The 72,089-nt window shown below is 43.1% G+C and overlaps 1 protein-coding gene across 7 annotated transcripts; it reads right to left on the reverse strand.

The window, feature by feature from the left end:
* Positions 1-5,780: 5,780 nt before the first annotated feature.
* LOC121580872 (endophilin-A1) lies at positions 5,781-29,820 on the reverse strand. Of its 7 annotated transcripts, none has more exons than XM_045212833.1 (12): positions 29,779-29,820; positions 22,725-22,793; positions 19,426-19,498; positions 18,895-19,038; positions 18,123-18,256; positions 13,904-14,062; positions 12,702-12,808; positions 12,100-12,212; positions 11,522-11,533; positions 11,274-11,285; positions 10,793-10,804; positions 5,781-8,834 (listed from the first exon to the last, which is right to left on the reverse strand). In XM_045212833.1, exons 1-12 carry the CDS (start codon positions 29,803-29,805, stop codon positions 8,641-8,643), a joined length of 1,056 nt encoding a protein of 351 aa, XP_045068768.1. In that variant the 5' UTR covers positions 29,806-29,820; the 3' UTR covers positions 5,781-8,640. The 7 variants fall into 7 exon arrangements, with proteins under 7 accessions (XP_045068768.1, XP_045068767.1, XP_045068770.1 ...); XM_045212832.1 differs by having other exon boundaries at positions 11,522-11,536; XM_045212835.1 differs by lacking the exon at positions 10,793-10,804.
* Positions 29,821-72,089: the final 42,269 nt, after the last annotated feature.

The following is a 72,089-nucleotide window of genomic DNA, read 5'->3' on the forward strand; positions in this document are numbered from 1 at the left end:
CTCATTTGAAATAAAAAAATTCTGAAGACCCGATGGAATGAGTTCAGTAATTGTGATCGCATTTAAATACACCAAGCCGTCATATCTCATCTCTCGTCACGGTTTTCAACAGCAGGCCCTGTTGAGTGTCATCGACATCCACTGACGAGCTGCATGGGTAGAGGCAACTGCAGAAGGGCCTCTTGCAAAGCGAAAGCTGAGCTTTCTCCTAAGCGATTGGTCCAATAGAGGAGCCTGGGCCACCACACCTGGAGGACTAATGGAATGCTTTTACTGGATTGCCTGTCTGTCTGTGCCCCTCCCAGCTTGGATGGTGGTGGTGGGGTGGTGGGGTAGCGTCAGTACAACTACCTGGGAGAGTGAGAGGGTGTGTGTGTGTAAAAAAGCTTGTGAGAGTCTGTGTGTTTATGTGAGAAATGTGTGTGTGTGGGAAAGCTCTTTCTAGAGAACTCCGGGGAGATGTTGTGAGCCAGGAAAACTTGGCCTATCACAGGAGGCTTCTGAGGAGGACGGCTGGAATTGGGAAACCATGTGTTTGAGTTCGATACCATTCAATTGATTCCGTTCCAGGCATTACGATGAGCCCGTGCTCCCCAATTAAGGTGCCACCAACCTCCGGTGATGCCTGTCCCTAGGACCTTTTTTCTGGTCAGTTCAGTTGCTCTTGGATCCTACTCACGACTCATACATGAGTAGGATCCATTAGACTAGATGAATGGAACAACTCTGATAGAATACAGTTGAGCAATAGAACTGAGATCTTTTAATATTAAACGGTAGGTGAGTGTACAAACATAGTCCATATACATACCTAACAAATCCTCCACCTGTGTCCAAGCAAACCTCTAGACAAACATACAACAGGCTACATGTTGACATTCCTGCTTGGATAAGCCCCCACTCCAATATGACAACGGTGTTGGTTAGGCCGTTGCCCACTGTGTATCAGTGTTTGCAGATCAGGTCAAACAGTGGTGTGCCACAGTACCAGGCTGTGTCTTATTTAGCTGTGATCAGCTCTGTGACAGACTGACAGAACACCTGGCAGAGGGCCACACTGAGAGGTGTGAGTGTGTTTGTTGTGATGTGCTTCAGTGACACTGAAAGACTAGGAGCAAGTAGACTCAGTGCTGTAGTGGGTAAGCCCTTTAGTGTCAAGGCAGTTTGTGTGTGTGTGTGTGCACAAGTGCATGTGTGTCTGGGTAGCTACATGTACATGTATGTGTATGTGTGTGTGTTTGTGGGTGGATAGGGGGTGTATTTGCTTGAGTGATATGGAGAGCTGGAAACTTCAAGATGGAAAGTAGAAGAGGGAGAGCCTGGCGGACTGATGACAGACTGTGGGTGGGGACCATAGCGATGCCACACACTACAACGACAACTGTCAATCATCTGGTTGCTATAACCCCCCAAACACATATGCCAATACACTGTAGATCAAACAAGCTCAAATGTTGCTCCCCTGTCACTGACCTTGTCTGTGATTGGCTGTGGCCTTAAACTGAGCAACTGGCTTCAACAGAAAACAACAGGAGTAGCCTACACATGTTACTGTGAAAACATATTATGGAGTTCTATGTGTGTTTAATGTGGTGTTAGTGACAAGTCTCTGATCTTTCCCAACTTTTTCATTCTGTCAGGTATCCCATATCACTTTGCCCTGAGGCCTGATCCCTCCAGAAGACAACCTGAGGTCTGACACCTCCAGAAGACAACCTGAGGCCTGATCCCTCCAGAAGACAACCTGAGGTCTGACACCTCCAGAAGACAACCTGAGGTCTGACACCTCCAGAAGACAACCTGAGGCCTGATCCCTCCAGAAGACAACCTGAGGCCTGACACCTCCAGAAGACAACCAACCTGGGTTCTGAAACCTCCAGAAGACAAACCAACCTGGGGTCTGAAACCTCCAGAAGACAACCAACCGGAGGTCTGACACCTCCAGAAGACTACCTGAGGCCTGATTACTCCAGAAGACAACCTGATGCATGACACCTCCAGAAGACAACCTGAGGCCTGACACCTTCAGAATACAACCAGAGGCCTGATTACTCCAGAAGACAACCTGAGGCCTGATCCCTCCAGAAGACAACCAACCTGAGGCCGGATCCCTCCAGAAGACAACCTGGGTTCTGACACCTCCAGAAGACAACCCTTCCCAGCTGTTTGTTATTGTATTTCTATTTAACCTTTATTTATACAGGTACGTCAATGCTAAAATCTACTGTACTTTTATTCCTCTAGGGATGGATTGTGTGACATTTTGTGGTGCAACTCTCCAAGATGGCCACCATTATAAAGACTACATGTCCCATAATACCCGTAACCCCCTTCCTTCCCCAGGCATAGCTGAAGGTGATTAAGAGCTGACCGGTGGTTTGTTAGCAACAAAAACCTATTAAATGAATGTTGTATATAATGTTTTATTCCTACAGGTTGTTCTCATTGAGATAATATCTCCTTCATTTAAGCACTAGTCAACCTCAGGGAGAAGAGGCCAGACTGAAAGGAGCCGTTGTCTGAAGAACTTTGATCTGGAGTAATATTTGTGTTTGTTTGAAATGTAATTTATGCTTTTGTAGTTTTGGAGTTTATTTTGCACTTGACAGTGTGATTTAGCGTTTAGTTTCCACCTGTGAATGTATAATCTTCATTAAAGCACTTTTTGGTAAAGCGCAACCTTGTCTGCCTCCCTTCTGCATGCAATCTTCTGCTCCAATAGGCTTTGAGAAGGAGATGAGGATGTGGGGAATAAAGGAAATACAATTGAGATTCACTCTGTCTGCAGGTGTCAATGTCAATTACCACCAAAGGTGTAAGCCAAATACCCAATATCCTCCAGCCAGCCCTTCTAACAAAAGTTGAGGGAGGTAATTGCTTTCTAGGGAAAGTTAACATAAATATACCTTTTTAAAAAGGGCATCGGCAAGATTGGAACCTGTGACCCTCTGGTCCCAATTCTAGTGGCTAGGCTGCTGCACCAGCATGGAGGTCACAGTCTGTTCAGTCAAAGTTAGAAAAGGGGCGATTTCGACCCGATTTAAGCAACTCATAAATGGAATGGATTTCCCTTTTTATGCACTTTTCTCTATGCATATTCTGACCTTGAACTATGCAGGTTTCTGCTATCGCCAGTTAACGCTTGATCTGATTGAATCCAGGCCTTAATTCCCTCATAATTCTACCACCTTTAGATGAGAGGAAACTATAATGTTGGGCGAACCTGCCAGTTCCAAGTGGAAAAAGCATATTTATTTTCCCCTATAGAAATAACAGCATTCTCCATGCACTGTAATTTATAAATTGATAAGCTAGTAAATGAGAAATTTGTTTGGAAAAGGGGATTGTAAATACATATAGCAATTGTTTTAGAGGATTTTTCCTTATGATCCCTGGAGACTAATGTAAAGCAAACTGAAAATCATATCAACATGACATGTATTGCGGCCCCTTTTACACAGTGAAGTATAGCTGTGCTGTTATTCAGAATTTCCATTGTGTGCACTCATAATTTACGTGGATGAAAATTGAGACCCAAGCTATAGGCTTATGTAGGGCTGAACCTGCTGAGTTGATGTATGTGCTTTAGAATGTTTTAATTATATGCCCGGGACTTTCTGTTTTACTTTACAATCTGTATCATGTTAAATATTAGCCACTACCGGGAGCCACCATCAGTAATACTAACATACATTTATAACTGTCACTTTAGTGTTAGTTTTCAATTTGTAGCTTACATTTTGCATCGTTCCATTCCGTTTACCTTTCTATCCTTTCTCAAGTCCCTGTAGTTGTTCCTGAGGGGTTAAGCGTTAGGTGGATCATACTAGGCTAATGTTGTGCGATAATTTGGGACACGTAACCTATTTGAATCATAATGGAATGGAGCAGGTTAAACCTGGAACCTGGCGCCCGGTTCATGACGACTGGACCGTTGTCATACAGTTCCATGATTAGTGAGGATTAAAGTAGATTTATAGATTTATTGTTCAACCCTTATTGTACACTTTTTCCACCTTCCAATATTTAATGGTTTGAACATGAATATGACAACTTTCAGGATGAATCAAACCACTGTATTTTTGATTTATCAATATATTTAGTGGGTAAAGGCTCTCCAAACTTTTTTTTTATACATTAAAAACCCTAAAATGTGCCTAAATAATCTACAAGATCAGAGTATTTTTAAATCTACCAGTTGGTGCTGAAACAACATATATTTAGATGGCTTTCTTTTATTGATCCCTATATTCTGAACCCATTGTATTCTAGTGAGTCTGTCAACAAAATTCTAATTAAAGGTACACCGTATTTAAAGGGATTGCTTACTGAAAAACGTATTGAATGAAAGATCCAAGAGAAAATCTATTGGCCAGCGAGTGGGAGGGTTTTCAGCGGTTTAATTAAATGTATTCAGCGCCTGCAAGGGAACCACGCCTCCAATGCCCATTAAGCATCTGCATAAGATAAATCTGAATACCAACTATTGAGAAGTGCGAAGGAAAGGCGTACATTTCCTAAATCGGAATTGGCCCCAAAGTGAATAGATTAGAAGTTGGGTAAGATTGGAAAACAAGTTGCAATCGGGATTCAAACTGGCAACCGTGTAGGGTCACAATCCATGTGTAACACCCACCTCCAACCTACTACCTCTAAGCAGAGATGGGCAGTTTTTCAATTACTTCTGAGTATTTAGTTAATTGTATTACACTGGGCTGAACTACACTCCAATGTATTTTATAACAAAATACTTTTCTATACCATTTTGTGGCCCCCTTTCACCCTGCATTGGTATCAGAAGTCTGCTGGCACTATGGTGTGATAAGAGCGTCTGCTAAATGAACTAAATATAAAAACAAGGTTTTGTCTAGAAGGGATACAGTTTTTGTCAAAATTGACTTTTCGTAGCAGGTTTAGGAAAACTTACGCAACAGGTTAGGAGAATTAACTAGCAGGTTAGGATAATTAGGTTAAGCTGGATCCCATTTAGACCCCAAAACAAGGCCAATAATAATACCCAATGTACTTTGTTGTTCATTTTCACATACACCTTTACATTTTGGTCATTTAGCAGACACTCTATCCAGAGTGACTTACAGTCAGTGCATTAAGGTAGATAAACAATACATCACAGTCATAGCAAGTAAAACGTTTCTGTAACAGTTACTGTTCGGGCCGCCTACTTGCACATTTATTTCTGTATTTTAAAATCCAAAATATATGTATTTTAATTAAATACATTTCAAAATACAAGTAATTTATAGTTTATTTTGATACATTGATCTTTATGGTATTTTGTAATTGTATTTCTTGCCCATCACATCATATAATGTAACAGCTTTACTCCACCAAGTAACCACCCACTTTTTACACTTACACACATGAACACTATAAGTGAAATCTATACATCATTTTGATGGTTATCTGCACCATCTAGTGGTAATCAGCTGTTAAAAGTATGTGTGAGGCTTTGTTAACCTTGGCCACAGCTCTATCCTCTTCTTTGATGCTTTCCTCAGGTCTGGGCCGTCACCACACCACCTGGTGGCACTAGAGGAGGTTGCAATCGTTATTGCTCTTGCTCAAGGTCTTTCTTACATAGATCTTCTCTCCTTGCCGCCTTCTCAAAACGCATTGGAGGAGAATATCCTTCAGAGATTCTCACGTTCTCATTGGGTTCTGAGACCGTGGGGAGAAAGGGCACGAGAAGAGACATTCCTTCCAGACCAACTTCCTCTCTGCCATCCTGCTCCTCCCAATCAGAGAGACAACAAAAAAAAAACACTAACCTTGGTGTTTATTTTAATAAGTTACATTGAGAGATTTTTATTGTAATTTTTAACATCAAGGTATATCAATATTGTCTTGTAATCCGGTGCAAGGGATGAAACCAAAAACAATTCTGTGCAGCACAAAGAATCCCTCCCATCACAATAGTTCTATATAATTACTGTGTATATATATATGCATATACTTTATCACAGTTACAAAAATAAAATACGATACCGTAGATGCGCTACTATACACACACACAAGGTGAAAACAAAACACTGAAAAGCTGTACAGTCCTCATTGAGGGCAAAGATACACACGATAATGGTTTAAAAAAAGATCAAGAAAATAAAATGAAGGAAATATATAGCCTTTAAAAAAACTTGAACGCACAGCCAGTTCCAAACTGAATCTGCTTATTCTGCCGACAAACGAGACCGTTTCAAGTTGTGCTTCCCTTACAAAAATGAACGCTATAGATGGGTTTTCGGTTGGTTCAGCTTCAACAATAGTATCATTGCGCTATACTGTATCGGTCCTTTATCAGAGACATCCAGGAGGATTTCAATGAATGAAAAATAATACTGACAGAAAAAATAGAAATGTACACTTCATAGATACAAACCACAGTAGGCCAAACCACCTGTGTCGAATACAACCCCTTCCTCCTGCACAAAACACATACCAACCTCCTCCCAACCAAACCACACCCACCCACCCAACAGTGATAAAATGGGTGAAACCCTTATTGCCCTGTCTGTTACACACATACAGTTTCACATTGGATTTGCAGAAGGGAAAACCACTGAGAATGAAGTCCTCAAAATGCTGGAGAAAACCTAGACAGACCCAGAGGCCAGAACTTGGAGTGTACAGTATTATTCAATTGCTTTAGTAGACCCTGGCCTTGACCCCACTCTCTGAGGGTCTCAGGGAGAGTGGGATATGCAAAAATACACATTTCCAATTCACACATGCGTATTAATACACACTTGTACCCACCAAATGATGATGATGATTATTATTATTACTATTATTATATGCAACAGTCTATGTTGCTTTGGTAACTTGTATTGTGTATTATTACATGTGCTGCCATTCATTCCTGGGATATGACTAGGGAAGGACAATCAACAAGCGATAGGGACTAAGGATCCCCTGACAAAGTGTAAGATATAAAGGGGTTGGGTACTTTGCATCTGGTTATTGATGTTAGTATCCTTAAATTAAATATGCCACCATGTTCACTTTTTATAAAATGTTCTCTTTTCTGATTGAGACAGCATTGCTAGTGTATTCCATTGTCCTCATAATACAGTATTTGTCTGTAAGCACTGTCAGCTAAAGCTAGTCCTATCGGATTCCATGACTTATAGACAGCTACACTCTATTGATGACTGACTAACGGACATTCTGATACAGTGAAAACAACTTTGCCAACGGTTGAAGAGAATAAGGCTAACTCCAATAAGCGGAAAACTCCTATAAGTTATAGCGCAATACATCAACCATTTTTTCACAAATATTTCCACGTCATTGGTAAAATACACATTGAGAAGATTTTTTTAACGTTATTTCATATTATGGAAACGGTTCCAATTTTTGCTTATACGCCACTTAAAAAACAATTGAACTACACAATTGAGTATTTTGTTTCCGTAAATATTCCTCGCCAATTGATAACCATTGGCTCAAATACAGCAGATGTAATCATGAGACATACCTAAATCACACAGAGGACTTGTGTGATATAGAATGCCAACGAAACAATGTACTGTAGATCGCAAACGAACTACACCCTCGGATAGAAAATCGGGTAGATCTGCCATTGACACCACTCAGCTCTACTGTAGGCCTACACTCCTGCAAGAGGCAGAGGTGGCCAGTTTGGTGTAACTTTGGTGTCTTTATTAAATCACACTTTGAATTCTTACATACCTCACTCTCAGTTTAGGTCTGTATGAAAAGACACATCAAAGATATCCTCTCCTTAGCGCACTGATTGAGAGGGGTGAAAGTTTGCTTGACCAACCATCCCTTTGACCAAGCCCTCAACCATTACGAGACAAAAGCGAGGGGATCCGTCGGAAACATAAATCTGTTGTTTAGCATGAAATGGATATGGTCTCTCTAGGAAACTATCCATGCATGCAAACAGAAGGCTACCCTTTTCAAACAGGAATAATCGAACATATATTTAGCTTGAACGTACTTAGAAGAAGTTAATCTGATAAGATAAAACACTAAAACATGCCTGACCTACAGTGTCTAACAAAGTGTGAAACGTGACCTAAACGTGATCTAACGGACCAGATAACCGCCCAGTAATAGTAGCCTACAATATGTGACGATGAGAAAATTATGTTAGTCTAGAAGATTCCACAAAGTACAGAGAAGGATAGTAATGGCCATTTTGAAAGACACAGCCAATGTAAACCTAGACGAAGCCAGGAAAGACAAGGATTGAGGGACTGTAGAAGCTCCTGAAGGAAAAAAACTTCTAAGGATAAAACCGAGAAAAACTCTTTTTGGAAACAAAAGAAAAAACAACCATAGCATTTTATAGCATTGGTTTGATGGTAAATGTCCACGATGGCATTCAAAATGGCATCATTGCTTATTTTTCCATATATATTTTTCAAAAGTCTGTTTCGTTAGCACTCGTTGCCGTGACACCATGCTGTTGTTGATCTCGCCACAGCCGATTTCGTCCTCATATCTTCGTCGTAGTTAGATCTCCTTTTTAGCGGAGTAAAAGGGTGTGTTTACGGGAATGTTTGGGGGTGGCGGGAGCTGGGGATGCAAGGATTAAGATTGGTCGCCTGGGAAAACTGCTGCTGCTGATTGGCCGTTGCCATGGCAACAACCTTAGGGCAGGGGCACCAGGATATCCACGTAGTTGACGGGGAAGAATCCAGAGCTGCCGTGGATCATGCCCTCGTACCAGTTGTCGTCGATCTTGTTGGTGAGGGTGATGATGTCCCCCTCCTTGAAACCCAGCTCGCCCTCGTTCTCGGGGTCGAAGTCATACAGCGCCCTGCAGGATGGCTGGTCCAGGGGAGCTGAGAGAGAGAGAGAGAGAGAGAGGGAGGGATGGAGAGATGGTGAGAGAGAGAGAAAGAAAGAGGGAGGGATGGAGAGAGAGGGTGAGAGAGATGAACAGAGCGAGAGAGAGAAAGAGATTGAGCGGTGGACCGATGGAAAGGGATAGATGGAGAGAAGAGAAAGCAGAGTTAAAATGTGTGGCTGGAGAGGTGTATGGTATAGATAGAAAGATGGTGGTGAATCCTAACTTCCACAAGGTCAAATGTTCACTTAGACTCCAATTGACATCAATGGATGAGCGAAAATGAAGTTAATTCAACTAAGTGAAAATTCGACTTAAGTAGAAGTTAGGATTATTCCCATAGTAAAAAAAAGATGTAAGAGTATCTCCGGAGTAAAGAGCTTACCTGGAGACCTTGCTGAAAGGGGGGATGGAGGGAGACAGGGAAGAACAAGAGAGGGAGGGGGAGACAAGGCAAAGAAAAGAGAAAGGCATTAAAATGAATGTGTATTTCGGTGATCGATTGATAGACATATTGAACAGACAGTAGTGTTGTCACGATACCAGAATTCGATACCAGGTTTAGTACTGTATCATGATACTCGATACCATCACGATACTCGATACCAAAACGATTCCTAAAATGATACCATGGCAAAAAAAAGAAGGCATATTAGCCAAAGCCACAGAATGACACTTGATCCAGACTGATCAACTCAGCTACTGCTCTGTTCAATCGTTGGGCATCTTTGAGTTCGCAGGTGCCAGAAGACTAGGTGAAAATCTGTCAATGTGCCTTGAGTTAGTGAAGAGTAAAGACTAAAATGTAAATATCATTACATTTGAATTGTTTTAAGTCAACCTTTTCCAGAGACATCCATGTATACATTAATGAATCAATTATACAATCAACTTGACTTTGTTTTTATCAATCTATCTATATACACATAATAACATAATGGTAATCATTTATTTGAAATGGTAAATCTCTATTGATAAACTGGGTAAATCAAGATATAGCCTAGGCCTATCCACAATACAGGTGAATGCATATTCAATAGGAGTGTGTGCATGCATTGAGTTATTGAGCTTGTTTGGCTGAAAAACAATATGTTCCCCTTCCATTTGGGACTTGTTTTATTGTACTGATCAACAACATTTCTATAGAAGTAGCTTCTTTTATAAAATGTGCGCTCTCTCTTTAACCAGTAATGATGTCATTCACGAGGCAAAAGAGAGGGGCAGCATATCAGAGCACAGTCCGTTAGTGATGCGAAGTTCAGCTCATTTTACTGACTGATCTTTTCGACTCATTCAGTCAAAATGTTGAATCTTTTGACACATTTAGTTCATTTGAGCATGCAGGACGCGCTACCTGCGAACGATGAACTGAAAACTCCCAGTGCAGGCTGGCAATGAGTAAGTGGAGCAGGCACGGTGCGCGCTAGAATAAGGGGTCGGCTGCGCTGATAGACGTGCTTGATCCGTGAGACACATTTGACAAAAGTACCGAAAGTAACAGAAATTCTAGTACCGAACCGTTTTTCATGTTCTAGTATCAAAAAAGTATCAAAGTTTTGGTATATCGTGCAACACTAACAGACAGAAAGACAGACAGAAACAAAGGGAGACTAGGGAAATCAGAGGAGAGAAAGGTGTCAAAATGTTGGTTTGTGTTGTCAATTGATTGATAAACATATCGAAAAGACAAACGCGCAGACAGAAAGGCAGACCGACAGAAAGGCAGACCGACAGAAACAAAGACTGGAAAACTGACATAAACTTGGAATAAAAACAAAGACAGAGACCGGAGAGAAATCAGGAAACAGACTGGAGCCAGAAAGACAGTCCAAGAAAGAGGGAGAGACTGACAGAAAGAAAAGCGTAGAGACAGACAGTTCATATAGACACACAGACAGAGTGATACAGTAGAGATATTCTATCGTATCTCTCCAGGATTCACTCTAGGCTCACCTGGAGACCTTGCTGCAAAGAGGAAGAGAGAGAGAGAGAGAGAGAGAGAGAGAGAGAGAGAGAGAGAGAGAGAGAGAGAGAGAGAGAGAGAGAGAGAGAGAGAGAGAGAGAGGAAGAGAGAGAGGAGAGAGAGAGAGAGAGAGAGAGAGAGAGAGAGAGAGAGAGAGAGAGAGAGAGAGAGAGAGAGAGAGAGAGAGAGAGAGAGAGAGAGAGAGAGAGAGAGAGAGAGAGAGCACATGTGGGAGAAAGAGAAGAATAGAGGTATTTATGTTTAACTGCAATTGATATAGTTGGATAAAGGGATGGATGGATGGGTGGATTATGGCAATGAAGAGATGGCTTGGACAATCACCAGACAGATGGACGGAGAGACGGACAGACAGAAAGACAGACAGAGGGACAAACAGTGATAGAGTGACAGAAATAGACAGAGTGACAGAGAGATATTTTAGTATCTCTCCAGGATTCGCTCTTGGTTTACCTGGAGACCTTGCTGCAAAGAGGAGAGGAATTAAAAAGCAAAAGGAAGAAGAAGCAAGCAATAGAGGTAGAATAAATACATGTGATTTATAGCATTTGGGAAGTGGATGGATGGAGAAATGGAGTGTTGGAGAAATGAAGCTATGGAGAGATGAAGAGAATGAGAAATGAAGAGATGGAAAGATGAAGGTGATTAGCCAGCCAGACAGCGATAGATGGACAGGCGAACGGACAGATGACTTAGCTCACCTGGAGACCTTGCTGCTGGATGGAAAAACAGAACCAAAAAGAAGAAAGAGTAGACAGGTCTTTATTTTCACTTGCCTGATAGGAGGATGGATGGAGAGATGGAGAGATTGATAGACGATGGGACGACACAGACAGAGAGACAAAGAGACAGAAATAGACATAAGGAAAAGAGAAAGAAAAGAGAGAGAAATTGATAGTGATGGAGGGAGAGGGAGAGGGAGAGACGGATGGATAGTATTTGTATTTATTATGGATCCCCATTAGTTCCTGCCAAGGCAGCAGCTACTCTTCCTGGGGTCCAGCAACATAAGAGAGTTACATACAGTTTAAAATACTACATGGCATTACATTTCATAACACTTAGTGATGTAGAGAGCGAGAGAGAGAGACAGAGAGAGAGAGAGAGAGAGAGAGAGAGAGAGAGAGAGGAGAGAGAGAGAGAGAAAGAGAGAGAGAGAGAGAAAGAGAGAGAGAGAGAGAGAGAGAGAGAGAGAGAGAGAGAGAGAGAGAGAGAGAGAGAGAGAGAGAGAGAAAGAGAGAGAGGGGTGTCTGGTTTAATGGTAGGAGTGGAGTCTCACCTGGGGACCTGGATCCTTGGATGGCTCCATTGTGGTTCTCACTAGAGAGGTCCAGGGACTGACGCGGCTTAGGTATGAACTCTTTCTTGGGCTTGTTGGAGGAATCCCTTATCCTATGGATAATACATTGCAGAAACAAGCCCATATAGTACAGAGGGTACTGATCCCAATTCCCCACCACCCCTCTGTGTCGCTCATTGAAAGAATGAATAGAATCTATTCATTCTATTTCTACGGCATACTTAAGGGTTGGGGTCAAGGGTTATTGGGATCAATTCCATCTCACTTCTGGCGAATTCAGAGAATTCAGGAAAGGAATAATCTGGCATTTCAATTCTTGATCCGAAGATGATTGGCATGGTATGGTATTGTCCCCCTACTCTCTACTAGGGTTGCGAAAACTCCAGAAACTTTCCCAACATCCACAGGTTTTTCTCCAGCCAGGATTTCAAAATAAAAAACCTGGGAACTTTGGGTTAAATTTGGTAATTTCGCAAAAATACTCCCTACTCTGCACCTCCATCCGGTACTGACCGGTCATGGAGACAGACACACTGATTATAATGATATATAATGATATATATATTATTATAAATACTGACCGGTCCTCCATCTTGGACTGCAGCTGGGTGAGGATCTCGGCACACTGCCGATGGTACTCCACCTGGGCTTGGACCAGTGCGGCTAGCTGGCTCACCTGTTCAATCTGCTGACGCAAACACAAAAGGCCCAACGGGACGACTGTTACATATGGGCGGCGTGGCCGAAGTCCCACAGTATACATCCGGACTCACTGGTCTGGCTAAGATAAGATACAGAAACTACAGTACGATACTGCAAGGTCAACACAGAACACAGCCACCTTTTCTGGCTAACTTACAGATACTAGGATATGATAACACAAGGTCAAGAAAGACTGGATGGATCGATAGATGGGTGGAGAAGCCATTATAGAACGTAGAGCTCAACTGTTATTCAAATTATTTATCCATTTATAGAAGTATTATTAATCTGATTTCTGAGGCTCTAGGTTCCCTGATGCTGCCTTGATGAGAACCTCCAGTCCACACAATACAAGGTTACATGCAGACAGTGAGTCAAAGTCAGCCTGTGATGGTCTTCCACTGACATGAGCTTTGGATCACGACCCCCTCCGTTGCCGTGGTTGCAGCTGACCAGAGGGGGAAGTGACTTGGACTAGAGACAGGGAAGGAGAGAAGAGGACAGAGACTAGATAATAGACAGACAGTTCGCTGAGAAAAAATACAACTATTGAACATCAAACTTGTACATGTGCTCAGTGGCGGACAGAAGACGCAGTGTAAAGACATGACTACTATTGCTATTACTGTTACTACTGCTACTACTACTAATACAACTACTACTACTGCTATTGCTGCTACTACTACTACTACTGCTACTACGGCTACTACTACTACTACTGCTACTACTACTACTACTGCTACTACGGCTACTACTGCTACTGCTACTACTACTACCGCTACTACTACTACTACTACTACGGCTACCACTACTACCACTACTACTACTACCGCTACTACTACTACTAGGAATAGAGGTATTTAGTGCTTTGACCCACAGGTAGACAGTATACTTCCATTTACTAACTAGTTCACCACTTCACACTGAACCTACAGTACAGGAGGAAAAACATGGTGCTCATGTGTAAATGGTGGGTCATAACACACACACACACACACACCGTGTGAGAAGGAAGAGTAGGAAGAACGGTAGAAACACACTGCATGGGAAGGAGGAGGAACGGTAGAAACATATTCCTTACATCACTCTCCAACAGGTTGAACATGCTGAGCTCAGCGATCTCCTTGGTATCGTCAAACTTCTCCAGAGCCTGTTTGATCTCGTCGTCCGTCACCTTGCCCTGACGCTTCTTCTTGTAGTCGAAGTCCAGGCGGCGGCCTTCCAGTTTCTTCAGGTGATGCTGCGAGGAGAGGAAGGAAAAAGATGGAAGGAAGGAAAGAAAGAAGGAAAGAAAGGATGTCAAGAGTGACAGGTTAGATAGGGATCACTCCAAATGGTTAGATAGGGATCACTCCAAATGGTTAGATAGGGATCACTCCAAATGGTTAGATAGGGATCACTCCAAATGGTTGATGGAAGGATATAAATGGAGGAAGGGATCACTCAAATGGTTAGATAGGGATCACTCCAAATGGTTAGACATTAATGGTTAGAAGGATATCCAATGGTTAGACAGGGATCACTCCAAATGGTTAGACACCCTTTTCACACTATCGCGCCAACCCGAACCGTACTGTGCTGGTACAGCTCAGCTTGACTCAGTTCTGCTCAGGGGGGTGAGTCAACTCATGGCCTAGTCCTGAAACAAACCCCAACCTGGGATCGGACAGGCTTATGCCAGCAACATAATCAGAAGTGAAGGTTGTGCCTTATCAGACACCTTCAGGCAATGATTATTCAGAGTTAATTATAAACTTTTAGTATGCCAGAGTTGATTTTTCCTCTGCCCTTAGGACAAAAAAGTCCAAATGAAGCTCTCCGAGCATCTGAACTTTATTAGCTGAGTATTGATTCTGTGGTCTGGCAGGGAGACGGATGTAATTGCATTGGGCAACTCCAACCAGAGAGTAGAGTAAATATGCTACCTATCCCTCCAGGGCAGTAAACATTGACTGAGCGCTAGGAGTTATCCCCCTGATGTCAATGTCTAATTGAAGTGATCGTTACTCCACTTATTTATGTGCATATAAAGATGCAACTTTGGCATTACCGTTACATTTTTTTATTAACGTTTTCCTGGTCTGCTTTCGACGTGACTAGGATTTGAGCTGTATGTTGTAATGTATGCAATGACTTCCAATATGTCTAATTAACGACATAGAAGAATGACGGCACATCGGTCCCGCAACATGTTTTCGTGATGTCTGTCTTGCTATGTTGTTATTATGGTGTTGTGTCTAGCTTGATATGTTGTTATGATTGTGTTGTGTCTAGCTTGATATGTTATTATGATTGTGTTATGTCTGTTTTGCTGTTGTATTATTATGTCTGTCTTGTGATGTCATGCGAGCACACTGTCTGTGTTATCCTTGTATTTTGTATGTAGGCCTTTTTTTTTATATGCAGTACTCACTCAAAAAAGAGACCTGGGTCCAGGGGTGAAAGTAGATTTAATTTCTTACCAGTACGAGACACCCAAGTGCGCGAACACATTTTTTTTTTATACTACAAAAATTACAGGGTAGCCTACTTTGCTGACACTGACAAGCAGATCAATAAAAACGACGTTGTCTGATCCATCTAATCGGCCTACAAGAAAGTGAGACACAAATACAATATGATGTCCATCTAACCTGGAGGAGGAAATTATTGTCCAAAAACAAACAATAGTGGCACTGACCCAATGACAAAGACAGTGAATATGCACACTCACCGGGGATATGGTCAATGTTCTCTGCTAGTGGCAATATGATAGGCTACTGTTCGCTCAATTAAGTGAAGAATTTTGATAACTAAAAAAAAGATTCAAGTATTTTCATTGTCATCTCTTTACAGCAATAGCCATTTGCTTTCAAACCAGTTTTTCTGTGATTGTATTTTTAAATATTGCGATATACCTGGCTGGGTCTCTCTGCTTTTCACTGACAGTCGCAACTCAACAATCATCTATTTGGTATTTGCCCAAATTGCGGGCCCTTCAGACTGTGGGCTATGTGATTTTTAAAACAATCCACAGCTTTTTGATTTTATTTAGCTACTTAAAATGTACTTTAGGGAAAGCTTAGCTTCCCCTCGCCTTAGGGACACACCACCTACAGTGAGGGAAAAACGTATTTGATCCCCTGCTGATTTTGTACGTTTGCACACTGACAAAGACATGATCAGTCTATAATTTTAATGGTAGGTTTATTTGAACAGTGAGAGACAGAATAACAACAAAAAAAATCCAGAAACACGCATGTCAATAATGTTATAAATTGATTTGCATTTTAATGAGGGGAAATAAGTATTTGACCCCTCTGCAAAACATGACTTAGTACTTGGTGGCAAAACCCTTGTTGGCAATCAGAGGTCAGACGTTTCTTGTAGTTGGCCACCAGGTTTGCACACATCTCAGGAGGGATTTTGTTCCACTCCTCTTTGCAGATTTTCTCCAAGTCATTAAGGTTTCGAGGCTGACGTTTGGCAACTCGAACCTTCAGCTCCCTCCACAGATTTTCTATGGGATTAAGGTCTGGAGACTGGCTAGGCCACTCCAGGACCTTAATGTGCTTCTTCTTGAGCCACTCCTTTGTTGCCTTGGCCGTGTGTTTTGGGTCATTGTCATGCTGTAATGCCCATCCACGACCCATTTTCAATGCCCTGGCTAAGGGAAGGAGGTTCTCACCCAAGATTTGACGGTACATGGCCCCGTCCATCGTCCCTTTGATGCGGTGAAGTTGTCCTGTCCCCTTAGCAGAAAAACACCCCCAAAGCATAATGTTTCCACCTCCATGTTTGACGGTGGGGATGGTGTTCTTGGGCAGCATTCCTCCTCCTCCAAACACGGCGAGTTGAGTTGATGCCAAAGAGCTCCATTTTGGTCTCATCTGACCACACCACTTTCACCCAGTTCTCCTCTGAATCATTCAGATGTTCATTGGCAAACTTCAGACGGACATGTATATGTGCTTTCTTGAGCAGGGGGACCTTGCGGGCACTGCAGGATTTCAGTCCTTCACGGCGTAGTGTGTTACCAATTGTTTTCTTGGTGACTATGGTCCCAGCTGCCTTGAGATCATTGACAAGATCCTCCTGTGTAATTCTGGGCTGATTCCTCACCGTTCTCATGATCATTGCAACTCCACGAAGTGAGATCTTGCATGGAGCCCCAGGCCGAGGGAGATTGACAGTTATTTTGTGTTTCTTCCATTTGCGAATAATCGCACCAACTGTTGTCACCTTTTCACCAAGCTGCTTGCCGATGGTCTTGTAGCCCATTCCAGCCTTGTGTAGGTCTACAATCTTGTCCCTGACATCCTTGGAGAGCTTTTTGGTCTTGGCCATGGTGGAGAGTTTGGAATCTGATTGATTGATTGCTTCTGTGGACAGGTGTCTTTTATACAGGTAACAAGCTGAGATTAGGAGCACTCCCTTTAAGAGTGTGCTCCTAATCTCAGCTCGTTACCTGTATAAAAGACACCTGGGAGCCAGAAATCTTTCTGATTAAGAGGGGGTCAAATACTTATTTCCCTCATTAAAATGCAAATCAATTTATAACATTTTTGACATGCGTTTTTCTGGATTTTTTTTATGTTATTCTGTCTCTCACTGTTCAAATAAACCTACCATTAAAATTATAGACTGATCATTTCTTTGTCAGTGGGCAAACGTACAAAATCAGCAGGGGATCAAATACTTTTTTCCCTCACTATATGCCTTTTAATTGTGGCATAAACACAACCAATCATGATGTTTTCATCTGACTGTCAAACAACCACTTAACAAAGGCGCTCCTGTAGGCTACCCGCGCACATTCGTCCACTCAGAAGATAATTCCAGCATCCAAACCCCAACAGTGCACTTTGCATCCGCAATTTGATGAATGGAACGAGACATCTGCTACAGAACACCTACACGTATTGTAATTACATTCTGTGATTGTCATTAGGCCTACACTTGTAGCCTGAATTGATGCATCCACTGTTATCCACACGCGCCTCGGCCACTCATCTCCGCCTTGACAAAATGTAAATGTTCTCCTCAAACCACAACGCAATTTGGAGCATATACCACCTGGTTTCCAGTCATTTCACTAATGTTTCATGTGGCTGACATGGAGTAATGTTAAATCATTGTTTAATCGCCTATAGTTTTTTGGGCATGTTGTATTAATTGTGATAGGCTCACATTTTACCGGTAAACCGTACCCCCACTATTTATTTTGCCGGTAAGGCCTTACCGGACCGCCTTACTTTCACCCCTGTCTGGGTCTCAACGCTACATAAAATATAAAATAAAATTAATAAATCCGGTCTTACCGCAATCTCCTTGAGGTCTTTGTCGTGGAGGGTCTGCAGCGGGTCCAGGAAGTTCTGCTTGACCTCCATGTCTAGAGCGTCCTTCACCTCCCCCAGCTCACGCATGGACTCCCCAGCATCGATCAGAGCCAGGCCTGGAACAGACAGGGGCATAATATAACAACATGAACTCCTCCATCTCTTTCAGAAAAGTTGAGGAGTTCTCACGTCAATGTTGTGTATGAGTGCTAAGCTAGCCCGGTCCAAGGTCTGTTTGGTCATAAGAGCTGGCAAGACAGCACAAAAAAATCTGGGGGCAGGCTAGCGACCAGCACCATTATAAATAGACAATGGCTGTGATCGAAATCTGTCTTGCCTACTACTTACTAAAACTACATACTGGGTACTAATAGTACTACTACTATTTAGAATGTACTGTTTAGTAAAAAGGTATGTAGTAAGCAACAAATATCAACATACTACTCATCCATACTGAGGAGTTATCTAATGCGCATTCGATCTTGTTCGCTGCCATTCGTTCATTTTTGTAGAGCGAGTCCCCTATTCTGATTATGAGCTGTTGTCAAACACACGGGTGAAAAGATGATTCTCTTCAATAGTGTGCAGCGAATTCTACTAGATGAAAAGACTAAATGAGTATAAAATCCTGGCATTTAAACCATACAACATTTTCGAAATTTCACATGCAATAAAACGTTATATTTCGGCATACCCATAAGCCTCCTATTTAGAACGCAAGTACGGGTATTCTGACACAGCCATTGTGACTTACCAAAGTTGGACTCTTCCCCGAGCTCCCTGCCAAACTTCTGCATGGACTCTCCCAGGATGGTCTCTGTCTGGATATAGCCCAGACCCTTTTCCTGGCCACGTATCTTAGACATGGAGTTGATCATGGTCATCTTGGCTCTGGAGGCTGTACACGCAAACAATGAATGAATGAATGAATCAATAAATCAATCACCCAATCAATTAATCAATCAAACTTGCCGTACAAGTTTATTTTTTTTTAAATGCGCTTGATTATGATGTATTGTCATGTGTATAATTGATTAAATTAAATAAAAATCTATAAAAAGGGTTGACCAAAACACTGTGTGATTGAGTAAAATGTATTCTAATGTATTGTTTTGGTTGGGTGGATGTTGGTCCATAGGAAATGATGTGTCTGTGTCCCAAATGGCACCCTATTCCCTATATAGTGCACTACTTTGACCAGGTTCCATAGGGCTCTGGTCAAAAGTAGTGCACTACATAGGGGATAGGGTGCCATCTGAGACCAGACATGGTAAGTGTCTCTCACCTGGGTTGGGCTGCAGATACTCAGTGGTCTTGGTCATAATGTCCAACACCGCCCTGCTGGTGGTGTCCACCTTCTATAACCCACACAGACAGATGGATAGAGAGGAGGAGAGGGAGGGAGAGAGAGAGAGAGAGGGGGGTGTAGGGGAGGAAGAGAGAAGAAGAAGGAGAAAAGATGGAGAGAATGAGAGAAAACACTGGAGGAGGAGGAGGGCATTGGTTCCTTTGAGGCTGTCATGTTGTACAACATGCCTGGATAGAACATGGAGGGGATTTACTCTGTAGTGTGGTGGTGGAGGGAGAGACAACATGCCTGGATAGAACATGGAGGGGATTTACTCTGTAGTGTGGTGGTGGAGGGAGAGACAACATGCCTGGATAGAACATGGAGGGGCTTTACTCTGTAGTGTGGTGGTGGCGGGAGAGACAACATGCCTGGATAGAACATGGAGGGGATTTACTCTGTAGTGTGGTGGTGGAGGGAGAGACAACATGCCTGGATAGAACATGGAGGGGATTTACTCTGTAGTGTGGTGGTGGAGGGAGAGACAACATGCCTGGATAGAACATGGAGGGGATTTACTCTGTAGTGTGGTGGTGGAGGGAGAGACAACATGCCTGGATAGAACATGGAGGGGATTTACTCTGTAGTGTGGTGGTGGAGGGAGAGACACCATGCCTGGATAGAACATGGAGAGGATTTACTCTGTAGTGTGGTGGTGGAGGGAGACAACATGCCTGGATAGAACATGGAGGGATTTACTCTGTAGTGTGGTGGTGGAGGGAGAGACAACATGCCTGGATAGAACATGGAGGGGCTTTACTCTGTAGTGTGGTGGTGGAGGGAGCGACAACATGCCTGGATAGAACATGGAGGGGATTTACTCTGTAGTGTGGTGGTGGAGGGAGAGACAACATGCCTGGATAGAACATGGAGGGATTTATCTCTGTGTGTGGTGGTGGAGGGAGAGACAACATGCCTGGATAGAACATGGAGGATTTACTCTGTAGTGTGGTGGTGGAGGGAGAGACAACATGCCTGGATAGAACATGGAGGGGATTACTCTGTGTGGTGGTGGAGGGAGAGACAACATGCCTGGATAGAACATGGAGGGATTTACTCTGTAGTGTGGTGGTGGAGGGAGAGACACCATGCCTGGATAGAACATGGAGAGGATTTACTCTGTAGTGTGGTGGTGGAGGGGAGAGACAACATGCCTGGATAGAACATGGAGGGGATTTACTCTGTAGTGTGGTGGTGGAGGGAGAGACAACATGCCTGGATAGAACATGGAGGGGCTTTACTCTGTAGTGTGGTGGTGGAGGGAGAGACAACATGCCTGGATAGAACATGGAGGGGATTTACTCTGTAGTGTGGTGGTGGAGGGAGAGGCAACATGCCTGGATAGAACATGGAGGGATTTACTCTGTAGTGTGGTGGTGGAGGAGAGACAACATGCCTGGATAGAACATGGAGGGGATTTACTCTGTAGTGTGGTGGTGGAGGGAGAGACACCATGCCTGGATAGAACATGGAGAGGATTTACTCTGTAGTGTGGTGGTGGAGGGAGAGACAACATGCCTGGATAGAACATGGAGGGGATTTACTCTGTAGTGTGGTGGTGGAGGGAGAGACAACATGCCTGGATAGAACATGGAGGGCTTTACTCTGTAGTGTGGTGGTGGAGGGAGAGACAACATGCCTGGATAGAACATGGAGGGGGTTTACTCTGTAGTGTGGTGGTGGAGGGAGAGACAACATGCCTGGATAGAACATGGAGGGGATTTACTCTGTAGTGTGGTGGTGGAGGGAGAGACAACATGCCTGGATAGAACATGGAGGGGATTTACTCTGTAGTGTGGTGGTGGAGGGAGAGACAACATGCCTGGATAGAACATGGAGGGGATTTACTCTGTAGTGTGGTGGTGGAGGGAGAGACAACATGCCTGGATAGAACATGGAGGGGCTTTACTCTGTAGTGTGGTGGTGGAGGGAGAGACAACATGCCTGGATAGAACATGGAGGGGCTTTACTCTGTAGTGTGGTGGTGGAGGGAGAGACACCATGCCTGGATAGAACATGGAGGGGATTTACTCTGTAGTGTGGTGGTGGAGGGAGAGACAACATGCCTGGATAGAACATGGAGGGGATTTACTCTGTAGTGTGGTGGTGGAGGGAGAGACAACATGCCTGGATAGAACATGGAGGGGATTTACTCTGTAGTGTGGTGGTGGAGGGAGAGACAACATGCCTGGATAGAACATGGAGGGGATTTACTCTGTAGTGTGGTGGTGGAGGGAGAGACACCATGCAAAGCTGACAGCTGGTGAAGATTGCTTTTGTATTCCCACTTGATGCTGGTCAGATATGCCAGCTCTCTGCCTTCTTCAACACAGACGTCACAGTCCTATACACCAGAGCCATATATTTAAATAGATGACTCTGCTATACACTACTCAGCCTCCCCAGCTGTCTAGAATAAGACCCTACACTACAGAATTATGGATGGATGGCTATGACATGGTCTCAACGCACACTTAAATTCCCCTCTTTCTAGAAGCAATTTCTTAGGAATTTTTCTAAGGCATTTAAATTGAGAAACACTTCTCTCTATTATAGAAAATGCACAGCACAATGTCATACAATAGGACTAGGGGGATAACCCCTTGGAGTGAATAGAGAATGGAGCGGTGAGGATATAGTTTCTAACACAACTGAACAAGGCTTGGGAGAATGGGCTCATTCATCACAACATTGTTTGTAATATTGAAGAAGAAAGAGAGGATTCTTAGAGAGACAGAAAGAGAAAGAGAGGATTCTTAGAGAGACAGAAAGAGAAAGAGAGGATTCTTAGAGAGACAGAAAGAGAGGATTCTTAGAGAGAAAGAAAGAGAAAGAGAGGATTCTTAGAGAGACAGAAAGAGAAAGAGAGGATTCTTAGAGAGACAGAAAGAGAAAGAGAGGATTCTTAGAGAGACAGAAAGAGAAAGAGAGGATTCTTAGAGAGACAGAAAGAGAGGATTCTTAGAGAGAGAAAGAGAAAGAGAGGATTCTTAGAGAGACAGAAAGAGAAAGAGAGGATTCTTAGAGAGACAGAAAGAGAAAGAGAGGATTCTTAGAGAGACAGAAAGAGAGGATTCTTAGAGAGACAGAAAGAGAAAGAGAGGATTCTTAGAGAGACAGAAAGAGAAAGAGAGGATTCTTAGAGAGACAGAAAGAGAAAGAGAGGATTCTTAGAGAGACAGAAAGAGAAAGAGACGATTCTTAGAGAGACAGAAAGAGAAAGAGAGGATTCTTGCCTTTTCCATTTCAGTGAAGTCATCATCATGTTTAGTCCCTTCTGCTCCCCCAACCTTCTCACTCACCCTCTGCAAGAAGACACACAAACAGGTCCATAACATTTACTCACCCTCTGCAAGAAGACACACAAACAGGTCCATAACATTTAAAAGATTTTGCACCTCAAGAAAAACGATAGTTGAACGTAACAAAGGCATAATACAATTTAAAAGATACCAAAACCAGAATATATGGCAAATTCATTTTATTTCAGTCAATATAGCTTCCACGTTGGACACTGAAATGGAAAAATCCCCAGGGTGTACAATTCAATTCACAACAAATTGAATTATTATTCAAGCCTTTTTATTCAAGTGCTGGACAAAAGTATATTTGTTTCAATTTCAGCTACATTTGTCATCAGCCAGCCACTCAAAACATGCAGTGAATAAATTCCAGACATTGAACTATTTTAACAGAAATCTCTCTCCTAGCTAGTTATTTTCCCTCATGTTATTTCTCTACTGTTGTTTTGTGTTGCGTCTATATGAGCCAGTGTCTTGCATGTTGTTACTGTCTCGTGTCTGCTCTGTCATCAGTGTACACTAACACTAAGGTCGTGACCCCTGTTCATATTCTAATTAAGATGACACCACAAAGAGAGACATATCAGATCAACCTTGTCAGTTTACAGTTACACACACACGTTACACACACACACACACACACACACACACACACACACACACACACACACGTACACACGTACACACAGACACACCAAAAAGGCCATCTCGTTAGAGGAGCTGTCTTATTCAAGGCTTTGTGATATAAACTCAGTCACCACAGCTACAGCCTGTGACGTAACTTGGTGCCCAGGAGGCCTACAATCTGACACATCCAGGCCAGACGAGCCGCTCACAGAGGGCAGGATGAGAGATGAGAGGGAATTAAGGAGACGTCAGAATAGAGCAGAAACTGCCAAAGCCTTGACTTGAGTCAAAGTGTTTTTTTCAAAGAAATAACAACATTGGTATTCAGACTGTGAAGGGATGTTTTTTCTCTCACAAAAATACAAACTTTGGGGATTTCTGGTAGAGATGACAGTGTTGGTATTAATGCATTCTTTCCGTAGTCGTGACTGAAGGATGAATTCCTGTGAGCAAGGTTGTTTAGGGGAATGGGAATTTGCAGTGCTCCTATGAGACTGTATCATACAAGATGGGAAATGACTAACAAGATAGAAAGATTACTAGAGAGATATGGTGATATGACTTGTATTACGTAAGGGACTAATTCATTGTAGGCACAAGGGCTCTAAAAATCCTTTTAAACAAATCCTTGTTTTATTCTACTCATGATGAGGTGGTTAAAACAACCCTAAATTCATCCTGCTCTGCAGAGCACACATAAAGAGACAGAGTAAGTAAGCAAAGACCTTCTCCTGTCATCAGTTTCTGCTTAACATCACTCAGAATTCTTTAAATCCTCCGTGAGACGGTTGCCGGTTGTTGCCATGGAGACAGGCACCTGCCTGGTTCGGCTCGTTGGCTATGTGTCTCCTGCTCCCAAAACTCTCCCCCATCGCCTTCTCTCTCTCTCTCCCTCTCCTGCTGCTACTTCCTGGAATACCAGACACATATCCATGACGATCAAAGGCCAAACCCAGGAGAAAGAGGGAGGGAGAGAGAGAGAGAGAGAGAGAGAGAGAGAGAGAGAGAGAGAGAGAGAGAGAGAGAGAGAGAGAGAGAGAGAGAGAGAGAGAGAGAGAGAGAGAGAGAGAGAGAGAGAGAGAGAGAGAGAGAGAGAGAGAGAGAGAGAGAGAGAGAGAGCTAGTGAGAGAGAGCTAGTGAGAGAGCGCCTCTGACTCTTTCGCAGTGCGGTTGTGTCATCATCCCCTCTGGATAGAGGACAGTGATGCTGACAGTGATGCGGACAGTGATGCCAGCCTTGTGACGATGTGAGTCCTAAAATGGAGGTCAATGATATGTGATAATATGCTGCAGTGTCACATCACGGAGGCTTAGAGCAGGGTACAGACAGGGAGGGCATCAGAACATTAAGCCCTCCATAACAGGGCATAGAGGTTTTGTGTGTGTGTGTGTGTGTGTGCGTTCAAGGCTAGACAGACATAATGTACCAATCTCATGTTTCATTACTACGACAATCCTACAACAAGATTTACAGAACATCACCAATTCAATCATGGTCACAACAAGTTTAGGGCTTTTCAGATAGAAAAGTTGTTTTTGACGGGGAGAAAGAAGAGAGAAGAGAGAGAGAGAGAGAGAGAGAGAGAGAGAGAGAGAGAGAGAGAGAGAGAGAGAGAGATGCCACTTGCATTTCTCCACAGGACTATAAATAGATGAGATAACTCTATATCTTAATGCATTCCTCCTTATCTACATCATCTGCTGTATAGATATGGTGTCTGTGTATGGATTGTCTGCCAGCTCAGTGCTGTGACTACCCAATAATCCCCCAGCCTGCACATTACAGCCTTCATGCTTCCCCAGCTGGGGGGCTGGGGGCTGGGGGCTGGGGGCGCACACGCGCACACAGGAAGATAATCAAATATTTTTCTCGATAGAAACATCACGTTGAGACGTGTGAAATATAAATTAAGCACACATTGGGAGCGCACATTGACAGATGCTTAATAGAGATAGGCATATGACGATGGTGTGTGTATCCAAACCCAACTCATTTAGTGTTTATTAATAAGATCCAGGGGAGAGGAGACACAGGAAATGGAGCATAGCTTTAGCTAACAGTGACTGGCACAATAGGGGTTCTGCCTGGCAAAGCAGGAAGTCTGACCGTTAGAACCTAATTAGATAAAAAGCGACTAAATCAAGCAGAACCAATGGGGACACATTGATTCTCTAAGGAGATACAGAGACATGAATGAGGATGAGTGGAATGTTTCTATGTCAGTGAGCTGGAGAAACTGTGTATACTGTCTGCTTGTGTCCCCTTCACGACAGCAGTTTCCTGATCTACACTGTAGAATTGAGTATCTGCTCTAGGACAGAGCCAAAATGGAGGATGGTGTGCAAGTGGCCCTGACCCAAAATAGCACTTGGAGAGGATAGGGGACGGCTGGAGTGACCCTGAGAGCAGAGAGAGTGATTTAAAGAGAGGGGGGGTGAAAGAGAGAGATGGAGAGAGATGGAGAGAGAGAAAGAGGGAGAGAGAGTGCGAGAGAGAGAGGAGAGAGAGAGAGAAAATACTGTATATATACATAATATGACATTTGAAATGTCTTTATTCTTTTGGAACTTCTGAGTGTAATGTTTACTGTTAATATTTATTGTTTATTTCACTTTTGTTTACTAATCTACTTCACTTGCTTTGGCAATGTTAACATATGTTTCCCATGCCAATAAAGCCTTAAATTGAAATTGAATTGAGAGACGGGATAATTAGAGAGATAGGAGAGAAACAAACAAAACAAAAATAGGTAGTGTTAGCAGTACGAAAAGAGATCCAGAGATGGAGAACAGGGAAAATAGAGGAATAGAGGATCAGAGAATTAGAGGAAAGGAGAGGGCATGTTGGGGTGAGGGACATACAGTAAGAACACCAACAAATGGAATGAAGTGGAGCTTGTTGACGCAGATGACCCTATTTGACCCCTGTAGATAATCTGGGGAGCTACTACCCCCAGAGCTGTGCTTGGTCTTAAAGGGATTGTTTTCCAGGAAAGAAAATCAGCGCTCCGTGTAATGGGACTGTTACATCCAACTGTTTGACCCACAGTGATGATGTAACACAAAGGGGGAGGATTTATCAGGTGACGTTTGAGCCGGGGTGTCCTCCATTGAACCAACCATACTTGACTTGGCAGAGTTTCTGTAAATATCGAGGTGAATCCTAACTTCCTCTTTCACTTAGTCAGGCATTGCTAGGATTCACCCACCAGGTGACTATTATGAATATTGTGCGTCTTGTGCTCCGTTGAGAACAACAATGCACAGAGATTTCTGTGAAAGCTATTCTCTGTCATGCTGTTATGCCCTGGGGTCCCGTGAGTCAATTCTGTATACTTGTGCCTATTCTGTGTGCTCACTGTGTGAAATCCAATCCACAACACTGCAGTCACTAGTGACGTCACTGCTTGCATCTCCACCTAACTGCTTCAAGGCCACTATTCGCATAACTGACAGCATTAAGTCATTGGCTCTCGTGTTCATTTCACGCTTATGCTGTAGGTTGACGTTTACTGTTATGAGTCTTGTCCTGGAGGCAGAACTGAGTGATTTCCCCTTAGATAGGCCAGTTGCAATGTAAAAATTGGCTATATTGTAAACATTTCTTAGAACAAAAAAATCGTTTTGGAAAAAACCCTAAATTTAGGGTTAGCAGTGTGTTAAGGTTAGAATTAGGTTTAATATCAGATTGTATGATTTTGTGGCTGTGCCAGCTAGTGACACTAACCTGTGCTTATGCTTCCCAAAGTCACCTTGTCTTCATGTATAGAGAGAGTTAGAACAAGTGGGAAACCAGGGTGACATTGGACTATATGTTTTTTTTTTTTAGAATGCTGGTTTCCAAGAGGTGAGCTAGACTGGCATGACCTTGTATACCTTCTGACCAGGGCAGTGCCATCCGATGCTAAATTAGATTAGCGTCCAGATTCTCAGACACCGATTAAGCCTAGTCCTAGACTAAAAAGCTACAATATTTCAATTGAGAGTTTCCATTGAACATGCTTTTTAGTCTAGGACTAGGCTTAATGTGTGTCCGGGAAACCAGCCCCTAGGGGTGCATCTCAGTAGTCTAAATAGGCTTCCTCTCCCTCACCTGTATTGATCTGACAACACAGGCTCGGTGGAATCCACTTGAGAATGAGTGCTGCTGGGAATTTATTTACACCGGTCCAATTCTTTAACATCAGCTGCAGATGGAGACTTTTCCTTCACTTGACTGATTCACCTGCAGTATTTAAATGGATTTTATTCCAAATTGCAGTTGATGAATATGGTACTGGGTAGTGTGTAGGCCCTACTATGCTGTTGAGGATTTATAGTATTGTTCCCACAGTCCCTCACTGCTGTAGAACTTGGGACGGCTGCACTGTACTGTAACACATGAGTGAGCCCACACAGTAACGTAATCACTGAAAGCTCAGGGACAAACCCATATCAATATATCTCCCTTCACAAATAAATCATACCACTTTCTCCTCAACATTCCATTTCATTTGATTGTGCGCTCGGGTGGTGAAAGGCAGGGAGGTTATTTTTCTAGCAGGGATTTTTAGTTGAAGCTACACCGAACAAAAACATAAAACGCAACAATTTCAAATATTTTACTGAGTTACAGTTCATATAAGGAAATCCGTCAATTGAAGTAAATTATCATTAGGCCCTAATCTATGGATTTCACATGACTGGGACACAGATATGCATCTGCTGGTCACAGATACTTTAAAAAAGGTAGGAGCGTAGATCAGAAAACCAGTCAGTATCTGGTGTGACCACCATTTGCCTTATGCAGCATGACACATCTTCTTCGCATAGAATTGATCAGGCTGTTGATTGTGGCTTGTGGAATGTAGTCCCACTTCTCTTCAACAGCTTTGCAAAGTTGCTGGATATTGGCGGGAACTGGAACACGCTGTCGTACACGTCGATCCAGAGCATCCCAAACATGCTCAATGGGTGACATGTCTTGTGAGTATGCAGGCCATGGAAGAACTGGGACATTTTCAGCTTCCAGGAATTGTGTACAGATCCTTGCGACATGGGGCCATGCATCATCATGCTGAAACATGAGGTGATGGTGGCAGATGAATGACACAACAATGGGCCTCTTGATCTCGTCACGGTATCTCTGTGCATTCAAATTGCCATCGATAAAATGCAATTCTATTCATGGTCCGTAGCTTATGTCTGCCCATACCATAACCCCACCGCAACCATGGGGCACTCTGTTCCCAATGTTGGCATCAGCAAACCGCTCGCCCACACGACGCCATCTGCCCGGTACAGTTGAAACCGGGATTCATCCGTGAAGTACACACTTCTCCAGTGTGCCAGTGGCCATCGAAGGTGAGCATTTGCCCACTGAAGTCGGTTACGACACCGAACTGCAGTCAGGTCAAGACCCTAATGAGGATGACGAGCACGAAGATGAGCTTCCCTGAGACAGAAATTATTTGGTTGTGCAAACCCACAGTTTCATCAGCTGTCCGGGTGGCTGGTCTCAGACGATCCCGCAGGTGAAGAAGCCGGATGTGGAGGTCCTGGGCTGGGGTGGTTACACATGGTCTGTGGTTGTGAGGCCGGTTGGACCTACTGCCAAATTCTCTAAAACTACATTGGAGGCGGCTTATGGTAGAAAAATGAACATTCAATTCTCTGGCAACAGCTCTGGTGGACCTTCCTGCAGTCAGCATGCCAACTGCACGCTCCCTCAGATCTTGAGACATCTGTGGCATTGTGTTTTGTGACAAAACTGCACATTTTAGAGTGGCCTTTTATTGTCCCCAGCACAAGGTGCAGCTGTGTAATGATCATGCTGTTTAATCAGCTTCTTGATATGCCACACCTGTCAGGTGGATGGATTATCTTGGCAAAGGAGAAATGCTCACTTACAGGGATGTAAAAAATACGTAAAAAGTGTATGCACACATGACTGTAATCGCTTTGGATAAAAGCGTCTGCTAAATGGCATATTATTATTATTATTATTATTATTATGTAAACAAATTTGTGCACCAAAAAATTGAGAAAAATGTTTTTGTGCGTATTAAACATTTCTGGGATCAACACATTAAATGTTGCGTTTATATTTTTGTTCAGTGTACATTGTGTGCTTTGGGATCTTTGTAGTTAATAAATTATGGTTGAACGAATGATTAATTAAGTATGAATTATTATTATTATTATGATTCGTTCATATGAATTGCTGTTTTTCTTACCTTGAAAAAGAGATGGTAATCTCAGTGTGACTTCCATGGTTACATAAAGGTCTACAAAATTATATGAACAATGGTTGTATACAAAAAATGCTTATAACCTAAACAATTAAAGAGTATTAAAGAGTAAACAATTAAAGAGTATTTACCTCACTGTCAGCACCAAAAAGCACCATTAGTCCACTAGAGGTTAGAGCAGGGGTGTCAAACGTCCGGCCCACGGGCCGGATCAGGCCCGCAAACGGGTTTAATCCGGCCCGCGAGATGATAAAAAAAAAAAAAAAAGTTATAATAATTTTGTAAAGTATAAAAATGCACTGCAATTTTTCAATAAAATAAACTGCTGTTCCAATAGCAATTGTGTTAAGCAAGCAAACTGTTTATACCGGGGCAGAGCAAGTAGGTCAAGCACGTGCAGCCAATGAGCTACTTTGTTTTGCCCGCGATATTTATTACGGCTTCTACTTTTAACATTATGTGCTTTGGCACCCTCATTGCCCCAATATGTCTCTGTCAAAAAAGAGAAAAGTGGACGCAGAGTGCAGAGTGTTCCAAGAAAAATGGTCATCCTATTTATGCTGAAAGAATATAACCTTCGTCGCCACTATGTGAGTCTTCATGCCGACAAATATGACAACTTTCAAGGACAGCGGAGATGAGAGAAGGTGAATGAACTGTTGGCGGGTCTGAAGAAACAGCAGTCTGTGTTTACTCACAGCCGAGACATCAGTGACGCTGCAGTGAAAGCTAGCTACCTCATTGCTAATGAAATCGCAGTGGCTTCAAAACCATTTAGTGAGGGTGAATTTGTAAAAACATGCATGATGAAGGCAGCGGAGATTGTGTGCCCTGAAAAGCGGCAGCTTTTGCAAATATCAGCCTGACAAGAAACACAGTTGCAGACAAGATTTCCGATCTTTCGGTGGATTTGGACAGCCAGTTGAAGCAAAAAGTAAAGTCATTTATTGCGTTTTGGGTTGCAATTGATGAAAGCACGGACATTACAGATGTTGCACAACTGGCCATTTTCATCCGCGGAGTTGATGACACATTGACCGTCACCGAGGAGTTCGTGGAGTTGGTGCCGATGACAGATACAACGACAGCAGCTGATATTTTTACCGCACTCGTCGGCGTGCTGGACAGGGTCGGAGTGGACTGGTCCGCGCTGTCAGCCTGGCTACAGATGGTGCGCCCTCAATGAGCGGGAAAAAAAGCAGGCGTTGTGACAAAGTTCAGAGAGAAAGTGCAATCTGCAAATGGAGGACGTGATTTTTGACTTTTCACTGTATTTTTGCACCAGGAGGCTTTGTGTTGCAAGTCATTAAAGATGGATAACGTCATGAAGGTGGTCATCCAAACTGTTAATTTCATCCGATCCAGAAGCCTGAATCACCGTCAGTTTGACAGCCTTCTCGAGAGAAAGACCACATCTATGGCCTGCCATACCACACTGAGGTAAGATGGTTAAGCCGAGGTGTGCTGAGCGTTTCTTTGATTTCCGAGAAGAAATTGAACAGTTCATGGAAGAAAAGGGCAAACCAGTGTTAGAATTTCATTCCGCAGAATGGATGCAGGACCTTGCATTTATGGTGGATGTTACAGAGCACCTGAATAACTTGAACAAACAGCTGCAAGGGCGCAACAAAGTTGTCACGCAGTATTATGACAGCATACGTTCTTTCAAGTTGAAATTGTCATTGTGGGAGACGCAACTTGCCGGTGGTGATGCAGCTCACTTCCCCTGTCTGAAAAATGTGTGCGTGACCCAACATGTGGCAGACATGAAGCGGTTCAAAGATAAAATAACGGGACTGTTACGGGAGTTTGAGCAACGCTTTCAGATTTATGTTTATATGTTTTTATGTTGATGTGCTATTGTTTTTAATTGTTTTTATTTTATTTGTATATTTAACCTATTCTTGACTCTGTGGTTCTTGCACTTGTTTGGGGAACTAGGATTTCATTATTTTTATCTACATTTCTGCCTGAGAAATGACACCCTGATATAGTTCTGTGATCTGTGATATACTTCTGTGAATCACTGAGGCATTGTGTGTTTGTGTGTTCTTTGTCCTCAGAACTTTCAAATAACTTGAGGCGTTTATGATTAATAGTGATGTTGTGCTTTTGGACACTGTCCTCAGGCTCCAGCTTTATGTTTATATGTTTTTATGTTGATGTGCTATTGTTTTTAATTGTTTTTATTTTATTTGTATATTTAACCTATTCTTGACTCTGTGGTTCTTGCACTTGTTTGGGAACAGGATTTCATTATTTTTATCTACATTTCTGCCTGAGAAATGACACCTGATATAGTTCTGTGATCTGTGAAACAGTTCTGTTAATCACTGAGGCATTGTGTGTTTGTGTGTTCTTTGTCTTAGAACTTTCAAATAAACTTGAGGTGTTTTATAATTAATAGTGATGTTGTGCTTTTTGGACACTGTCCTCAGGCTCCAGCTTTATGTTTGTATGTTTTTATGTTGATGTGCTATTGTTTTTAATTGGTTTTTATTTTGTTGTATATTTAACCTATTCTTGGCTCTGTGGTTCTTGCACTTGTTTGGGAACAGGATTTCATTATTTTTATCTACATTTCTGCCTGAGAAATGACACCCTGATATAGTTCTGTGATCTGTGAAACAGTTCTGTTAATCACTGAGGCATTGTGTGTTTGTGTGTTCTTTTTCTTTAGAATTTTCAAATAAACTTGGCGTGTTTTATAATTAATAGTGATGTTGTGCTTGTACTATTTTGGACACACTGTCCTCAGGCTCCAGCTTTATGTTGTATGTTGATCGTATTAAAACAAAGAAAACAATCTGAAGTTGTTGTTTTTAAGTTATATATACCATGATTTTTCCGGTCCGGCCCACTTGGGAATAGATTTTCCTCCATGTGGCCCCTGAGCTAAAATGAGTTTGACACCCCTGGGTTAGAGGGACTAATTTGCCCCCCAAAAAACTCAACGCCTCGGAGACTCAAAACAGCCTACAGGAGGAATCAATAGTAATTAGCCCACAGAGTGGTGACATTACGTGCCCCCTCCCACTCCTGTGACCTTTATAACTGTCACCCGCTACAATGGGTGACAGAGTGAGGGAGGGAGGGAGGGACCTTTCCTTCAGGCATCAACACCCTCTTTCTTTTTTTCCCACATCACTCTCTCTTCCTTTTCAAGGTGAAACAACATTCCAACAACAAAATCCCATTTAATCGTTTGACAAAAGTATTTTGTAGTTTGACAAGATCCTTTGTTTTGTTTTAAAAGCCTCTTTGAGATCCTTCATGTAATGAAAAGGGCTATATAAATTAAATATTATTATTATTATTAACACCCATATAAACCAAAACAACGGTCAACCCATTCCGAGTGGATCAAGCTCCATTCTTCCACTGTGTGAATTAAATAACATATCAGATAAGAGAGAGAGAGCACTCAGCCATTCATTATACTGTGTCCACTGAGACTGTCTCCCTTCTGAAGCGCTTCAGCACTTCCACTTCCTCTTCTATAAATACACATCCAGCCAGTCAGATTACTAGAAAGGCTGCTGGCCTGGTCACCATTGACCATGATGTGAGAGTGTTAAGCTCAAGGCTTTCCTTCAGGCCCAGTGTCCTGCCTATAAATCCATCAATAGGTGTGAAGAGAGTCAAACCTCCTGGAAGAAATCCTCATACACAGTAAGAAGATGTTTGGTGTGTGCTCTCACACTACCAGTCAATCCAACAGCAGTGGTGGAAGCTACCCTTAACCACAGATCTAGGATCAGATTCCCTACTCCCAATTCTAACCTTAACCATTAGACACTAACCAACTGTTAGGTTCTGAATAAACAGAGTAAAAACTCACAGATGACTAGAAAAAGCTAAAACCAAGTTTATTCAACCCACTGGGTGCTTCTGCTGCAAACACAACATACAAGTCACACAAACACATCTTTATACCTTCCAACTAGGCGGAGTCATCTCCTTGCATGTCTAAGATAGACACTCCTCCTGTTGTTAGGCAGAAACACAGTAGCTTCCTCTTACAGGTGTTGTCATGGCCCTGTCTAAGTCTAGGACCCTCATGGGCGTGGAAATGTGTGTGTATGTGTGAGATAAGACGGTAATCAGATGTTCTTCTGTGCGGGCCCCTGTGGCCCCCCTTCCATCAGTATCTTCTCTCTTCAACTGTTGACCTTATCTCGAGTTGAGTTCCACATTCCTCATGGTCCTGGTTCCGCAGCCATTGGCTTGCTTTATCAAGAACTGAAACTAGATTGTTGCGCTTTGCCTAGTAAGAAGATGTTTGGTGTGTGCTCTCACACTACCAGTCAATCCAACAGCAGTGGTGGAAGCTACCCTTAACCACAGATCTAGGATCAGATTCCCTACTCCAAATTATAACCTTAACCATTAGACACTAACCTATCCACATACATTCATTTTAGTCATTTAGCAGACGCTCTTATCCAGAGCGACTTACAGTTAGTGAGTGCATTTTTTATGTTTTTTTCATACCACGTGTAACCATGCCAGCCCAGGACCTCCACAACCGGCTTCTTTACCTGCGGGATCGTCTGAGACCAGCCACCCGGACAGCTGATGAAACTGAGGAGTATTTCTGTCTGTATTAAAGCCCTTTTGTGGTGAAAAACTCATTCTGATTGGCTGGGCCTGGCTCCATCTAAATTTGCCCCTGCCCAGTCATGTGAAATCCATAGATTAGGGCCTAATGAATTCATTTCAATTGACTGATTTCCTTATATGAACTGTGACTCAGTAAAATCGTTGAAATTGTTGCGTAATATATATATATATATATATATATATATATATATATAAGCACACATGCACTATTCCACATGTATGGACAGTATGAAGATGTGTAGATGTGTAGCCTTGAGCAAGGCACTTAACCCTAATTGCTCCTGTAAGTCGCTCTGGATAAGAGCGTCTGCTAAATGACTAAAATGTAAATGTAAATGTAAAATGTAGTTATATCACTGAATGTAGGATATGGTTTGTGTGTGTGTTCTATAATCTAATTGGAATATGTGGTGTAATTACTTTGGCTCGTACTCTGGGTAGCAGCTCTGCCTGAAATAACCTCCTCTCCTCTCTCTCCCTCCCTCTCTCTCCCCCTTGGTGTAAATCTCTGGGCAGGGTGACAGGGATCAATGACAATCCTCAAAGATAGCCCCCACTGGAGCCCAGACCCAATCTCCCCCTAGCCATCCATCCATCCCCTCTGTCCTCTCAGCAGTGTTCCAAAATAACACGCTACGCATCATTAGTGGGTGTTACTGTGATATATAACGTTAGCTTTAGCGCTAGGTAGCATCGGGGCCGGCAGCGTCACATGGAGCCCCATGTGAACCACACGTGGAAAGGCCACTGCTGCTGCTCCACACTCCCTCCCTCTCCTCTATCTCTCCTCTCCTCCCTCTCTCCCTCCATCACAGTGGATCCTCTCCTCCCTGGTTCTAATCCGGCCTGGGCACATTGAGGCCCCTGTTTTAAATACGTCCGTCAGTGGGCAGGGATTAAAAACTCCAACAGGCCAGATTAGGAGGTTAAAAACAGACTGGAGGCGTCCCCGCCAGCAGCTGGGTGCTGGGCTGGACACAGACCTAACTGACACTTCCTCTCAAATGAACCCCTCCTTTTCATCCCTCCTTCCTCTGTGGGGGAGAATAGAGGAGGCTGGGGATCTCCCGATGTGTAATCATGGAGTAGGAGGAGGAGGTTATTCCTCCCTTCCTTCGACTACTCTCTCATTCCACTGTCGAGCAGCATAAGCTTCAAAATATTTCCCTCTTTCTTCCTCCCTCTCTCTCCCTCAGTCTCTCGCTCTCTGTCCAGACGGTTGAGAGGGAGGGCATAGTCGGAGGGTGGAGTGGGGAGACGGTTTGAGAGAGGGGTATGTGACTTTGCCAAATGTTGTGGTTAGGAAAACACTTGCATAACAATGCCCAGAAAAGATTTCTCTCTCTCCCTTCTCCTCCCTCTGTCTCTCCCAGTCCCTCTCTCCCCCACTGTCTCTTCCCCTCTCCCTCCTCCTCCCTCTCTCTCCTACTCCTCCTCCCTCACTTCCTTCTATCTCTCCTTCTCGCTCTCTCTCCCTCCTTCCCCCTCTCAAGGTCGTTGGGGGCCTGTGTGTCCTCATCAACACTTTGGTGGGGAGAGCAGGTAGCTCTCTTCTCACGCTACAATGCAGCTCTCCTCTCTGCTGGACCGTACTGTACAGTGACTCAGCAGAAACCAAAGTACATTCACTTAGGCTGCATCCCAAATGGCACCCTATTCCCCGTGGGCTCTGGTCAAAAGTAGTGCACTAGAAAAGGGAACGGGGTGTCAGTTGGATGCACACTGGAGACTGGAGTCAAGAGAATAATCTATTAACACAGACATATGCTGAATTGAGAGAGCGAGACAAGCAATTACAATTTAAACAAAGAGCTCCATCTAAATTTAGACTGATATTAATGCAATTTCAATGCAGCGGAAAAACACATCTATACTCCTATTGTCTTTCCTTTGTTTCGACAACAGGCGCTCTCGCTCCAGGAAAATCATGATAACAAAGCCTGCCAATTGCAGCAGAGACAATACAGCGGCAGCCTGTGGCGTGGACAAGACCACAGACAACGATCAACACTCATCAACAGCCTCCAATCCCACCCAATGGACAGAATCATCTAAGGCTGCATCGTACATGGCACCATATGCGATATATCGTGTAGTACTTTTGACCAGGGAACATATGGTTCAGGTCAAAAGTAGTGCACTATATGGGATAGGGTGCCATTTAAGTCAGTCTACAAAAACAAGTCTTTAGAGTCAAAATCCCTAATCCCAATACAAACCTCTATTTACCTCTCGGTAAAGCAGTGCCTTCCAGCACAGGGGTATAGTATCAGTCTTTCTATAGATCTGAGTGAGAGAGACTCCATACATAATGTTGAATGGAGCATCCACACAGAGGAGGACAACCCCCATGTCCGAACCCATGTCCGGGCCCCAGGCCCTGGCAGGCTGTGCTGCGTCACCAACCCCTGTGTGTGTGTGTTTGTTGTGTATAGGGCCCCTAGCTGCTCTAATCTGATTTGTAAGCCTTTGCATGGCTCTTATGTAACAGTGGGAGGATGAGTCGGAGCACTTGGTGAAGAGATATGAGCCCATTCCTCCCCATCCATGAGCCGCTGGATTGACACGGGAGGGGAAGAGCACCAGCTGGCGCTGTGTGTGTGTGTGTCTGAGTACAAAAGTGTGCATATGTGCGTAAGTGATGACTGTACGCAGACTGAGAATGTCTATGTCAGGGGTGTCAAACTCATTTTAGCTCAAGGGGCCACATGGGGAAAATCTATTCCCAAGTGGGCGGACCGGAAAAATCATGTATATATAACTTAAAAACAACAACTTCAGATTGTTTTCTTTGTTTTTATCCGATCAACATACAACATAAAGCTGGAGCCTGAGGACAGTGTGTCCAAAATAGTACAAGCACAACATCACTATTAATCATAAAACCACATCAAGTTTATTTGAAAATTCTAAAGAAAAAAGAACACACAAACACACAATGCTCAGTGATTAACAGAACTGTTTCACAGATCACATAACTATATCAGGGTGTCATTTCTCAGGCAGAAATGTAGATAAAAATAATGAAATCCTGTTCCCCAAACAAGTGCAATAACCACAGAGTCAAGAATAGGTTAAATATACAAATAAAATAAAATAAATTAAAAACAATACCACATCAACATAAAAACATAAACATAAAGCTGGAGCCTGAGGACAGTGTCCAAAAGCACAACATCACTATTAATCATAAAACACCTCAAGTTATTTGAAAGTTCTGAGGACAAAGAACACACAAACACACAATGCCTCAGTGATTAACAGAACTGTTTCACAGATCACATAACTATATCAGGGTGTCATTTCTCAGGCAGAAATGTAGATAAAAATAATGAAATCCTGTTCCCCAAACAAGTGCAAGAACCACAGAGTCAAGAATAGTTAAATATACAAATAAAATAAAATCAATTAAAAACAATAGCACATCAATATAAAAACATAAACATAAAGCTGGAGCCTGAGGACAGTGTCCAAAAGCACAACATCACTATTAATCATAAAACACCTCAAGTTATTTGAAAGTTCTGAGGACAAAGAACACACAAACACACAATGCCTCAGTGATTCACAGAAGTATATCACAGATCACAGAACTATATCAGGGTGTCATTTCTCAGGCAGAAATGTAGATAAAAATAATGAAATCCTGTTCCCCAAACAAGTGCAAGAACCACAGAGTCAAGAATAGGTTAAATATACAAATAAAATTAAAAACAATTAAAAAACAATAGCACATCAACATTAAAAACATATAAACATAAATCTGAAAGCGTTGCTCAAACTCCCGTAACAGTCCCGTTATTTTATCTTTGAACCGCTTCATGTCTGCCACATGTTGGGTCGCGCACACATTTTTCAGACAGGGGAAGTAGAGCTGCATCACCACCGGCAAGTTGCGTCTCCCCAATGACAGCTTCAACTTGAAAGAGCGTATGCTGTCATAATACTGCGTGACAACTTTGTTGCGCCCTTGCAGCTGTTTGTTCAAGTTATTCAGGTGCTCTGTAACATCCACCATAAATGCAAGGTCCTGCATCCATTCTACGGAATGAAATTCTAACACTGGTTTGCCCTTTTCTTCCATGAACTGTTCAATTTCTTCTCGTAAATCAAAGAAACGCCTCAGCACCTCGGCTTAACCATCTTACCTCAGTGTGGTATGGCAGGCCATAGATGTGGTCTTTCTCTCTGAGAAGGCTGTCAAACTGGCGGTGATTCAGGCTTCTGGATCGGATGAAATTAACAGTTTGGATGACCACCTTCATGGCGTTATCCATCTTTAATGACTTGCAACACAAAGCCTCCTGGTGCAAAATACAGTGAAAAGTCAAAAAATCACGTCCTCCATTTGCAGATTGCACTTTCTCTCTGAACTTTGTCTTAGCGCCTGCTTTTTCCCGTTCATTGAGGGCGCACCATCTGTAGCCAGGCTGACAGCGCGAGGACCAGTCCACTCCGACCCTGTCCAGCGGCGCCCGGCGAGTGCGGTAAAATATCAGCTGCTGTCGTTGTATCTGTCGTCGGCACCAACTCCCACGAACTCCTCGGTGACGGTCAATGTGTCATCAACTCAGCGGATGAAAATGACCAGTTGTGCAGCATCTGTAATGTCCGTGCTTTCATCAATTGCAACCGAACAGCGCAATAAATGACTTTACTTTTTGCTTCAACTGGCTGTCCAAATCCACTGAAAGATCGGAAATCCTGTCTGCAACTGTGTTTCTTGTCAGGCTGATATTTGCAAAAGCCTGCCGCTTTTCAGGGCACACAATCTCCGCTGCCTTCATCATGCATGTTTTTACAAATTCACCCTCACTAAATGGTTTTGAAGCCACTGCGATTTCATTAGCAATGAGGTAGCTAGCTTTCACTGCAGCGTCACTGATGTCTCGGCTGTGAGTAAGCACAGACTGCTGTTTCTTTCAGACCCGCCAACAGTTCATTCACCTTCTCTCATCTCCGCTGTCCTTGAAAGTTGTCATATTTGTCGGCATGAAGACTCACATAGTGGCAGCGAAGGTTATATTCTTTCCAGCACTGCAACATGCTCTGAACACACCAAACATACAGCTTTCCCATTCAATTCTATAGGATGACCATTTTTCTTGGAACACTCTGCACTCTGCGTCCACTTTTCTCTTTTTTGACAGAGACATATTGGGGCAATGAGGGTGCCAAAGCACATAATGTTAAAAGTAGAAGCTGTAATAAATATCGCGGGCAAAACAAAGTAGCTCATTGGCTGCGTGCTTGACCTACTTTTTTTTATCATCTCGTGGGCGGATTAAACCCGTTTGCGGGCCTGATCCCGACCCGCGGGCTGAGCGTTGACACCCCTGGTCTATGTTATGTACATGGATGTTAAGGTGCTTCATGCGAGGGAGATTGATTTGTTCTTATTACATTACGTGATTTCATGTTTTTGATTATTATTTGTGGACATTTTTGCTGCACTGTTAAGAGCTGGTAACACAAGCATGTCGCTGCACCCGCTATAACATCTGCTAAACTGTGTATTCAACAAATAAACTTTGATTGGATTGTGTGTGTGTAACCTAGAGGGGAATCCAGACATACGAAGAACAACTACCTCCATCCTCATCCCCCTATCAGAGAGAGAGAGAGGGAGAGCTAGATAGAGAGATAGAGAGAGACCGAAAAGAGAGAGAGAGCGAGAGAGGAGAGAGAGAATTCTAATCCTGCATGCATGGGACTCGCAGCGCATAACCCATGATGCTTTGTGAGAAATCACTCGGTAACTTCTTCCTCATTCCTCTCGGGGTCATATTGTACGTCTCTGGCCTGACCTTCTGCACAATAAACACTGTATCTACTATTAGTGTACACTGACTACCGTACCACTGTGTATTACTTATATTACTTACAGTGGACTAACCATAAACTTCATCACTGCGATTAACAGTGCAGCACACTACCCTGGCATGCAACAAGGCATTGCCATTTTCTATCACTGCTGTACTCGTGTCATTCAATCAGCTAGCAATGTATTCATAATAAAATGTATGTATCAAATACAGTGGGGGGAAAAAAGTATTTAGTCAGCCACCAATTGTGCAAGTTCTCCCACTTAAAAAGATGAGAGGCCTAGGGGTGTGCGATCCATCTACTACATCGATGTTCGATTTATATTCCTATGATCCAACTACATCGATCTGTGCTCGGCGAGTTGGCCTTTTGGACAACATATATCAATCTAACATCGTTTTAAAATGTAATAAATCGATTGTATCGATACTAGGAAATAACCCATTGGATTTAAGCACGTCAGACTTTTATGGATGTTTTTTCTTAGCACTTTTAATGATAAAGGCTTTAAACAGTACTCGATTCCAGTCTGCCTATCCGTGGCGTCATCGCCCCGCGCCAGCAGCTGGCGCAAAGGCGCAAAGACAACAAAACATAGCATGGCGGACGACAGAGGAGAAGCCGGCGGCGGAAGGTATCAAGCCACCATTGCGGTCCTTACAAGAAACAGGAATCTGGGAAACTTCACCTGCACTGTCCAGTATCCAGGTATTTATTTCAGTCACACTGGTTGAATTTTTGGCTAAAAGGTTACTGAATCGATTTCAAGTCACTGAATCGTTTCGGATCGTATCGTTCTAAATGAACCAATATCGTCCTTGAATCGTATCGACAACCACGAATCGTGATACAAATCGAATCGTTGTTAAAACGAATCGTTACACCCCTAGAGAGGCCTGTAATTTTCATCATAGGTGCACGTCAACTATGACAGACAAAATGAGATTTTTTCCCCCAGAAAATCACATTGTAGGATTTTTAATGAATTTATTTGCTAATTATGGTGGAAAATAAGTATTTGGTCAATAACAAAAGTTTCTCAATACTTTGTTATATACCCTTTGTTGGCAATGACACAGGTCAAGCGTTTTCTGTAAGTCTTCACAAGGTTTTCACACACTGTTGCTGGTATTTTGGCCCATTCCTCCATGCAGATCTCCTCTAGAGCAGTGATGTTTTGGGGCTGTCGCTGGGCAACACAGACTTTCAGCTCCCTCCAAAGATTTCCTATGGGGTTGAGATCTGGAGACTGGCTAGGCCACTCCAGGACCTTGAAATGGTTCTTCCGAAGCCACTCCTTCGTTGCCCGGGCGGTGTGTTTGGGATCATTGTCATGCTGAAAGACCCAGCCACGTTTCATATTCAATGCCCTTGCTGATGGAAGGAGGTTTTCACTCAAAATCTCACGATACATGGCCCCATTCATTCTTTCCTTTACACGGATCAGTCGTCCTGGTCCCTTTGCAGAAAAAACAGTCCCAAAGCATGATGTTTCCACCCCCATGCTTCACAGTAGGTATGGTGTTCTTTGGATGCAACTCAGCATTCTTTGTCCTCCAAACACGGCGAGTTGAGTTTTTACCAAAAAGTTCTATTTTGGTTTCATCTGACCATATGACATTCTCCCAATCCTCTTCTGGATCATCCAAATGCACTCTAGCAAACTTCAGACGGGCCTGGATATGTACTGGCTTAAGCAGGGGGAACACGTCTGGCACTGCAGGATTTGAGTCCCTGGCGGCGTAGTGTGTTACTGATGGTAAGCTTTGTTACTTTGGTCCCAGCTCTCTGCAGGTCATTCACTAGGTCCCCCCGTGTGGTTCTGGGATTTTTGCTCACCGTTCTTGTGATCATTTTGACCCCACTCGGGTGAGATCTTGCGTGGAGCCCCAGATCGGGGAGATTATCAGTGGTCTTGTATGTCTTCCATTTCTAATAATTGCTCCCACAGTTGATTTCTTCAAACCAAGCTGCTTACCTATTGCAGATTCAGTCTTCCCAGCCTGGTGCAGGTCAACAATTTTGTTTCTGGTGTCCTTTGACAGCTCTTTGGTCTTGGCCATAGTGGAGTTTGGAGTGTGACTGTTTGAGGTTGTGGACAGGTGTCTTTTATACTGATAACAAGTTCAAACAGGTGCCATTAATACAGGTAGCGAGTGGAGGACAGAGGAGCCTCTTAAAGAAGAAGTTACAGGTCTGTGAGAGCCAGAAATATTGCTTGTTTGTAGGTGACCAAATACTTATTTTCCACCATAATTTGCAAATAAATTCATTAAAAATCCTACAATGTGATTTTCTGGATAAATTTTTCTCATTTTGTCTGTCATAGTTGACGTGCACCTATGATGAAAATTACAGGCCTCTCTCATCTTTTTAAGTGGGAGAACTTGCACAATTGGTGGCTGACTAAATGCTTTTTTTCCCCACTGTATACCTCACGCAATTACACCCAACAGATGCCGAAAAAATTATCCACGACACCTTTCTTCAATGTCCTATACGCCCATAACCAGATCTTACTAACTGGACTGTCTAAATAAATGGAACAACAGGCTGTACATACACATCTACACATGAAGAGAATGATAACAGAGGTATTGTCATTCCACAGCCACACATCTCATTAGAGCGTTTCCAGTCCTCTCCCATTCAGTCACTGTTCTAGGGATGGTAGCTAAAAGGTGTGAATAACCGAACAATAACCCTCCCTTTCTCCATTTCTATCCGTCTCTACACCCACTACCTCTGTCATATTCTCTCCATCACATCCTCCACATTCCTCTCTTTCTCCTCCTCTCTCAACAGCTACGTCTCTCCCCCTCTTTATCACGCTGTCGCTCTTCCTTCTCTCTCTCTCTCTCTCTCGACATGGGAAACGTGTGTTAACATTGCCAAAGCAAGTGAAGTAGATAGTAAACAAAAGTGAAATAAACAATAAAAATGAACAGTAAACATTACACTCAGAACTTCCAAAAGAATAAAGACATTTCAAATGTCATATTATGTCTATATACAGTGTTGTAACAATGTGCAAATAGTTAAAGTACAAATGGGAAAATAAGTAAACATAAATATGGGTTGTATTTACAATGGTGTTTGTTCTTCACTGGTTGCCCTTTTCTTGTTGCAACAGGTATCAAAAATCGTGCTGCTGTGAGGGCACACTGTGGTATTTCACCCAGTAGATAAGGGTGTCTAATTGTGTTGCTGTCCTGGGGCTCTGTGGGGTCTGTTTGTGTTTGTGAACAGAGCCACAGGACCAGCTTGCTTATGGGACTCTTCTCCAAGTTTGTTATGGAAGGTTTGGGAATTGCTTCCTTTTAAGTGGTTATAGAATTTAATGGTTCTTTTCTGGATTTTGATAATTAGCGGGTATCGGCCTAATTCTGTTCTGCATGCATTATTTGTTGGTTTTCGTTGTACACAAAGGATATTTTTGCAGAATTCTGCATGCAGAGTCTCAATTTGGTATTATTATTATTATTATTATTAATTTGGTGTTCGTCCCATTTTGTGAGTTCTTGGTTGGTGAGCGGACCCCAGACCTCACAACCATAAAGGACAATTTGTTCTATAACTGATTCAAGTATTTTTTGCCAGATCCTAATTGGTATGTCAAATTGTATGTTCCTTTTGATGGCATAGAAGGCCCTTCTTGCCTTGTCTCTCAGATCGTTCACAGCTTTGTGGAAGTTACCTGTGGCGCTGATGTTTAGGCTGAGGTATGTATAGTTTTTGTGTGCTCTAGGGCAGCGGTGTCTAGATGGAATTTGTATTTGTGGTCCTGGCAGCTGGACCCTTTTTTGGAACACCATTATTTTTGTCTTACTGAGGGGCCATGTCTGACATAATCTATGCAGAAGATCTAGGTGCTGCTGTAGGCCCTTCTTGGTTGTTGACAGAAGCACCAGATCATCAGCAAACAGTAGACATTTGACTTCAGATTCTAGTAGGGTGAGGCCGGGTGCTGCAGACTGTTCTAGTGCCCTCGCCAACTCGTTGATATATATGTTAGAGGGTGGGGCTTAAACTGCATCCCTGTCTCACCCCACGGCCCTGTGGAAAGAAATGTGTGTGTTTTTTGCTAATTTTAACCTCACACTTGTTGTTTGTGTACATGGATTTTATAATGCCGTATGTTTTTCCCCCAACCCCACTTTCCATCAATTTGTATAGCAGACCCTCATGCCAAATTGAGTCAAAAGCTTTTTGAAATCAACAAAGCATGAGAAGACTTTTGCCTTTGTTTTGGTTTGTTTGTTTGTCAATTAGGGTGTGCAAGGTGAATACGTGGTCTGTCGTACGGTAATTTGGTAAAAAGCCAATTTGACATTTGCTTAGTACATTGTTTTCACTGGAAATGAACTAGTCTGCTGTTAATGATAATGCAGAGGATTTTCCCAAGGTTGCGGTTGGCGCATATCCCACAGTAGTTATTGGGTTCAAATCTGTCTCCACTTTTTGTGGATTGGGGTGATCAGTCCTTGGTTCAAAATATTGGGGAAATGCCAGAGCTAAGGATGATGTAAAAGAGTTTAAGTATAGCCAATTGGAATTTGTGGTCTGTATATTTTATCATTTCATTGAGGATACCATCAACACCACAGGCCTTTTTGGGTTGGAGGGTTTGTATTTTGTCCTGTAGTTCATTCAATATAATTGGAGAATCCAGTGGGTTCTGACAGTCTTTAATAGTTGATTCTAAGATTTGCATTTGATCATGTATATTTTTATGCTGTTTGTTAAAGGGCCAAAAAGATTGGAGAAGTGGTTTAATCTCCCGAGTGGCGCAGTGGTCTAAGGCACTGCATCGCAGTGCTAGCTGTGCCACTAGAGATCCTGGTTCGAATCCAGGCTCTGTCGTAGCTGGCCGCGACCGGGAGACCCATGGGGCGGCGCACAATTGGCCCAGCGTCGTCCAGGGTAGGGGAGGGAATGGCCGGCAGGGATGTAGCTCAGTTGGTAGAGCATGGCATTTGCAACTTTATTTTTTATTTATTTTTATTTATTTTATTTCACCTTTATTTAACCAGGTAAGCCAGTTGAGAACAAGTTCTCATTTACAACTGCGACCTGGCCAAGATAAAGCATAGCAGTGCGATAAAAACAACAACACAGAGTTACATATGGGGTAAAAAAACATAAAGTCAAAAGATACAACAGAAAATATATATACAGTGTGTGCAAATGTAGCAAGTTATGGAGGTAAGGCAATAAATAGGCTATAGTGCAAAATAATTACAATTAGTATTAACACTGGAATGATAGATGTGCAAGAGATTATGTGCAAATAGAGATGCTGGGGTGCAAAAGAGCAAAATAAATAACAATATAGGGATGAGGTAGTTGGGTGGGCTAATTTCAGATGGGCTGTGTACAGGTGCAGTGATCGGTAGGGTGCTCTGACAACTGATGCTTAAGTTAGTGGGGGAGATAAGTGTCTCCCAGCTTCAGAGATTTTGCAATTCGTTCCAGTCATTGGCAGCAGAGAACTGGAAGGAATGGCGGCCAAAGGAGGTGTTGGCTTTGGGGATGACCAGTGAGATATACCTACGGGTGGGTGCTGCTATGGTGACCAATGAGCTAAGATAAGGCGGGGGATTTGCCTAGCAGTGATTTATAGATGGCCTGGAGCCAGTGGGTTTGACCACGAACATGTAGTGAGGACCAGCCAGCAAGAGCGTACAGGTCACAGTGGTGGGTAGTGTATGGGGCTTTGGACAAAACGGATGGCACTGTGATAGACTACATCCAATTTGCTGAGTAGAGTGTTGGAGGCTATTTTGTAAGTGAATCGCGAAGTCAAGGATCGGTAGGATAGTCAGTTTCAGAGGGCATGTTTGGCAGCATGAGTGAAGGAGACTTTGTTGCGAAATAGGAAGCCGATTCTAGATTTAACTTTGGATTGGAGATTCTTAATGTGAGTCTGGAAGGAGAGTTTACAGTCTAACCAGACACCTAGGTATTTGTAGTTGTCCACATACTCTAGTCAGACCCGTCGAGAGTGGTGATTCTAGTCGGGTGGGCGGGTGCCAGCAGCGTTCGATTGAAGAGCATGCATTTAGTTTTACTAGTGTTTAAGAGCAGTTGGAGGCTACTGAAGGGGTGTTGTATGGCATTGAAGCTCGTTTGGAGGTTTGTTAACCCAGTGTCCAATGAAGGGCCAGATGTATACAAAATGGTGTCGTCTGCGTGAGGTGGATCTGAAGTCACCAGCAGCAAGAGCGACATCATTGATATACACGGAGAAAAGAGTCGGCCCAAGAGTTGAACCCTGTGGCACCCCCCATAGAGACTGCCATGGGTCCAGACAAAGGCCCTCCGATTTGACACACTGAACTCTATCTGAGAAGTAGTTGGTGAACCAGGCGAGGCAACGCCAGGGTTGTGGGTTCGATTCCCACAGGGGTTGGAAAAAAAATAATGTATGCATTCACTAACTGTAAGTAAGCTCTGGATAAGAGCGTCTGCTAAATGACTAAAATGTAAATGTAAATGTTTACCCATACATCTCCGTTTTGGACAGATAGCTTTTTGTGTTGTTGTTTGTTTAGTGTTTTCCAATTTTCCCAGAAGTGGTTAGAGTCTATGGATTCTTCAATTACATTGAGCTGATTTCTGACATGCTGTTCCTTCTTTTTCCGTAGTGTATTTCACCATAGTGAAGGCGTAGGCTCAGGTTTTCTGGGTCTCTATGTTTTTGGTTGGATAGGTTTCTCAATTTCTTTCTTAGGTTTTTGCATTTTTCATCAAACCATTTGTCATTGTTGTTACTTTTCTTCAGTTTTCTGTTAGAGATTTTTGGATTTGATAGGGAAGCTGAGAGGTCAAATATACTGTTTAGGTTTTCTACTGCCAAGTTTACACCTTCACTATTACAGTGGAATGTTTTGTCCAGGAAGTTGTCTAAAAGGGATTGAATTTGTTTCGACACTACTTTCCTCCCATCTATAGTATTTCTTAATATTATTCAGTTCCTTTGGCTTTGATGCCTCATGATTGGTATTGCTCTGTTCAATTAGACTGTGATTTTGCTGTGGTCTGATAGGGGTGTCAGTGGGCTGACTGTTGAACACTGGCGACTCTGGGTTGAGGTCAGTGATAAAGTCATCTACAGTACTACTACCAATAGATGAGCTATAGGTGTATCTACCATAGGAGTCCCCTCGAAGCCTACCATTGACTATGTACATACCCAGCGTGCGACAGAGCTGCAGGAGTTGTGACCCGTTTTTGTTGGTTATGTTGTCGTAGTTGTGCCTAGGGGGGCATATGGGGGAGGGGAATGCTGTCACCTCCAGGTAGGTGTTTGTCCCCCCTGTGTGCTGGGGTGTCAGGTTCTGGCATATAAGTCACCACAGACTAGTACATGTCCCTGGGTCTGTAAATGATTGATTCCCCCCTCCAGGATGGAGAAGCTGTCTTCATTAAGTATGGGGATTCTAGTGGGGGGGGATATAGGTAGCACACAGGAGGACATTTTTCTCTGTTGAGATAATTTCCTTTTGAATTTCCTTAGCCAAATGTAAAATGTTCCTGTTTTGATTAAATTAATAGAGGGGAGTTAGGTATGCTCTATACCAAATTAGCATACCCCCCTGTTTCACAGCTGGTAGTTTGGTGGATGGGATTACCAGCTCTGTAACCTAGAGGGCAACCAGTGGGTCCGTCTCCTTTATACCATGTTTCTTGTAGGATCTCTCTCTCTCTCCCTCTCTCTCCCTCTCTCTCCCCCCCCTCCCCTCCCCTCCCCCCGAGAAGGGCCCTTGTGAGTTATGTGATAATAATAATAAATAATATGCCATTTAGCAGGGCGCTTTTATCCCAAGCGTTTACAGTCATGCGTGCATACATTTTTTGTGTATGGGTGGTCCGGGATCGAACCCACTACCTTGGCGTTACAAGCGCCGTGCTCTACCAGCTGAGCTACAGAGGACCACATGTAAATTAGCGGCTCTGGGCAACAACTATTCTGCCGCCGCGAATTTAGTGAGGAGGGGCCAAGGCTTTCATCCTGGTTAGAAAGCCTCTCATCATGAGGTGGAGAGGCGAGAAAAGAGGAGAGCCAAAAACGAGGACAGAAATGTGTCACGACTCAGAGGAGTGCAGAGGCTCCCATCATCCAGATTACTGCTGCTGCCGCGGCGACCAGTGACTCACCCCCTCCCCTTTCCAGCATCGTTGTCGTGCCAACAATGCATCACGAGCCCGAGCCCCAGCCTGAGCCGGAATCTCCATTTCAAAGGAGAAAAGGAATGAGAGGATAATGACATGGGATAATGACATGGGATAATGAAAGGGTTTGACTGTAGATGGCCTTGACTTCCTATGACATGACACCACACAGGGAGATGGATTGTCCTTGAGGAGTTGTCTAATGTTATTATAATGTTCTTAGCATGTTGTGAGGATGTTATTAGGGTGTTAACACAGTGGCTGACAGCTTGTCAGTGTTGATTCTGCTTACGACTTTGGGGGCTTCAGGCATGCTGTACTGGACAGAGTCTATCCACTAGCATCCACCATCTTGTTGGTATTAATATCATAAGATAATTGGCATTAGTACTCTGCTGGGAAAAATGCTTTAATATAAATTTGTCTCTACACTCTCACAATATTTAACCTAATTCTGTCACCATCTTGTTGATATCTCAATGATATGTTTGAATTAACAGTAAATGCTCTCTGTCTGTTTTGATATAACTTGGCGTTCAAATAAATTATTTTGACACAGACATTTCTTACAGCTTTACTGAAGTGTGTGTGTGTGTCCTAATCCTTGGGTCCACGAGAGGCCCATTTATCCTAAAACAATATGAAAAGCCTCTCCTATAACTCACTAGCTCACTGTCAGGGCTCTCCAGATTACCCCGTCTAAATAGATTCTGCCTGAGCTCCAACAAGAAGAAAAAGTGCATCCTCAGTGTCATGTCAAAATAACAGCCTAGTAACCAATCTCATGATTTATCCAATGAAACAACAGAGAGCATTTGTGATGAATTACGATACAAACAAAATCAAGGCTATAATACATTTATATTTGTACTTGTTGCACTCTTCATTCCCTCATTACAAACAGACAGACACTACAAGGCAGACTAAAACAGATTCGGTACAACTAAATTGTATTGACTGAATAGGATTGTAAAACATCAAACTGATGCTGGCCACATAAGAATAGAGGATTGACCAAACCTTACATTGTCAAGATAATACATGGTTCTGGAGCTATTTCTCTCTCAGGTCAAAGAGCTCAGTCTAGATGAGTCTTTGGAGTGTGTGTGTGTGTGTGTGTGTGTGTGTGTGTGTGTATATGTGTGTGTGTGCAGTCCCCCCATATACACACAAACCATCCAGCATCTCAGTCTCAAGGGGTTGTGGGGCAGTATGACCTCTCTGGGAGGTGAATCCATCACCAGTCCTCTCTGTGTCGGTATGGTCTGGACTACTGATGCCAAGGGAGAAATCCTCTACCTTACCCTAACACAGTCACAAAATCCATGGCATCGATAGTGGGCCGTTAGAACCCCAGCCTAGAATCCCAGCTGATATGTTCTGTTTCACCTAGTAACAACAAACAGAACATATCCGTTTGAATTCCAGGCTATTAAACGCTCACCCAGACTACACAGTCATTACAAACTGACAGGATGAACTGCTAGAACACGCAAAAGTCAAGCGAGTGCACAGCCCCAGGTCAACGGCACCACTTTGAACCACCATCTTTACTAATACCTTTCATCTGCTACAGTAGAAGGTGAAACAGCTCTGTGGTGGTTTAATGACACGCGAATACTACACCACGTTTCAAATATGTAAATCTGGGAGAGAACATGTAAAGCCGAAGCCACTTAGCTAGCTGCAGTCGCTAACGTCGCTTGAGTAGCATTAGGCGAAATATAGCGACAAGAACCTGACTGTTACTGACAGCTTCCTATGGGGTGGCGGTATGTGGTGGGCTGTATGTATGGTGTTATAGCGTACAGCTCCAGGAGGTGTACAAGGAAGTATAGAGAGACTATTTATTAGACTCTGAAAGCAGAGAAAAAGGAGGAGAGGAACAGAGGAGGAGGCTGACTGTATGGCAGTTCTTTCTCAGGGTCTCTCTCAGGGGCTGGTGATAAACCATCTCAGGGTCTGTAGGTATGGAGAGAGGGGAGCAGGAGAGAAAGTGATAAAATATGCAAAAAGAAGTAGAGGAACAGGAAGGGCTAGGTGATGTAAACATAACCAGGGCGCGAGAAGAGAAAGAGAGAGAGGGGAGAAAGCAGAGAAAGAGGAGAGAAAAGCGTAGGAGGAGAAAAGAAAAGTGATGGGAAGGAACGAGAGGTATGTGACAGATGCTATGACAGTATGTCCATGAGGGTGGGGTGGTGGGCTGGTCAGGAGGGCTGGGGGTCCAGCAGGACCATGGGTTGCTTCCTACCTAGGGGCTTCTGAATCACTGCAGCCTGCGGAAGGTGTCAGGTTTCACCAAGTCATGGGTTTTATTCACTAGGAACCAAAAGAATACAGCAAGGAGGGACCTACCTGAATGTGTCCAATAGAAACTTGTTTTTGTTGCAAAACAACTGTTTGCACTAATGATTACACCCATGGTCAACAGTTTCTGACGGCGGCAATCTTGTTTCTTACAACACACTGTACATTACATACAGTCTTTATCCTTAGCTACTTTGTTACTGCACAGTATGCACACTGCACATTAACTTAGTGATATCATATACCACTTCTACTCTGTACATTGATACAGTCATTTCTAATATTCATGACATAAATAAAAAGGCGTTTATAAAGTTGGCCTATGTTAATTGAAAAACTGTACCTTCCAGATTAATCTCATAAAACAAGAAGAAAATAAATGGAGTCGAGCTCAAAGGAACATTCGCTACATTTCAGTCTGATAAAGATAAATGTGAGTGGTTCCCTCCACGTCTCACTACAGCGACAAACCATCAAGGGCAGTAGTGTTATTCATGGTTTGCCTGGGAGCTGGGAAAGACAAGCAGTCGGCTGTGGACGCCTAAATCAATACTGCAGCAGAAACCCATTCCTCATCCTCACAGACCTGAGCAAACACTCCCGCAGACTGTCAATCAGACAGCACCAGCCGACACAGATAAAAAAAACAGATATGCCTAATGTTGACATCGGTATGACTCAACCCGCGGTGAGTAATTACAAAGCCCCCTTGAAGACTCACATGTCTGTCAATATATTTGATATTGAGTCCATTACATTCAATCAGGGTATATTTCATTAATTTCCTCTCTGTTGATAAGGTCGTGACTGGAAGGAAATAAGATCCAGGATTGTAATGATATACCCAGAGATCAGTGCTCAGACTGTCAAGCCAACTGAATACAGAGTAGGAGAGACAAGGGCTGCATCTCAATAGTCAGTGGCTTCCTCCCCTCGTCTCCCCCAGTCTCCTCTCCTTCACCTGGGCAGTTCTGAGAACGCAGCACAGGTGACAGCAATATGGTGAACTTCTACCACAAATGTTCTTTCACCTGTCCAGTCCCTTCACCTCAGTGCAACTGAAGGAGAGGACAGAAGAGAGGAAGTCACTGTAGACTATTAAGGCGCACCCCCATACTGTAGGGCTGAGATAGAGGCTACATTACATCAGTGGAGGCTGCTGAGGGAGGGCGGCTCATAATAATGTGTGGAATAGAGTCAATGGAATGGTATTCACCCCAGGAAGGGGCGTTTGATTCCATTCCATTGACTCCATTTCAGACATTATTATGAGCCGCCCTCCCCTCAGCAGCCTCCACTGCATTACATTACACTAGCAGTCCAGTGGTGTATTCCTAGCGGAATCCCCTCAGGGCTCCACACATGAACAGTGGTGATACCACACATGATATCAATAGCATCAACGCAGAGCAGGATAATTCATTCCATACTTATTTCTCCACACGGACATCCATTACACCACTCTGTATTCTCAATATCGGGTCTCAATATTGTCCCACAGATAAACAAACGATAAACAAGCAAGGCTGAACAGGTAGCATTGAGCCAGCTTCAGATAGCATTGAGACAGTTTCGGATAGCACAGACAGCTTCGGATAGCACTAAGACAGCTTCGGATAGCACTGTGCCAGCGTCGGATAGCTTTGAGCCAGCTTCAGATAGCATTGAGCCCGCGTCGGATAGCTTTGAGCCAGCTTCGGATAGCATTGAGCCCGCTTCGGATAGCATTGAGCCAGCTTCGGATAGCATTGAGCCATCTTCGGATAGCATTGAGCCAGCTTCGGTCAGCATTGAGCCAGCTTCAGATAGCATTGAGACAGCTTCAGATAGCATTGAGACAGCTTCAGATAGCATTGAGACAGCTTCAGATAGCATTAAGACAGCTTCAGATATCATTGATACAGCTTCAGATTGCATTAAGACAGCTTCAGATATCATTGTGCCAGCTTTAGATAGCATTGAGACAGCTTTAGATAGCATTTAGCCAGCTTTAGATAGCATTGAGCCAGCTTTAGATAGCATTGAGACAGCTTCAGATAGCATTAAGACAGCTTCCCCCATTGACATAATTGGTTATAAAGCTGTGGTTAAAATAGCACACGGAGGGAGGGAGGGAGGGAAAACACAATGCCGCATGTGTGTGTATGTACTGTGTGTGTGTATTGTGTGTGTGTACTGTGTGATGTGTACGTGTGTATGATGTGTACGGTATGTGTGTACTCATCCATATTTAACGACTACTGCATGAGATAACGGGAATAGGCAATTGCTGGTTCTCAAAGCCTTTCTAAGGCAAGCCATTCAGGGTGACGGGGCTGATGGGAATTGGAAGCGTGCCCAAGGAGTCATTCAGAAACACACAACTGGGAAATCCATAGGAATGACTGGAGAAAGCCCCTTTGAGGATTTCATGTATTAACATATAATAAGGTGTTTCTGTACAAGGCGGGAGACTGTGGCATACTAGGGCAGTCTCCCGCCTTGTACACACACACACTCCCAAGGCTGCCGGGACCGCACATTCAACTTCCTCCTCTTAGCGTTGCCATGCCAACCAACTCTCAAGTCTCTGACCCCCCTCTGTGTGATTACCATTTCTAACATGTCCAACAGCTGACGGCTGTGATACAAACACCTCCAGCTAAGTGACTCACACAGTAATTAAAAATACCTGCATCCTTTCTTTGGCTTTTCTCGTTTAATCTAAACTGTCTAATCCAGGGGTGTCAAACGTCCGGCCCGCGGGCCGGATCAGTGCAGAGTGTTCCAAGAAAAATGGTCATCCTATTTCTTCACGGAATTGAATGGGAAAGCTGTATGTTTGGTGTGTTCAGAGCATGTTGCAGTGCTGAAAGAATATAACCTTCGTCGCCACTATGCGAGTCTTCATGCCGACAAATATGACAACTTTCAAGGACAGCGGATATGAGAGAAGGTGAATGAACTGTTGGCGGGTCTGAAGAAACAGCAGTCTGTGTTTACTCACAGCCGAGACATCAGTGACGCTGCAGTGAAAGCTAGCTACCTCATTGCTAATGAAATCGCAGTGGCTTCAAAACCATTTAGTGAGGGTGAATTTGTAAAAACATGCATGATGAAGGCAGCGGAGATTGTGTGCCCTGAAAAGCGGCAGGCTTTTGCAAATATCAGCCTGACAAGAAACACAGTTGCAGACAGGATTTCCGATCTTTCAGTGGATTTGGACAGCCAGTTGAAGAAAAAAAGTAAAGTCATTTAGTGCGTTTTTCGGTTGCAATTGATGAAACCATGGACATTACAGATGTTGCACAACTGGCCATTTTCATCCGCGGAGTTGATGACACATTGACCGTCACTGAGGAGTTCGTGGAGTTGGTGCCGATGACAGATACAGCGACAGCAGCTGATATTTTTACGCGCGCTTTCGTCGGGCGCGCTGGACAGGGTGGGTGGACTGGTCCGCGCTGTCAGCCTGGCTACAGATGGTGCGCCCTCAATGATCGGGGAAAAAAGCAGGCGTTGTGACAAAGTTCAGAGAGAAAGTGCAATCTGCAAATGGAGGGCGTGATTTTTTGACTTTTCACTGTATTTTTGCACCAGGAGGCTTTGTGTTGCAAGTCATTAAAGATGGATAGCGTCATGAAGGTGGTCATCCAAACTGTTAATTTCATCCGATCCAGAAGCCTGAATCACCGTCAGTTTGACAGCCTTCTCAGAGAGAAGGGCCACATCTATGGCCTGCCATACCACACTGAGAGTAAGATGGTTAAGCGAGGTGCTGTGCTGAGGCGTTTCTTTGATTTACGAGAAGAAATTGAACAGTTCATGGAAGAAAAGGGCAAACCAGTGTTGAATTTCATTCCGAAGAATGGATGTAGGACCTTGCATTTATGGTGGATGTTACAGAGCACCTGAATAACTTGGACAAACAGCTGCAAGGGCGCAACAAAGTTGTCACGCAGTATTATGACAGCATACGTTCTTTCCAAGTTGAAGCTGTCATTGTGGGAGGCACAACTTGCCGGTGGTGATGCAGCTCACTTCCCCTGTCTGAAATAATATGTGCGCGACCCAACATGTGGCAGACATGAAGCGGTTCAAAAGATAAAATAGCGGGACTGTTACGGGAGTTTGAGCAACGCTTTCAGATTTATGTTTATATGTTTTTATGTTGATGTGCTATTGTTTTTAATTGTTTTTATTTTATTTGTATATTTAACCTATTCTTGACTCTGTGGTTCTTGCACTTGTTTGGGGAACAGGATTTCATTATTTTTATCTACATTTCTGCCTGAGAAATGACACCCTGATATAGTTCTGTGATCTACTTCTGTGAATCACTGAGGCATTGTGTGTGTGTGTTCTTTGTCCTCAGAACTTTCAAATAACTTGAGGTGTTTTATGATTAATAGTGATGTTGTGCTTTTGGACACTGTCCTCAGGCTCCAGCTTTATGTTTATATGTTTTTATGTTGATGTGCTATTGTTTTTAATTGATTTTATTTTATTTGTATATTTAACCTATTCTTGACTCTGTGGTTCTTGCACTTGTTTGGGGAACAGGATTTCATTATTTTTATCTACATTTCTGCCTGAGAAATGACACCCTGATATAGTTCTGTGATCTGTGAAACAGTTATGTTAATCACTGAGGCATTGTGTGTTTGTGTGTTCTTTTTCTTTAGAATTTTCAAATAAACTTGACGTGTTTTATGATTAATAGTGATGTTGTGCTTGTACTATTTTGGACACACTGTCCTCAGGCTCCAGCTTTATGTTGTATGTTGATCGTATTAAAACAAAGAAAACAATCTGAAGTTGTTGTTTTTAAGTTATATATACAATGATTTTTCCGGTCCGGCCCACTTGGGAATAGATTTTCCTCCATGTGGCCCCTGAGCTAAAATGAGTTTGACACCCCTGGTCTAATCCCTCGTTCATTGGGGAAGCACAACATTAGATAGTGTTTACCCATAATGCACAGCTGTTTGTTTCTTGCAAGTGCATTTTGGATAATGAAGAGTCTTTATGTGTGTACACAACTCAAACCATGGAGCTAATTTAGGAAGATAGGATTTAAACTGCAGGATAACTAGTATGGAATAGCAAATACGCCTAATGGGAGACTAATGTGAATGGATCTCATCTGGCTTGCCATAACATAAGATAATGCAGTTGCTAGATTGCAATGGCGATTTCAAGAGTGGGCCAAAAATCTCTAACAGACAACAAGTATAATTAGTGACATCAGAGATTTGCGCTAGCTACATGGCTTTCACCTATTAAGTCATGTCAGATCTGTGACGTACTTCAAGGAAGAAAGGAAGGTAGGGAGGAAGCAAGGAAGGTAGGAAGGAAACAAGGAAGGTAGGAAGGAAACAAGGAAGGTAGGAAGGAAACAAGGTAGGAAGGAAGAAGAAAGAATAGGCATGTGCAGTTCAGTCGTTCAACATTTCAACACGTGTCACGTTCCAGAGATTAGGCCCATGATGATAATGTGATGGCAGCTTTGAGTCACCGCCAACTGCTCCAGTATGATCACTGCTGTTTGATTCATCTGAATATAATCCCTGCAGATCTATTCATTGTCAGCTCTGTAGTGAGTGGGACGGTGTGTGTGTGTGTTTCTGGTTTTACTATCCTTATGGGGACCAGAATTGATTGTTTGGTCCCCTCAAGGATAGTTAAACAAACGTGTGTGTTTGTGTGTGAGGTGGGGGGAATCCTATTCTGCTAATAAAGCTGTGTGACCTGGATGTACCACATACTTAAACCCAGCGGAGTGTGTGTGTGTGTGTGTGTGTGTGTCTAAGTATGCGTGTGTGTGGAGGGTTCATGCCCTGTATGTTTCTATGACTGGCACAGGTTATCACCATACAATGAGAGTTTCTCAATACTACAGCATCCATACTTTAGTCTGACAACTGACGACTTCCTAATATGGACGCCATACATCACAGCCATTGCAGGCTGTGGCACACACCCCTGGGAGACCAAGGAAAGATCTCAATTGCGTAATCCTCGCGTCCTCTTCTCTTTCCTTGTCTCCTTCTCAAAACCCATTGGATGAAAAAGCCAGAGGTCCCTCCCTTCTCCTCCAATGGGTTTTGAGAAAGTAGAGAGGATGTGAGGAGTATGCAATTGAGACCCGGCACAGCCAGAAGAGGACTGGACACCCCTCAGAGCCTGGTTCCTCTCTAGGTTTCTTCCTAGGTTCCTGCCTTTCATGGGTGTTTTTCCTAGCCACCGTGCTTCTACATCTGCATTGCTTGCTGTTTGGGGTTTTAGGCTGGGTTTCTGTATAAGCACTTTGTGACATCTACTGATGTAAAAAGGGCTTTAGAAATACATTTGATTTGATTGATTGATCTTCCCCAAGTGTACAGAGACACACTTCAAGCACACACATGCTTAATCACATTCCACACTCACAATCACACTCCAATACTGCATACACCTACATACACGCATGCATACCACACGCTCCAAACACACACCTCTCTGGTTTCTCAAGGGGGGATTTGTGCGGCAGAGTGCTCATTAGTGCTAAGGTCAGCTGGTACAGTAATGACACGCTCCACTGTGGTGTCTATGAGTCATCGGTAGACCTGATTGGTCCATGGGAATGAACGGATGCTCGCCGACACACACACACACTGCTTATATGAAAGCCTGCACACACACACAGACACACATATATATGAAAGCCTACACACACACACAGTGCCCCAGAGTTGGTCCCCTGTCTCTGTCTCTGTGGTCACCATTCATTATCCTGCTGCTGATCTCCCCTGTTATTCAGTTACAGAGGCCTGATCATACAGTTGCTGAGGACTCTCTCCTCTACTCCTCTCTTCCTCTACTCCTCTCCTCCTCCTCCTCTCCACTACTCCTCTCCTCTCCTCTTCTCTCCTCTCCTCTCCTCCTCTATGAGGCCTGATGATACAGTTGCTGAGGACCAGGACCAGGACCCTCCCCTCTCCTTTCCTTCTTCCTCTCTTCTTCCTCTCTCTTACTGAGTTGCAATGACTCACATGCAAGGATCCAACATTTTTAACCAACCCCAACACCCTTCACATTTACTCATTGACGATGGGTTTACACTGCAATAAAGGTGCTTGAAATCTTTTAACTACCAATACTCTATGGGTTGATGACCTATTGTCCAATACCTGACCCCTGACAGGGCTGACATGTCAGAGGAGAAATGAGACAATAGATCACTGATATTACCATGACACATGCCCAGTGAATTACGCTCACGTCCATAAATTACACAGACAGACAGAGCAGTAGGTTGAACACAGTACCCATCATAGTTACAGATGTAGGATCTGAATTCATATTACATATTACCTCAACTACCTCAACTATAACAACAACTACCTCAACTAGCCGGTGCCCCCGCACATTGACAATGCAACGGTACCCCCCTGTATATATAGCCTCCCTACTGTCACTTTATTTTACTGTATATGTCACTTTATTTTACTTCTGCTCTTTTTTTCTCAACACTTTTTTGTTGTTGTTTTATTCTTACTTTTTTGTTTAAAATAAATGCACTGTTGGTTAAGGGCTGTAAGTAAGCATTTCACTGTAATGTCTGCACCTGTTGTATTCGGCGCATGTGACCAATAAAATTTGATTTGATTTGATTTGAATTCGATCACCCTGTTGCAGGAGAACTTTCCAGCAATGCAGTAAATGTAAAATATGTAGTGTATTTGAAGTTGACAAAGTTTGTAATTTCCATTTTGAAAAACGAAAAATGTATCAACCCCTACACAAATTCCATTAATTATTATCCACATTTCCTGTTGCTGCAGGAATATTTTCCTGCTGTAGCAAACTTGCTTAAATTGTGTATAGCATATACAGTGCCTTCGGAAAGTATTCACACACCTTGACTTATTCCACATTTTGTTGTTTTACAGCCTGAATTTGAAATTGATTGATATTTTCTGTCACAGGCCTACACAAAATCCCCCATAATGTCAAAGTGGAATTATGTTTTTCAAAATGTTTACAACTTAATAAAAAATTAAATGCTGAAATGTCTTGAGTCAATAAGTATTCAACCCCTTTGTTATGGCAAGCCTAAATACGTTCAGGAGTAAACATTTGCTTAACAAGTCACATATTAAGTTGCATGGACTCACTCTGTGTGCAATAATAGTGTTTAACATGATTTTTGAATGTACCTCATCTCTGTACCCCACACATACAATTATCTGTAAGGTTCCTCAGTCGAGCAGTGAATTCCAAACACAGATTCAACCACAAAGACCAGGGAGGTTTTCCAATGCCTCGCAAAGAAGGGCACATATTGGTAGATGGGTAAACATAAAAAAAGCTGAAATTGAATATCCCTTTGAACATGGTGAAGTTATTAATTACACTTTGGATGGTGTATCAATACGCCCAGTCCTACAAAGATATAGGTGTCTTTCCTAACTCAGTTGCCGGAGAGGAAGGAAACCAATCAGGGATTTCACCATGAGGCCAATGGTGACTTTAAAACAGTTAGAGTTTAATGGCTGCGATAGGAGAAAACTGAGAATGGATCAACAACATTGTAGTTACTCCACAATACTAACCTAATTGACAGAGTGAAAAGAAGGAAGCCTTTAAAGAATACAAATATTCCAAAACATGCATCCTGTTTGCAACAAGGCAGTAAAGTAACAATGCAAAAGATGTTGCAAAGCAATTAACTTTTTGTCCTGAATACACAGTGTTATGTTTGGGGGAAAAATCCAATACAACACATTACTGAGTACCACTCTCCATATTTTAAAGCATAGTGGTGGCTGCATCATGTTATGGGTATGCTTGCAATCGTTAATTTAATATATAATATAATATGCCATTTAGCAGACGCTTTTATCCAAAGCGACTTACAGTCGTGCGTGCATACATTTTTTGTGTATGGGTGGTCCCGGGGATCGAACCCACTACCTTGGCGTTACAAGCGCCGTGCTCTACCAGCTGAGCTACAGAGGACCACCCAGTTAAGGACTGGGGAGTTCTTCAGGATAAAAAAGAAACGGAATAGAGCTATGCACAGGCAAAATCCTAGAGGAAAACCTGGTTCAGTCTGCTTTCCAACAGACACTGGCAGACAAATTCACCTTTCAGCAAGACAATGACCTAAAACACAAGACCAAATCTAGTTGCTTAACAAGAAGACAATGAATATTCCTGAGTGGCCTAGTTACAGTTTTGACTTAAATCTGCTTGAAACATCTATGGCAAGACTTGAAAATGGCTGTCTAGCAATGATCAACAACCAATTTGACAGAGCTTGAAGAATTTTGAAAATAATAATGAGCAAATATTGTACAATCCAGGTGTGTAAAGCTCTTAGAGACTTACCCAGAAAAACTCACAGCTGTAATCGCTGCCAAAGGTGATTCTAACATGTATTGACTCAGGACTGTGAATACTTATTTTCAACAAATGTGCAAAATAATTATGGGGTATTGTCGTTATGGGGTATTGTATGTAGATGGATGAGAAACAAAATCTAATTTATTCCATTTTGAATTCAGTCTGTAACAAAATGTGGAATAAGTCAAGGGGTATGAATACTTTCTGAAGGCACTGTATGTACCTACAGCAATCTATAATCACCATCCATAACTCATGTGTGGGTGGTCTGGTCTCCCTTAGGAACTGAGAGACACCGTGCATGTGTGTGTGTGTGTGTGTGTGTGTGTGAGAAATCCTATCTCTAATAGGATTCTGGTAATAAAGCTGTGTGACCTGGATGCTCCACATGTTTAAATACACAGCAAAAGTGTGTGTGTGTGTGTGTGTGTAAGTGTGCATGTATGTATGTGTTTTCCTGGGGCTTATCACCATGTGCAGGTGTGCCTTACTAGCCACAGATGTAGCACTGATGACTCCTATTGAATCCATCCTATTTGTGACGTCCCTGATACTGCCTCCATCTTGGACCTGGCCAATGCTTAACATGAAACAGCCTACCATAAACACAAAATACCATAACAATGTTCAGATTTTAGAACACCATATGTTAGGGATTCTCTCCCCTCACCTGTCTTCCTTCTGGAAGCCTCTGGAGCTTTCCCCTCCCAGTCCACCCTCTCAGCCCCAGCCTGCATTCCTGTGTTTCCCAGCAGCAGTAGGTGATGCCCAGAATATTTAACATCTAACTCCTGAATAAAACATATTTCATGGCCTGAATACTGATGTTATGGGGGGGGGAGACAGAGGAGAAATAGAGAGCTGCTATATCTGCCTCCTATCAAACTGCCTAGTCTATTCTCCAGGCGCCATCACTCTCCAAGACAGGGACTGGAAAATACAAAGTTGAGATAGGAATGAATGCGTAATGACCGGCCGTGACTGTGCTGTTAGCTCATATAACTACTCTCTCCTGTACCACTTTCAGCCTACTATCATTATGATGAGAGGATAGTTCAAAACCCTCCTCAACACACTGCCTCCAAAGAGTCCCTTTCAATGTTCAGTCATTCACAAACACGGAAAGAACTTTAGAACGTTAGGCTAATCAGTGGAATTAGCTGTACCCTAATCAGTGTCCATGTCACCATTCATTGTCTCTCTCTAGGCATTAGTAGCCTAGCTTATCGGGCGTTCTAGCAATCTAACCCAGGGCTAAGGGAATAGTGTTATCGGGAGAGGATCTGTGGATGTCATATATTAACCTTTATAATACTGATCCAGAGGCAGCCCAGTGGACTACCTGCTCTGAGGACCCCTGTTCTCTGTATTTGAAAAGCTCAATTCACTCCATACCCTAATGGACTGGGCCTGTTTTCACAACGCGTTTCAGAGTACGAGTGCTGATCGAGGAGCTAAACTGACATATCGAATTGTTTAAAGAAGGTCATACCATGGATCACTTAGCTATTTGATTTTGAATTTGTGGACACCTTTATGTTGAAAAAAATTATTGAAACAAATATATTGATAAAATATTGAATTTGGCCTTTACTACTATAGCCCATAGAAACACTTTGAATAAAACATTCATAAATGGCAAAAAAAGACAGTCAAAAAATATATCATAAGGAATATTGTTTTAAAGTGTCTGTCCTATATCTAGGAGATATAATAAAGTTCAGGACATTTTAGTTTTTTTGGATATCCAGTATTTAAACCCTTATTTTTGTTGGTACAACATCAATGTACCTCCATACTTCCATTCATTTCGTTTGGTTTAACTTTAGACGAGTCCCGTGACATTTGTGGGGGTCATAGAGCAAAACAGAGAACACCATCGTGTTCGTGAGTGTCTCCCCTATCGATGGAGTGGGCCAAACCATTCGGATGCTACAGACGTTTCCGTGAGAAGACCGATTTTCAGGATGTCTCCTGGTCTGTAGCTGTCACTTTCCACCGCAGATATCTCTAGTTTAAACTGACGGATTTTGAAGGGATTTTTAAAATTATGTTACTTAGATGGACTCTAGGGACTTTTAAACAGCACGATCATTACATAGGTGCACCTTGTGCTGGGGACAACTGGTACTTTCTTACTTTGACAGAAGAAAATAAAGCTCAGATGAAAAGGAGGGGTAAGGAATATCTTCAGGTACCGGGATGATTAGAAGGTCCAGTGTACAGCACCACTTCTGCTGCACTGCAGAACTACATTTAAATTGGCCTGGACTACCCCCACACACCAAGGAACGAACACACACACAACATTAGTACATTCTAGGACAATTCAATTGACAAATCGACCATTCTCCACTCCAAACAGAACGATACCCATGCATCCTTGGGTCTTCGGGTGCTTTCACCCAAGAGTATTAATTGAAATTCAGTACAGGAAGTAAAGACAGCTTTGGAGATTCATAGCTACTCACCACCATCTCTCACGATAATAGTATTTTCTCAAATCAATACAACTGCTGTAATGGCATTTACTCCACCCATCCATAACTGAGTAATGGACTTTTAACAGCGGTGCAAAAAAAACTATATCTTCCTATGACCTCTGAAGAAAATACAATCAGCCAGGAAATAGACCAAGATTGATGGGTGAGAAAGTGTTAGTCGTTGCTTAAAGTTCTCATTGATGAAGGTATATTGAAGATGGCTTCAGGAGCAATACAGATTTCTTCATGAGGAAGTTGTAGTGTAAGACTATTAGGCAGTGTGTCTGTATGTAAGCCTATTAGGGCAGCGCTGCAGTGAGAATCCAATCAGTGAAAGATGACTATAGAGATTGTGCTGTGTGTGGAGGTACATCAGGTGTGGTTTGGGACTTGATCCCCTCAGCTACTGTTCTCTTCTTTGTTTCCCTGACGACAGTGTTTTGGCATGCTCTCCCTCCCTCCCTCCCTCCCTCCCTCCCTCCCTCCCTCCCCCCCCCCCCTCCCTCCCTCCCTCCCTCCCTCCCTCCCTCCCTCCCTCCCTTCCTTCCTTCCTTCCTTCCTTCCTTCCTTCCTTCCTTCCTTCCTTCCTTCCTTCCTTCCTTCCTTCCTTCCTTCCTTCCTTCCTTCCTTCCTTCCTTACTTATCTCCCAGATGGATCTGTTCTGCACTGCACTGCAGTATACAGGACTAGCAGCAGGAGGAGGAGAAAGAGGAAGGAGAGGCAGACCGGATGACTCACCCTCTCCTCTCACAATCTGCGGCCCTACAGACCCCCAGGGAGGCTGCAGCCACATCCAGGGAGCCCAACGCTGCTGCCACACACACACACACACACACACACACACACACACACACACACACACACAGAGCAGTGCCCACAGACACTGATGCACACAAGCAGGCACACATACACATGTATTGACCAAGCACACAGCATACAGAACACTCCTAAATCCTCCATCACAACGGATGCACCATTCTGCATCCAACTATACAAAGACCTACTTAAAATACTGAATTTCTCCCTTCTTCCTGAAATAGACATATCTCAACATCTCTTCCCACAATGCCTCTCTCTCCTCAACTCAAAGACACTACACCCCTCCCAAAGCCACCATGCTAAATGTTATACGTTGCTGCATTATTATTGTCAGGTGGATTATACTGTGGTCCTGAATACTATATATACTAAATACTACACATGAATCGCAAAACATGATTGTCGTTGCTTAAAAAAACGTAATGTTCTGACATTATTCCATGAGAATAAAATCAGAAGGAATCCAAGGTCATCCTGTGAATCCACAGCTAAATCTTCCGGAGCTGAAGGGGATTCCCATGTACTGAGTGCCCCTGGTCCGCTGTGCTAGTGCCAGCCTTTGGACTGTACCTAATGGTGTGTGTTTCCTCGAGTCGCTGTTGATGTACATGGTGTTGTACCCTCTTCCACTCGGCACACTCAGAAAACCACCTAAACGTCAGGCTGAATATATGATTGTGTGTGTGTGTGTGTGTGTGTGTGCCCTTGCTGCAGTGACTAATTGCTATTACAGTGGATGGATTATCTCTCTCTCCATCTTGATTTCTCCCTGTAAGGGATTTTCAGGTGAACAAAAGTGAAGAGCAGCGCATATAATCAATCATAAATCAATTAGGTTTTAATACAAGTTGCAACAGGAAGACACCTCCCGCACAGAAGGAGAAAATATCCTGCTGGCCTCTTGAGCGGGCCTTTATATTCCTAATCAGAGCGGCACCAAATGCTGCAAACACCAGCCTGAGAGACTGGGAGGAAGACACAACATCAGCGGCTACAGAATCACAGTGTCAGAGACATTATCAGTGTGTTCTCGGCTCAGTGTGGCATCAAACTTTAACCATAACATTCAACACTGGCAGACATTTGATACTGGCAGTTCAACAGGTCAAAGGTAAGAACATCAGTACTTTGTTACAGTAAATCAAATACAAGGGAAGTAATAATTAAATAATTCCCCATTACAAGTCTAAAACATTCATCAATACCTTTGTCATCTCTCACATCTAAATGTATGGTAAACAGCACTCAGTTTGATTCCCAGCTTCTTCCTTTAATTAACCGCTTTACACCAATCAGCTAAAAGATCAATGACACTACCCAATCTTCTGATTGGCAGGGAAATGTGAGTGACAGGTGGCGCGACACGCCTGAGGGACACCTGTCACAATGCCACATGTTGTAAGTGCTGACAATAGTCTATGTGCCCGGAGCTGGGGTCAGTCTGTTATATCTGGTGTTAATTCTCCTGTCTTATCTGGCGTTGTCCTTGTGAATGTAAGTATGCTCCCTCTAATTCTCTCTCTCTCCCTCCCCTCCCAGAGGACCTGAGCCCTAGGACCATGCCTCAGGACTACCTGGCCTGATGACTCCTGGCTGTCCCCAGTCCACCTGGTCGTGCTGCTGCTCCAGTTTCAACTGTTCTGCCTGCGGCTATGGAAACCTGACCTGTTCACCGGACGTGCTACCTTGTCCTGGACCTGCTGTTTTCGAGTCTCTCTCTACCTCTCTACCTCTGAATGCTCCGCTATGAAAAGCCAACTGACATTTACTCCTGAGGTACTGACCTGTGGCACCCTCTACAACCACTGTGATTATTATTTGACCCGGCAGGTCATCTATGAACGTTTCAACATCTTGAAGAACAATCTGGCCTTAATGGCCATGTACTCTTATAATCTCCACCCGGCACAGCCAGAAGAGGACTGGCCACCCCTCAGAGCCTGGTTCCTCTCTAGGTTCCTGCCTTTCTAGGAGTTTTTCCTAGCCACCGTGCTTCTACATCTGCATTGCTTGCTGTTTGGGGTTTTAGGCTGGGTTCTGTATAGCACTTTGTGACATCTGCTGATGTAAAAAGGGCTTTATAAATACATTTGATTGATTGATTAAAGTGTATGACTTAGTTAAAGATTAGTGCAGAAGTAATCTTAAGTGTACAAAAGTCATGCAAGACTGAAAGGTTTTGAAAATGCTGCACACACTTCAGAAAGAGAGAGCGAGAGAGAGAGAGAGAGAGAGAGAGAGACAGACTTCTCTTCTAATAGACTACTCTCTCTCGCTAATTATGAGAACTGCGGTTATTGTGTGGCCCAAACTATTATTTTCTCCATAAAGGAGGAGCTGCTGAACAACACAAAAAGAGAAGAAGAAGTGAAAGAACACCGTTGCAGTTTCTCAATTCCTCTTGCACTTGTGATTTACACATAACCTTGCCTCATGTGTGTTCATGCTGTTGTGACCCATATCTACAATATAATAACAGCACTAGTCTAGGCTGTTAGCATTCAGTTACAGCTACCCACACTGGACTGATATAGATAAGAGGTTGAATGCACCTCCACATATTATGTAAAGATAGCTCTGTCTCGGACACACGCACACACACACACACACAGCTTTCCAAAACAAAAAACCCACACGTTGCTTCATGCTGGTACCACAGCTGTTGCTGACAAAGCAGAGCAATGGAAACCCTGTACTCCACCCTGGGATAAACACAGCCATGTTTTGCACCAGTCCATAGGAGTTACAGAAACACCACCTATCAGTCCTTTGTTGGAGATATGGAGTTAGTAATAAAGCCATCATCAAAATGACTATCAATCACTAATCATCATCATCATCGTATTGAAGTTGTCGTCTATGCTATTCTGATAACTACCATGTGATGGGGGAGCATAGAAATAGAACCTCGGTCATAGAATTCATATCTGTCATTCAATTTCTATGTGGGGAAGCATGTCTGACGTCTTCCATTGACCTGGTTTAGTAGCTCTAAGCACCACCGCTGTGAACTCAAGTCCTACTGAAATCTATAGAGATAGTGCAGCATCATATCTCAGGAAAACACACACACACACACACACACAGACACAGACACATGCTGCGTTCTATCTGTGCCAGAGTAGCTCTCAGAAGAAGAAAGCAAAAGAGGCCTAAATCATTTATCAGACACAGCAGTGGGGTGAAAAAACACTGCTGCATTAAGAAGAGTGACTTAACACACAACATTCACAACGCTCCACTCTAACCTCTATTGAACAAAGACCATGTTATTTTACTCCTATTCTCACCTATGTAGCAAAGCCAACCATATTAGCCAATGGAATAACCTGTGTCGGCAGCATTAGAATCAGCTAAATGTGTCAGCGATACGAGTTTCCCTTCTGACATTTATCTAGAACAACATCCATCGCCGTACAGCCAAACTCTGTACAGCCAAAGACCCTGCAGACACTTTCTTAAGCTCCCTCTCTCCTCCTTCCCTCTCTCTCTTTCTTTCTCCCTCCCCCAGCAGTAGATGTTTTTGAATGTATTTTTAGTTACCTGTTGGCAGACTATCAGCCTAACTCTCAAAGTCCTCCTTCAGACGTCAGAGCTTGGAGTGGCTCTTTGATGTTGTCAGCACGACGTGTTGATAATGAAGGGGTCTGTGATTTTACTGGTTGGTTCTCCTCCATGTCTTGCTCCGCTCCCTTCCATTACAACTGTTGGATTTTCAAATCCAAACAATGAGAGGTCTCAACCTTAATACATTTGAGAGAACCAATCAAACCCATCACTCAAATTCTGAGCTAAAATTGCATGAAAAAATGGCCTCTAGACCAGTGTGTCACAGCTCTCCCTGTGCTGTGAGTCACGTGGGTCACACCAGCCAGGCTAGCAGACTAGTACCATTAGATGCACTGTACTACGGAGCTACCCTGGGCTAAAAACAGAACATGTCACAAGCAATGTTCTGAGGAGGGCATGTTCTGGTGAAAAAGGGTTTCCCCTTGGCTTTAGCTTCAAAAACATGGGCCCAGACAGTGGTTTCCCAAACTTTTCACTCCCCTCCAGCATTGGGAACATCCCCACAGGCGCGGGCAATCTATCTCCTATGGGCAAGTATGATTCATGTCTTCAAACTGTTCACACCCCTCTTGTTGGTGGAGAGAATTTTGCAGGTTTAAGACTTATTTCCTGCAATTAAACATGTTTTTGTCATGGGGTGCCAAAAAAATTGTAGCAGTTTTTAAGAAAATGTTTATTGCAATTCTACAGATTTTGCCATGTCTAATGTGTATTCATGTGATATTTGAGTGACTACAAAATTACAACAAATATCTATAGGCTAAAAAAAACTTCTCTACATAAAAAAACGTTAGCTGAAACGGGACTAGTTGTTATGGACATTTCTGACAAGTTATAAATAGCTCTCTAAGGTCTGCAAAGACTAACATAACAAGAGGAACTGATGATGCACTACGCAATTTCAAAAATTGCACCTTGTGCATTCTACTATTACAACTTTCAAGAGTACGTTTGAATGCCTGCACTGCCCCGCCCCACAGTTTGGGAACCATTGGGGTAGAGAATAGTGGGTAGATACCGTTCATTTGGAATCTAACATGGCAGTGGAAAAAGACTCAGTTGGACCCTCTAGCACTGCATAGCACTACAAGTAACTAAGCATCTAATGAGCTAATCTAAAAAGTTAATTATTCATAAGGCGAAGTTAATATATTATTATTATCAATGTTATTAATAAGCGACTTGCTCCATCCTGCACACACAGTTCATGTGTTTGCCCCATGCAGCGTTAGCCCTAGTTCATGCGTTTGCCCCGCACAACAAGCGTTGGCTAGATCATGCGTTTGCCCCATAACATAACAAACGTTAGTTTAGATGATGTGTTTGCCCCATTACAAACATTAGCCTAGTTCATGCGTTTGCCCCGTAACAAACGTTAGCTAGTTCGTATGTGTTTGCCCCATATGAAGGCGTTAGCCTGGTTTCATGTGTTTGCCCCATAACAAGCGTTAGCCTGGTTCATGTGCACTTTGACAACAAAGTCTTAGCATAGTTAATGTGTTTGCCCCATAACAAGCGTTAGCTTAGATTATGTGTTTGTCCCACTAGCAAGCAGGTAGCCTGGGTCGTGTGTTTGCCCCATAACTAGGCGTTAGCATAGTTCGTGTGGGTAGCTGTGGATCAGCGGTAGTCTGACGTGTGAGAGTCATTCACCGCCATGGCTAACATCCAGTATGGTGACCGCTCTCATCCTACCATGGGAATATAAGCCTATGTGCCATCCTACCATGGGGTTATCAGCCTAGCATTTGGAGAGCATCTGTTCTCCTCAACACTGACTCTCTCTCTATCTCAGGGCAAAATTGGCTGGATGGCGTGTAACACACACTCCCTCTATAAATACTCAAAATAACACAGCCAATAATTCAGGAAAAAAACAGAAAAAACATCCACTAGGCCTAAGTCATCCCTAGTAGCTTCCCCAATCAAATCCGTAATACACCCATGTTTCCCAGTGGGCCGGGAAGACGCTTCTCATTATCACACCTTATTAAGCTTCTCCTCAGGAAGAGATAATGGATGGCTTGGTTAAAGGGAGTCATTTCCAGGTGAAGGGATAGAGAGGGAGGAATGGGAGGAGGGAGGCCTGGTTACTTTAACCTCCATGCCCCGTGCTTCCTCTCCTCTCTCCGTTATTAATGGACTGCATTGCAGTTGCCCTTGTACAGTGTATGTGAGAGATTGCGTAAGAGAGTGAACCATGTATGTGTGTGTGTCTGCGTGTGTGTGTGTGTGTGTGTGTGTGTGTGTGTGTGTGTGTACAACTGTTTAAATGTGTGTAATTAATCCCTCAGTGAAAGCAGCTGCTTTTTATGGGCAGTTGTTCCCGGCAGAGCCCTGGCCACTTTAAAGCCTGAGTGAAGAAGAGGATATTACACAGCATGCAGGAGGAAATGGAACATAATAACACACGCCTACACGGCATCTACTCACACAGTCACACAGGCAAGGCAGGGTACTGGTAGGTATTAGCCATTGGCGTTGAGCGCTGGTCAATGTCGGGTCAGTTGAAATTCGGGCCATCCCAGTACAATAATGTTCTGGATCATTTCAGCCTGTTAGAACTGATTTCAGATCAGGTCACTGGACATTAACCATCACTATGAGCCAAAGCCACAAAGGTGACCCTGGATCTCAGTACAGTGCCATTGCAAAATATTCATCCCTCTTGGTGTTTCCTATTTTCTTGCCTTACTAACCTATAGTTTAAATGGATTTTTATTTGGATTTCATGTAATGGACACTTACACTAAATAGTCCAAAGTGGTTGAGAGTGAAATAGAAAAAAATAACTTATTTCTAAAAATTCTACAAAATAAATAACGGAAAAGTGGTGTGTGCATATGTATTTACCCCCTTTGCTATGAAGCCCTACAATAAGATCTGGGTGCAACCAATTACCTTCAGAAGTCACATAATTAGTAAATAAAGTCCACCTTTTACAATTAATATGCCACATGATCTATCCGCTGATCTCAGTATATATACACCTGTTCTGAGGCCCTAGAGTCTACTACACCACCAAACAAGCCTGGCCACCATGAAGACCAATGAGCTCTCCAAACAGGTAAGGACAAAGTTGTGGAGAAGTAGAGATCAGGGTTGGGTTATAAAAAATATCTGAATCTTTGAACATCCCACGGAGCACCATTAAATCCATTATACATTTTTTTAAAGAATATGGCACCACAACAAACCTGCCAAGAGAGGGCAGCCCACCAAAACTCACGGACCAGGCAAGGACGGCATTAATCAGAGAGGGTACAAAGAGATCAAAAATAACCCTGAAGGAGCTGCAAAGCTCCCCAGCGGAGATTGGAGTATCTGTCCATAGGACCACTTTAAGCCAAACACTCCACAGCAGCCAGGCATTACGGAAGAGTGGCCAGTAAAAATTAAGAAATAAGCAAACACGTTTGGTGTTTAGCCAGGTGTGTGGGAGACTCCCCAAACATATGGAAGAAGGTACTACTGGTCAATTAGAATAAATTTGAGCTTTTTGGCCATCAAACTATGATCTGGCAGGGACTGGGAAACTGGTCAGAATTGAAGGAATGATGGATGGCCGGTAAATACAGAGAAATTCTTGAGAACCTGTTTCCAGTCTTCCAAGATTTGGGGCTGGGACGCAGGTTTCTACCTTCCAGCAGGTCAATGACCCCTAAGAATGCTGCTAAAGCAACACTACGTAGTGGTTTAAGGGGAAACATTTAAATGTATTGGAATGGCCTAGTGAAAGCCCAGACCTCAATCCAATTGAGAATCTGTGGTATGACCTAAAAATTGCTGTACACCAGCCCGAGAACCCCATCCCAGCTTGGAAGGAGCTGGAGCAGTTTCCGCCGGCGTGAAGAATGGGCACAAATCCCAGTGGCTAGATGTGCCAGCTTGCTAGAGACATACCCAAAGAGACTAATGCAGTTATAATTGTTACACTTGCAAAAGGTGGCTCTGCGAAGTTTTGATTTGAATTTGAAATTCTGTTTTTTTGTATGTTCTTGTTTTGTTTCAATCAAAAAATATTTTGCTCTTCGGTTTCCAGGCATGTTTGTGCTAAATCCAAATGATACAAACCCCCCAAAAATCAATTTTAATTCCGGGTTGAAAGGCAACGTAAAGTAGGAAAAATGCCAACGGGGGTGAATAGTTGCATAAGCCACTATAAACTTCAAACATTATGAAATGTTTTGAGTGCCAGCTCCACCTGCATGTCTACAACAATATACACACTTTTGACTTTTGAGACTGGTGCTGTTTCCTTGTAACCGGGTGGCCACATATGAAGAATATCTACTATACAGTACACAATTTTATACCCCCACTCACAATATATCACAGTTTGGTGGCATCTTAAGTGAGGAGGATGGGTTGCGTTTGAGTGCCATTCCATTCTCTCGTTCCAGACATTATTGTGAGCTGTCCTTCCCTCACCAGCCTCCACTGATATCACCCATTGAAAAAGAGCGCCATCAACTGGTGGTGGTCTCGAAAAAGAGTTAACGGTTCTGAATGGTTAAAGTTTGGCGATTCTTGTACACCCACCAACAAATATGCCAGTCAATGTATAAGATACGAACAGGTGTATTCATTGAGTCGATTTCTGTTGCAAAACATTTTGGCAAAGGAAACGTTTACTCCAATGGAAAATGTTTTGTAATAGAAAAATTCGCGTAGTCTTCCCTTTTTCCTTCCGTTTGTTCCATTTGGTTCCTAAAGTAGTTGATCACGGTTTCCATTTGCAAAGCGTTTTGAACAGTGGTCTAAGCGTTTTGCAATGGGAATCCGGTCATCCGTCGCCATCAGTTATATCTCTACGAGTCAATGTCCAACCAGCTTCTCACCCAAGCCCTCCCCCCCTCCTTAGGCCTGTTCATCCACCCATCTTCCCCACGGATCTCCTCTGTCCGGGGACAGGCATAACAGTTGCTCCCAGAATATGGCTTGGCTACCTCTACCCCAAGACCATGACACAAGGATATTTGTGCATCTCACTGTTTCCCAAAGAAGTAGTAAATATACTCTGACAGGTTGAAACTGCTTTAATATACATTAGAAACCATTATCTTGCATCATTCATTGGTAACACATTGCATGGGGCGTAAGAGTTATGGGACACAACGTCATCAATGTCCAAAGTGTGTTGAACATGAACAGAATGTTGAGGTCGAAGCATCTGACATTCAATGATCTGATACTGTGAAGTGTACAATATTTGGCAGTATTTAATTTACCCGTATGATTCAGCCTCTTAACAAGTGACTGCACACAC

Source organism: Coregonus clupeaformis, unplaced genomic scaffold (assembly GCF_020615455.1).
Source record: "Coregonus clupeaformis isolate EN_2021a unplaced genomic scaffold, ASM2061545v1 scaf0054, whole genome shotgun sequence".
In the NCBI taxonomy this organism is placed as follows: Eukaryota; Metazoa; Chordata; class Actinopteri; order Salmoniformes; family Salmonidae; genus Coregonus; species Coregonus clupeaformis.

What these genes read in the sequence shown, in the direction of transcription:
- LOC121580872 (XM_045212832.1), bottom strand. Translation starts at nt 29,805, where the DNA reads ATGGTGCTTTTTGGTGCTGACAGTGAG. An exon ending in ACTTCACTGAAATGGAAAAG is followed by an intron (nt 19,499 to 22,724) that starts GCAAGAATCCTC and finishes TGTGGGTTATAG; the next exon opens with AAGGTGGACACCACCAGCAG. An exon ending in AAGACCTCAAGGAGATTGCG is followed by an intron (nt 14,063 to 18,122) that starts GTAAGACCGGAT and finishes CTCTCCTCGCAG; the next exon opens with CATCACCTGAAGAAACTGGA.